The following is a 72089-nucleotide window of genomic DNA, read 5'->3' as shown; positions in this document are numbered from 1 at the left end:
TTATTTGTCCCTAAAAATTAAACATTTCTTTCCTAAAAATTCTCAAATAATAAATTTGTTTTCACTGATAATGCAATCACATATTTTCAGTTAAAGGTAGTCTTTGCCAGAAGTCTCATACAGTTGTCTCTTTCTTATTTTTTCAATACTCAATTCAATTCAATTTATACTATTGGGCCAGATCCTTCACGCAAACAGTTCAAAACCAGAAACTTGAATGCTGATGTACAGAGACTCAATGAGACCCTGACTTGAGAGAAATGATATTTGAAAACCTTAATTTGTAAATTTAACAAAAATTGTAGTACTTCTGGAAGTACTTCTAATTCACTATTTGAATCTGTCTAGATTCATGTGTCCAGTATGGTCACAAGGAACAAATTATTTTTGAATTTTTGTTTGTTCATGAATTTGCACGCTTGAAGGCATAGTCAACTAGATCCCACATAGATCATTATTTGGAACATTATCTTAGTCGCTACTTAAAAATAATAAAACCTCAAATATATAAGCTTCTACTAATTGTCATAAACTGGTTCTTAACCAACTACTGTGCAAGAAAGTATATTTTCTTTTCAATATGAAACACAGTCTGTAATATATTATATAAAGGTATTAGAAAGACTTCACATTCAATTTTAAAAATTTCAGGTTCATAGTTTTATAGGGAATATGTGAAACTGTATACACAGAGAAAATGGGGAAAGTTTCTCTGGTGTACAACTACACTATTGGAAATTGTGAAAGATAGATGCAAATATATATATATATATATAAAATACCTGATACAAAAAATCTAACCTATCATATGCTAGCTCAAAGCTTTAAATGCTTCTCAACTCCTTTAAAATTTTAGTGGGTTGCAATAATCCATCTGAACGGATATTGCAGTATATTGCCATAGTTATTTGGAAAAAAAAAGAAAAAAAAAAGAAAAACCACCGACAATTATTTGAAGTCATTACAAATTCTGGGCCAAAGTGGAAGGTTCTTTCTGGTATCTCTCACTTAGCCCTAGCTACCTGAAGCACTTTTATGCTTCTATGCTTTTGTAATAATTTTTGCCAGGTACTCAAGCTGCAGTAACAGCTATCTAAAATTGCTTCGCTGAGAATTACAAAGAATTCAGGGATCTTTATCAACCAAGAATTTTATAAATTATGAGTAGCGGAGCCTGTAATGTAGCACCAGAGCATTTCCAAAGACAGAAGACAGATAGTTAATTTCAGAGGAGCTACGCAATGAGGAAAATATCTGTGTATGGATGTGAACACACCCTCAAAAAATAAGACTACTGGTTCTTTTTGGTGTGTGATGTGATAACTGCTACTAGTGTTATTTGGCCTTCTCAGGATCCTATCATAAAAGCTCAGCCTGAGAATGATGCAGGTAGTTCAGGTAATGGCCATTCAGGTGGGAGAGACCTGGAACAAAAAAATTTTCCCTGGGACAATGGAAAGAAAAAAACCTTGATATTGTCATATATCGAATATGTTCAGACTAGAAAATGTACAGAGTACTCTTACAGAGACCAATTTCTTTTTTATTACTAAAAACTTTCAGAATATTTAATTTAAATCCAAGGCAGGGAGCAAACATTCAAAAACAAATCAGAATTACCATTCTTCAGTTCACTTTTCTGTTCTTTCAGTCATGAAGAAAATCGCGGGGCTAGAGCATCTTTTTAGAGAGTCTTTCCCCATTGACTTCACAGGACAATGTCTTTCAAAATATTCAGTGACTGATGACAGTGAATAGATTCAAGGCAGTAGTCAGAATACTAATGAATATCCTGATTATGTGGAATATGGGCTAAAAGGTTTTTCGAGTCTTCCATTTAAGGGTTACATTGTTGACCATTGACTTTTTTCCTGTTGGCGTGCTAAATAACTCTCAGAAAGGTGTCTAAGTTAGATTTCTTTCGCCTGCATGCAATGCAAGTAGTTTTACTAGATATTTCTCAATGATTTGTACATCAGCCTTTGTACAGAAGTGAAAGAATTCAAGGCAAAAAAAAATTTCTTTGGATAGATTGCTAAAATATTTTTCTGTCAAACAAGGTAACAGTAAGATAAAAAAGACCTTAAAATCAAGAAACTATTACGACATTTAATAAAATTAATACATTTAATCTACAGAGAATTTGGGGAGCTTCTAGAATTTAGCAACTTTTACAAAAAGCTTAGAATATTTAACAAAAAGCTTTACATTTATATGACTGGAAATTATGTACATAAATCTTTAAAAATGAAGTGTTTAAGCTTTGAGGTATCATATATCTTTGCAGAACTTGTGGCAGAAATAAAGGATGACCTTTCTACTGAAAGTGTATGGTAAATGACTGTGAAAACAGGAAATTAAATTTATAAAGAAAATTGGCTTTTTCAGACATAACTGATTCAGATAATTTTGAAAATCCCAGCTTAGTTTAAGAGTACACTTTTCCATTATGTACTGTTAAAATCTGTTTGATGTTTTATTACAGACTAACTGTAAGATATTTTTAAAACCCAAAAACCATTGATTTTTCATCAGTTTCTCATATAAAGTTAATCTTCATGATGTGCTAAATCCTCTCTGTATTAACAAAAACCAAACAATATCAGAAAGGAAACAGAGCCCTGATTCTCTAGTTTAATTACTGAAATGTTTGATTTTGAATGCCTCAGTGCTTTTTCTTTGTACTTAACCAAATGTAAGATTAGCGCTTCATGTATTGCAGAATTTAAATTCTACATTTATTTTCCCCCTGAGGGAAAAAGACGATACTTGAAAATCAGGATTGCTGCCACCATCCTTAGATATTTGTTTTCATCTTAGCATACCATTAATAAAATATATTCAAGTAGTAAACCATTTGCTAGTATCCTGGTTGAAGGAACAATTTTACACATTGTCTAATAAATATTTTGTCCTTGTGTATGTGTAGGCTACAATAATAAACTTGAACTGTAACAAACTAATTGCTTTTAACACAGGAAGATGTTTTCATCAACTGATTTTCCTATTACTATTTTAAAATAATTCAAGACAAAAATATTTGGGAAAGTTATTTGGTTTTTTTGGGGCCACACAAAAAATGTGGTGTGCTCCCTCCTTTTGCCTTTCTGTGCTGCAGTTGACAAATAAGCAAAAGACATCCTTTGATTTGCATAACCAACTCTGCAAATGTCAAGCTGTTGATCAGAAATGTTTTTGTATAATAAGGCCTTCTGTGCACCAGGAAATAGAAATGTGCATTGTTGTCAAATAAACCAGCAGTGTCAATTTTAGGACTATTCAAAAAACAAAGGAAGATTAATGCTTGCCAAATAGAAAAGTCTAAAATTGGCAGACTTGGATGAGGTGGGGGACGCTTTTTTCCAAGCTTTTGAGAAGGAAGCATAAGCAACAGCGAATAAACAAGAATTAAAAACTGCAGAAAATGTTTGAGAACATCCTTTAAAAGGCCTTTAAAATCCTCATGATTTAGACCTTGATCTGCCTGATAACTGAGATTATAGTAATCATGTTTATTCCTTGTGAATAATCTGTATTATTTTTTTCTAACTGGAACAAAAAAGAATAAAGCCAGAAACTGAGATGGACATTCTGAGTTTAACTTGATACTATTTTCTGAAGTGGAACTTTACATTCTCGCTGTCTGTTGGTGGTCTTCAGCAGAAAAAAGCCATAAACCCAGATCCCACTAAAGGCCGAAAGGTATGATTGGCTACGCATTTTCTAGATCTAACAGCTAAAACGAGAACACAGAATTATTGTAATGTTGTATTAGAGACTATAATCTGACTGTCATATCAAAAGAAGGCATTGCTAAAGAGCATTAGCTAAAAAAAGTCAGACAGTCTGTTTTCCAGTCCCTTCAGGAATAAGCTAGTCAAGAGTTTTTATAGGCATGGGACAAAAGAGCTTTTCTGTGTTTTAACCTATTTAAAACTCCCTAAAATAAAGCATTCCTCTTATCTTTCTCATATTTCTTCTGTTGCATGAGGGATTAAAAGGGATATATTGTGAGTGGTGACATTACAGTGTGTTTTACAAAGACTGGGAAGGGAGACAAAGGATACTACTCGTATAGAAAAATTATGGGGGGGAGGGGAGAAGAATGGGGGGAGGGTGCTTTCCCCTCTGAAAATATATAATAAGGCCCCTGCTATTTAACTGGAGACCTGAATTTGATGTGGGAGTATTTTTTGGCATGAATGCAAACTGCTGTGGGTAATATTTTCAGGTTTGAAAAACTATTTTCTTTTTTTTTAATGCATGCAAGGAAAATAGATTTCTTTCTCCCTCTTTCTCTGCTCCTCTGTGAAGCTGAGAAACACAACATTTCCTTTCTTGCATGTAAATGAAACATTAGTATTAATCCCCTGGTGTTTTGACGCCTGGAGGCATATTTTCAGATTTCACTACTTCATCTAGTGTTGTATTGTAAGTAATTGACTGTGGCAAGAAGTCAATGCTCATATGGCAGAAAGAGACAGTGGCACCATTGTTGCAAATGTTTTGCCTTTCAGATTAATTGTTTTATATTTGATTAAAATAACATTGTAATAAGAAAAAAGAGGAAAAAGTAGCTTTTTTATTGTAATATCTACAGTCAGAAAACTATATATAGGATACCAAAATATTTTCCATCCATTTATTATGTGTTCAGGAGATCAATACACGATTTCGCGTACTGTCCTAGTCTGAGCAACAGCCCTGCCTTAAGGCTGTACAAGAGAAAGGTAAGTTTGAATTCAATCTCAAGGTGACTGAATCAAGTAACCCACAAGATGAAGGAGATTGGACTCTTGTCTCTGCTTGAGGCAGAAGGAAGAACTTTCACCCTTCCCTTAAGTGCCCCTGCATAAGATACATTACTGAGTTTGGAGAACGAAGACCATGTGAATAACAGACAAGATCCAGGAAAAGAAGACAATACAAATTTACTCCAACCACACACTCGTATAAGAACCAGTGCCACCATGACAGTTCATAAGTTATTAATATTTGGAGATTCCTTAGTGAGAGGCCCTAGAGAACCCATTTTCTACCCAGACAATTTCTCTAGAGAAATTTGCTGCCTTTCAGGACCTTGCATTAGTCATGTCACAGACATGCTGTCAGGTCAGGTGAACCCTACATGTTTATCACCTGTTCTTACACACAGACACACAGACACACACAGAGACTGTTCCATGTAGTCTATAATCATAACTGTAACCAGTCAATTTAGAAATATCAAAAAATGTATGATCCCTTGAAGCAAAGCTAAAAAGGTCAGAAGCATAGGTAGTGTTCTCCTCTTTTTCCCCAGTCAGAGCAAGGAGTTCAAGCAGGAAGAGACAAATTGAGCACACAGATGCCCTGCTGAATGACTGGTAATATACTTAAAGTTTTTCTTCTATGATCAGGAATTTAACTTCGAGAAGAAGGGCCTGCTGGGAGTGGATGGGACTCACTTGACCAAGCAGAATAGAGGGTCTTCCCTGACAAGCTTGCTAGAGTTACAGGGAGAAGTTTAAACTGGATTTTGTGAGGGAAAAAAATTAGGTTTTCAGTAACAAAGAGTTCAGGAGCCACTCATATCTTTGAAACTAACAAACACCTGTAAAATGCCTCAGAGAAATTAGAGCTTGTTCCTCTAAAAAGGTGACATAGTTGATAGGACAACTGAAGTGCTTCTTTACCAATGCACATATCATGGGTAATAAGAGGGAGGAGCTGGAAATAATTTTGCCTCTAGAAAGCTATCATCAAAACTCTATCCCTGAAATGTTCTGGGATGAACCACATGACTGAAGTACTGCTATAAACTGCTTAGAAGGGACAGGCAAGGAAGGAAGTGTGAAGAGGCTTGCTCTCTATACAAAAGGCAGAGAGCTGTCTTTGAAAAACAGTAATGAATAGGTTGAGATCTTATGGGTAAAAATTAAGGGCCAAGCCAACAAAGGAAACCTCACAGCTGATGTGTACTACAGACTATGCTCAACAGGAGAATGTTGATGAAGTGTTCTTAATTCAGCTACAGAAAGTACCACATATGCAGTCTCCAATCCTGCTGGGGGCCCTCAATCATCATGACATCTGCTGGAAAAGTGGCATGGAAAAGTGGCACGGAAAATTGTCACAGAAAAGTGTAAGTAACTCAGAACATCTTTGGAGTCCTTTGAGGATAGTTTCTTGATCAAGGAGATAAAGAGTCCAAACAGAAGAGAAGTTTATCAACCTGAGTGGAAAAATTAGAGATGTCAAGATTAGCAGGAGCCCAGCCTGCAGTGATCACCAGGTTGAATTCAAAATCTTGAGAGATATGGGCCAGGGAACAGTAAAGTCTAGACTTTGAACTTTAGAAAAGTGAATTTTAGGAGAGTGAATTTAGAAAATTATGTATAGACCCTGGAGAAACTGTCCTCAGGGATAAAGGAGCAGAACAGATCCAGAAGCTCGTTAAGGACTTTTTTGTTAGAGCACAAAAGACATTGATTGTGTGAGCAAGCAGGCAAGGAGTGCAGGAGATCAGAATGACTGAGTAAGAACCTCCTGGTCAAACTGAAGCACAAGAAGGAAACGCACAAGGAGTGGAACCAGGGACATAGGTAGAATATAGAGACTTTTAGGGATGGGATGAGGAAAGGAACGGCATAGTCAGAGATGAATATGGCAGGGGATGTGAAGAATAATCAGAAGAGTTTCAAGAGGTTTGTTTATCAGAAAAGGAAGATTAATGAAAATGTACACACACCAAACCATCCTTGACAAATAAAGGGAAGTAGTGAGAACCATCACGGATTAGGGTGAGGTTCTCATAAGGGTCTTTTGCCTCAGTTATTGTCACTAGTAATCACCCTTCCCACATCTCTCAAGCCTCTGAACCTCAAGGCAAGGACTGGCAGAGTGAAGTCCCTGTCACTGTAAGAGCAGATCAGTTTTGAGGCCACCTGAGGAATCTGAGTCCATAGGACCCAACAAGATGCATCCCAGAGTCCTGGTGGAACTCTCAGATGTAATTGATAAGCCGCTGTACATCATATTTCAGAAGTCCAGTCTCTTGGGTGAAGTGCCCAGCAAGTGATGAAAAGGGAATATTGCACTCATTTTTAAAAAGAGTAAAAAGGAAGAGCCTAGGAATTACTGATTAGTCTGCTTCATCTCCATGCCTGGCAAGATCATGGAGCAAGACTTCTGGAAAGCATGTTGAAACATATGGAAAATATGAAGATTACTAGACACAGCTGATACCTTCATGAACAGCAAATTATTCCTGACTAAGCTAGTGGTTTTCTATGATGGACTAACTATGTCAGTGAACAAGGCAAGGGCAACTAATGTCATAGAATAGCTTGGGTCGAAGTGGGACATTAAAGATCATCTAATTCCAACTCCCCTGCCATGGGCAGGGAACCTGCCACTAGACTAAGTTTTTCCAAGCCCTGTCCAACCTGGCCTTGAACACTTTCAGGGATGGTGCATTCACAACTTCTCTGGGCAACCTGTACCCCACCACTCTCACAGTAAAGAATATCTTCCCAGTATCTAATTTAATTAGGTCACTCCCAATGCCTTCTCTTTTCCAGACTGAACAGTCCCAGTTCTCTCAGACTTTCCTCATAGGAGAGGTGCTCCATCCCTCTAATCATCTTCATGGTCCTCATCTGGACTTGTTCCAAAAAGTCAGTGTCCTTCCTGTACTGGGGACCCCAGAGCTGGATGAAGTATTCCAGGCAGGGTGTCATGTTGTCTTCCTGGACACATTGAAAAATTCAACTTTTTTTCTTAGACTTGCTTTAGGAAGAGGTAGTCCTTTTTGTTTATTTGCTTAAAAGTAGTTCGTTTTTAATTTGACTTGCAGAAGATAATAATCAAACATTCAGGATAGCTAATATGTTAGAGTTAACACAACAATGAAGAGACTAAGATCTTAAAATGAGGTATTCTCAGTTATATCTAACTAATTCAAGTTGGTTTAATCTGTCATATCCTCTTGTAATTAACACAGCTTAGGTAATAGGCTCAAGCCATGTATCTTGACACTTTCTGGAATTTCCCATGCATTTTATGGGCTCCAAAGAAAAAGTAGTTCATTAAAATGAATCAAAAGAGCAAGAGAGATTTAACTCTCTTGTTATACAATAACATTCTACAGGTCGTGCAACCTCTTCTGAGCTAAGCAAATATAACTGTCTTAATTAATGGAATGTGCTTTGCAAAAAGCCACAAAAACAGCAGACCGTATTCCTAGGAATGTCACTTCTGTAACTGTACATGAAGACTACAGATTAGGCAAAACTTTGGTACTTCCTCCTCCTCTAGATAAAAATCTTTTGAATTGTATTGCTGACAATTAGTCCTACCATGCTTTCCACTATATTTTTAGTTACATGCTCTGTGTTTTCTCTTAATATTCATATTTCCCAGTATTTTCTACACAGAATAGAAAATGTGTAGAAATTTCAGTGTCTTTAGAAAATTCATTTTCTCAGGATAAAATTTAATTTTCTTACTTTTATTACAAATTAAATATCTGTCACTTATGTCTGTTTTCTGTCCTGACTCATATTCACAACTCATTCCAAACTAATAGTGATTTTTAACAGTGTCTCTTCACTTGTGCGCAAAGATAATTTAAGATTTTAAACAGAGTTAATCTTGAAATCAAGTCTTCAGTTTCTTTTCCATCTTCCAATCTTTACTTCAAATCTTCTAGTTCCTTCCAATAATTTAAAAAATCTACTATTTCAGTCTATGGTCACTGTAATTCTATATTGGTCTTACCTGTGCTATGAGTGAAATACTTTGTGAATTCAGGTAATTTTAAACAGAGAATCCTGGCAAAACCCCCATTTCCCATAGAAAAACTATTTCAACGTTTTATCTCCAGGACAGTAGACAAAGCTGACAAAGCTGACAAAGCCAGATTGCTTTGAAGAATTCAGATGATTTTGCTTTATTAAAGAGGGAATGAGGTTTTTCTGGTTTACTTTTTTTTTTTTTTAATCAAATGTCTACTGCCTAAGGGCATCTAACTTCAGAAAACCAAGAAGAAACCACAGAAGAAATCACAACAAAGACAGCATGGACAGAATGACTGGAGAAGTGATTTTCAGAGACAGCTGATACACTAATCATTGTAAGCAAAAGCAAACAGCCGGTATGCCTAATGAATTAAAGTAAAACGTGTGTATGTGATCTATGATGAAACTAATGTTTGTTTAAGTGCGCCTGATATCACAGTTTTTTCATTAATAAACTTGTTGGAACAATAAAATTGCTTTCCTTACAGCATTATCACATTAGTATTTTTTCACAAAAATCTGATGGATCTTCCAATGCAAGATCATTTGCCTTTGCCTTCTCTGCTCCCTCATAATTACACTATCAGGATAGCATAATTAGTGATCCTCCTGTTAGTGAAGATAAAATGTTTAAAAGCAGCTGTTGGTCTGTTGGCTACCATTCTCTTGATAGTTTTTTACAGTACAAATGGCTTCTGTAGGAAAGAATATGATGTATCATGTAGGGAGCAAATGTATTACTCTTCTTCTAGCCTAATGAAACACTTTTGATGGAAGTTGAATTCAATATGTATTATTTTTTTTCTAAGTCACAAATGTCAGAAAATATTCCATTCATACAGGCTAGCAAGGTGTCTATGATGATAAAGTAACCTGGAAGACCTCTTTTCTCTCTAAGAGGCTAGAGTGGCTCTGTGAGGCATAGAGCAAAAAAATGGTGAACCCTTTTCTTTTTCTGTACTCATTCTTACCTCTGACATGTCCTGTCAAAAGCACTGGTAGACATGGCTTCCCTGATTTTGTTAACAGAGAGCAGCAAAAGAGAAAATGCAATTAAAAACACAATCCCAGACATTATAAAAGTAGATGTCATGGTGGTTCAGCGCTCCAGCTTTTCTCCACTAGTAATTTGTGTTGACATTTGTACTAGGTCACACATGCAGTGAGTTTAGTTTTTAATTTAACCTTCAGTGAACATTTGTCTATATCACAAAATCAGAATGCATTTTTGCATGACTGATAATCTGCGCTCAACGAGAGTCCTAGGACCAGAAAAACAAGGCTTCGCAGGTCAGAAATGGAATACCGTGGTAGAGCTGTGCAAGGAAGCTTGTCTTGCACACATGGTATTGTGCCTACCGTTTCTGTTCTATGATTATTTGAGGATCAAATCCAGACTATAGTACTGCTACCTTTCAGGCTTCTCTGATCAGGAAACCGCTGTATACATATCTCTGCTAATTTGTATTTTCTATAATTACATCTCTGCTAATGTCTTTCACTATGAGTGTTTCTCTATCGGAAGAGATTCTTTGGAGTCTGGATGAAGTAGTATCTGTTTCCCAAGACACCCCTAATGTCTTCAGAAAAAGTATTCACAATTGTTTCTTTATTAGCACTGCCATCAGTGAAGTGACGTGAATAACATTCAGTCAGTTTTGACCTTTGAATCAGACTTTCAGTACAAAAGAAGACAAACATGGATATTCAATTGTGGGCAGATGACGAAATAAAAATAGACCCAGAAAACATTTTTTTTAAAGTGATTAATATTAGTGAATGTCAAGTATCATAATTTGAGTGGTAATCCTAGGTTTGTTATTTACTATACTTTATTGGTATTTTTCTTTTTTGGGCATATTACAAATAATAAGATTGCATTTCATAATATTTTTAGTGTGTCTTTGCATGCAAACTTTGTATCTTTTGCACTGAATAGTGGCAAAGTCATGCTCAGAATCCAGTGGAAAGTTGTTACCTGAACTTATCTGGTTTAAAAAATTTTTGAGGGGAAAAAAACTATTTCCCAGTGTATATTGCATGTGTTGTGCAGACGAAAAAAAGATAAACCACAGCAATTTTTATATTGCATTTATTATAAATGCTTTTTAACAGCCTTCACTAGCTACCTAACCGAGAAAAGTATTTCCCACATTTTTGGCCATAGCTTTTCTTTGTCTTAAGACTGCCAGCATTGTTCTATAGGCATCAATAATGTGGTCAGTTCTTCCATGAGGACTCTGATACCACTTCGTTCCATATCAAATTTGGACAAATTAATTTTGAAACTAGCTCCTCCTCATTGCAGACTCAGAATATGTCAACACAGGAAACTGTTAAACAAAGTGATATGATGGAAAAGGGAATGTTTCACCAAGATAGATTTTTATTTCTGTTGCTTCTGTTATGTGACAAAACCACAAGTTGATATGCAATCTACAATGATTTACAAAGCATCTCATAATACTTTAGAATTGTATAAATTGTGCTGGGGTGTGTCACAATGATTTACTGCAATTTGTCACATTTTGAAAGTCTTCCAAAGTAGACTGGTGACATATACTAAAGAGCTTTCAATGAAATCTGAAATGATTCATTTGTTATGTTGACTGGAAGGCATTAAGTGATATCTGAAAATCATTTTAAGATTTATTGATGTGATTTAAAATATCCCTTAATGGTAATTTGGCACACTGCATAGGCAACATTGTCATTAAGCAAGATAAGAAAATCGTTTCATCATATTTTAAAATTATTCATATCTTTCTGTAGTTGCAATAATACTGCTAGTGAAATCTATCACTTTAAAAATAAAATTCCAGTGGAGCAAAGGAATGCTCTCAACATCAACACTGCTGAGCAATAAACTGAAAGGGATGGATATTACATATACATACTTTAATAATGCTGAAAAGGTACAGTTCAAAGCAAATTATATTTTAGAAATTACAATTAATGATACATTTCCAAAATCACTTTTAAAAAAAAGTGCAACTACCTTTAAAGCCAAGTATCTTGCCTTTCAACAGTGGTGATGTTACTGATCTATTAGTAATTTACACAATGTCCTGTTGCACAATAAAAATTAGTAACTCTCATCAATATGCTATCTAAAAGCTAAAAAAATTGTAAAAATTGCTTCTTTTCTTCTGCATGGAATGTACAGTTGGCAGTCAATTCACAGGTATTTTTTTTCAGCTGATAATTTTTCATCCTCTAACCATTTTTAGGAGTGCATTTGAGTTGCAGGTTTTCATTGTATCATAAGTGCAGAAAGAATATATGTGCAAGTGCACACGCTCACACATGCCTGTATCCTTATATTGTGCATCCAACTACATGGGGCTGTTTACTAACATAGTGTTATCTAGTTGAAAACACTGCACTGACCAACGTGTTTCTAAAAGTATAAAAAAGAATGCTTTTAACACATAAAATCATGTACTCATGCAAACTGAAAAAATTTGAAGTCACTCACAGACTTATTGCAATGCAATGAAAAGGAATTAGGTCTTCAAGTCAGCGTTAGACTTGATGAGTAATTTTAATAATTTTATTATAAAATTATATAATTCAATATATTTTTATAGAAAATCTATATATGTTATGAAATTTTGGATAAAATGTTTTCCTGTATTAAAAGTATCCCCTCCCCACTCCCTAAAACACTGCAAATATTAGTCATGGATTATTTTTAGGCAATTTTCAGTTGGTAAAAATTCACCATTTTGATAAGTAGAATATACGTGCAGGCACAAAGAAGTATCGAGCTGTCTTTTCAGTAGTGACAAGAAAACACAACCAGGCAGTTTTTTTGGGAGAAGAATGTTACATAGGCACACAGGTAATATTTTCACATCTCCTGTAAGTAACTGAACCCTGCTGAACAGATTAGAGGACTCTTTTACGAAAGATTCTCTTTTGTTAAATTCTATATTACCTAGAAACTGATGACTGATACACATAAATACAGTGGTATATTTTACTGTTTTTACTAGAAAGTGATGTTAGAAATCTTTTTTCAATGAAAGAGCCTGCTTTAGAAACCAGAAGGTGTTATAAATAAAATGGGATTCTTAAAACAATGCTGCTTTTTTAAACATATGAAGTGTAGTGTCTCCTTTAAAACTAAGAGCTATTCAGTTGTCAGCACTGTTTCTACAAGAATGGTTTGGAGCCATGTAAGATTTTGTCTTTATAGGAACAAATGCACTGCAATGAATTTGAAGAAAGGTCATTGTTGTCATGCTTTGCACTTTTGTGAAGCCTTATGAGGATAAAGAAGTGTCTAAATTCATCTTATCAGTGCCGTATCTTAGTTAACTAATTTTTTATAATAATACAAAATTGTTTTTATCACAAAATGCATACTTTCTATATTTAAGACAGAACAATATTTGGAAAAAAATGTCTCTTTTCCTTTAATACCTAAGATTCCTTTTGTTGCTGAAGATTTCTTTTATAAACCTTTGTCCTTTTAACTTTCCATAGAAAATTGAGAATTCCTTTCCTACTGTGTATTATTTAACATATTTTAATATTCTCACACTACAACAGGTCTCAATTTTGATTTCTTCACTGTACAGAAAACATGCTGTGAATAGGTAAACAATATGTGAAAATAAACTGTATATCTAGGGCACTTTCTGAAGCATGCAGAGCCATGTCTTTCTTACCACTCCCCTCCAAAAAATGCTTCTTTTTTTTTTCATATTCTTGTTATTTTTTGCCCCCCAGTAATGTGACAGAATACTGTAAGCAAAGCATACTAAATTTCCAACGTGATCAGTATCCAAAAGGTGCATGTAAGGGTAAAATGGGACTTTGGTCTGTGTCATGACAAACGTTTTCATATCGAGGAGGAAGAACTTTATGCATAGTAACTTTTCTTACTCTTTTTTGCATGTGAAAAAGCCCTCTGTAAACTGTGTCAGGTTTACTCTCTGGATAGTGCTTCCTATGTGTGTACTTTCAGGTTTTCTTACATCATGACACTGTTAAACTACAATCATTTACAATTTTTTTATACCTGGATATCACGGAATGGAATTCAGAATACTCATATTTTCATGAATTTTGCAGGTTTTTTTGCTTTAACATCTAAGATCCAAATAGTGAATTACCCTTAATGCTGTAGCAGGTTAATGTCTCGAACTAAGCCATTATTCATCTTATGAGAGCTTCTAAGATGTGTTAGTGACTGGTAAAATATTACTTGCTAACTTATGTAGATGGTTACGCAGCAGGAGCAATTTAAAGAGAACCAAGAAATATCTAGAAAGATATTTTTATAATTTCTATTAGGACTTCTGGAGATTAGCATGTACAAAATGCTATTCATTTCACAAGCACTTCACCTCTTTGGTGAATATCCCACGTCTATATTCCTCTCAATACTGCTCAATGTTTCTTCAATGATGGTAGAGGCTCTTTCACTGACCTAACCTTTTTCAGATAGGTAAAAACCTGATATTCTTGCCATTTTCTAAGAATCATTAGAAGGACAGGAATATATTTTTGTAAAAAAACCAACAACAACAAAAAGGAAATTGCATATGATTTCTTTAAATTAATTCTGTGATTTTAATTGCTATGATATTTTCTACTTGCTTTGCAAAAATGTGTGACTGTGATGTTAAAATAGCTGCTCAATTTCATGTGTAGATGATACTTTATGTGCTATTACACCGTGGTCCTTCAGGATAAAAAGAAAACACTATATGAGTGATATTTGTGATCTAAAAACATTACTAGAAGCCAGAGCTCAGCTTATGCAGTGCAAGACAAGTTCTGTCACTCTAAAGTAAAATTTTATTGAGATGAACAGACACTCTGGCATTTTTATGTGCCTTACTAATGAATGTACTCTCTTATCCGGATCTGAATCATGGGTCATCTACCGCCACCACCTGCATCTCCTAGAACGCTTCCATCAACGCTGTCTCCGTACAGTCCTAAACATCCACTGGTCAGATTATGTGACCAATACATCTGTTCTAGAACAAGCAGCAGTCACAAGTATAGAGGCCATGTTGCTGAGAACACAGCTGCGTTGAGCAGGGTATGTCTCAAGGATGAAGGACCACCACCTCCCTAAGATCTTGCTTTATGGTGAACTTGCTACCGGCTGCACAGGAGAGGAGCCCCAAAAAGAAGATAAAGGACTCCCTGAAACAACATCTCAGCCTTGACCATATTGATCTTCATCACTGGTCTACTCTGGCCTCCAATTGGGAGACCTGGAGACACACCATCTCTAACACTGCTGCTTCTTTTGAGAACGCACACAGGATCACCCTTGAGGAGAAAAGGCAACGCAGAAAGAATCGTGTCTTGCAGAATATACCATCTAAGGAGTCTTTCTGCTGTGCCTTTCACAACCGGACATGCCTATCTCATATTGGCCTTTTTAGCCACAATGCGCTTGCAACAAATTTGGGTAGAGCCCTTCCCAAATCTTCATTCGTGAAGCCTAGCCATGATGATGACTAATAAATGACACAGCCTTTGGACAGGCATGTGTTACTTCCATGATAGTGGTATCATTATGTTGTTAGTTTAAAGGGAAGAGAGAAAGAGCAAAGAAGAAGCCACAGGAAGGAAACTCATTTTGGTAAGGACACCATGAATCACGTTCAGCTTGTGGACTCTACTATTATATGACCATTAAAATATCATAGAATTTTATTACTATATTTATTCTAAAGAAAAAAAAAAGGAAAAAGAACTATACTGAGCTGCAGATAGCATAGTTTGAGGTTCTTCCTGTTAAAACACTGAAGGCGTCCTTAGTAATTACAGTAGACTCAGCATGCCTTGCTATTGCACAATCATCCACAGAAGCAGATGTATGCATGAATTATTTCCTCTACATTTAAATATAGAGAAATACATAGAAAAATAAAGGATTTTATACATAACTGGGATTTGTACCTTTCACTAGATATAATTTGATCAGAATTTAGCCAATCTGCAATGATGGACATTCATCAGATTGGCAGTTTCGCAGCCCTAAAGTAGTGTTTGAGTGTATGTAACTGTGAAAAGAACTGATTAGTTTGTGGGGCTTTTTTTCTTCTGTTTCATTACAATTAGTTGCATACTTTACACATAGCTTTGTGTCCAGAGGGCACAAAGTTTTCACAAAAGCAATTATTTGGCTGCATAAGAGATCCAGCCATTCACAGTGTCAAAGGTCTTCAACACTCAAGTACAGGGTGGGAATGATGTAGCACCAGGACCACAAGGATTAAGAACTCACCAAGACTGAATCCTCTTTCAAGAAGAGTTTAGGAATACCCCAGGCACAGATCTTCAAGTTAGGCAGCCATAGACATTCAGTTAACAGGATTTAAGCTTCAGAACTTGCGAAAAGTGTCAAAGGTTACTTTCTGTTACCCTTATCTGAAGGGTAATATTCTGAAGAACCTGTAGCAATATATTTGAAGTGGAAGTACTGTTGGGGTACACAAGCACACTATTTGTGATAAATGCATAATTGAACACGTAAACAAAAATGAAAATTAAAATAATTGCTGAAATAACTTTAGTTTTGAAATATAATACAAAAACTTTTTCAAGATTTCTTATGGTTCCAAGTTTAGAAAAAAAATCTGAAGGGAAAAAGGTATCAGTAATTTCACATATAACATTTTATTGTATTGTCCCCTTTTTTTTTATAAATTAAAATATATCCAAGTCCCTTCAGCTTTCCTCCTCAAAAATACTGCCAAATTCCAATCCAATTAGTTAAGATTTTTCTTTCCAATTTGCATGAATATTACACTTGGTGTAATATTGAATATAATAACATTGGTACAATCGTTTCTATCTAATGGTCACATATTACCTGAGAAAGTTTTCTGATTTTCACAGGAACCTCATATGCCTGCAAAACCTTTCTGTGCGTAAAATTGAGGAAAAATCCCATGAGGTTTTTTTATTGCAGGAATATAAATACAAATCCACAGGTGATGTTTTCTCCCCTTCTTTAGCTGCTTGTTGGAGGCAAACATTCTCCCTCTTTTCCTGTTCTTCTGGTCAAGTTATCTTCCTCATATCCTCCTTCCACATTTGTGTTTTAATTAGGAAAATGCCGAAACATTTTTATTTTTATTTTTTTTATTTTATTGTTTGTTGATATATCACTGCTGACATCCTTGGAACTATCATTCGTGCACATGGCCTAATCAAATCTTAAAAGATATACAGAAAATAGACCAGAAAAAAAAGTTATAACTCCGAAATTCAAACGCGATTTTCTTAAGTGCTTGAGAAAAATGTAATGTTCTTACTGCAAAGCAGGCATCTATGGTACTTTCTCTGGGAAAATTATTATTGACTCTCAAAATCTCTATAAAGAAATCAAATTCACCAAAGTATCTGTATGTAAAATCTCTTTGCTTTTTCTCTATTTTTTTTTTTTGTGACTCCTCTCAGCTATTCAGCAGTCTCTCAGTTTTTCCCCACCAAGGGGTTGTTTATACTAGGTCACGTTTTCTACACAGAAATCTTAAATTTTTTTTATCATCAGAAAAGAATAATTGTTAATTCCCATTCAATAACTACTGTACTAATTCTCTATTCAATCACTATTGTATTATCTAGTTTCCTAAGTTAGTTTTATGAATGCCATTGAAAAGAAGAAATAAAATTAAATTAATTATTAGGAAACCAAATTCCTGAAAGGTATGCTCTATTTGTACCCGTGTGTATTTTCAAAATACTTCTGAAAATTAAGACAAGAAGTAAAAGACCTTTGCTAGAATTAAATGTTTTCTTAGGAATAAGTGATCATACAACTTAATAGAGATAGCTTTAATCCACATTTTTTATTTTCTTTACAGGTGAGAGAACACAACTAATCATATTTCTTGCCCATTATTTCCACTGAGATTTACATTTCGTAAAGTTTTTCAATGTGCAGATGAAAGTGTTTGACTTAGATGTTTCATTGTTAACAATGCCTTTTTAAAGGCAAAGCCATAGTAGAGAGACATCAAAATATAAAATTAATTGAAAAAACGTACCTAGGAGATTCAGCTTCTAGTTCAGCAGTGGAAATTATCTGTCTCATATTACTTTCCTTGCAGTATCAAGTGTACCACGGGATGAATGTCTAAGGACATTTGTAGTAAGATCACTATTTATTTTACATTTCAAGTATTCTCTGTATTTTTTTGAAAAACACTGCATGATAATGGATCTGAAAGTGCTAATGTATTTTAATACCTTTAATAAGGTATTAAAACTAGTGAGAGAATGATTTATTAAAAAATATCGTTGAAAATATGTACTTGAAAATATAGGCTCTTGAGATAAGCATATACAGCAGCTGTTGAACCAGCTGCAACATAGCACTATTTTCTCCAAGCTCTTCACAGAAACCTAACCATACAATCATAATTTTAACAAAACCTATTCAGAAATATGTATACAGTAAAATCCCTGATTTGATGGAATGGTCTCAAGACTCAACAGGAGTAAAAGACTGTTTTAAAGCACGTTTGTATATGGAAGAGTCTCTTTGATAACAGTACCACCATATTTGACATAACGGTGTTCTTGGATTTATATTGTGAGACGGTCTTCATTTCTAAAAAGCAACTCTGATTAGCCTTACAAAGCATTAGCATGTTAAAAGTGAGTGAGCCAGAGTCTATTCCTGTCTAGGTATTGCTAACAGAATTGTTTATTGAATTCCAATTATAATGTCAGTCAGTTATGGTGTGTAATTTCTTCTGCTTGTCTCCCCCCAGGAGAAAATGAGAGGTGTCATCAGAGCTTAAGCTGAAGACAGAAATGCATCACTAATAGCATATATGTCCTGAAAATCCTTCCCTACAGATTACTGTAATTCTAATGAAAGAATTCAAAATGAGATTTGGATTCACTAAAAAAAACAAAACAAAGCAAAACAAAACAAAACAAATCAACCCAAAACAAAACAGTTAAATTCATTTTAATCATATACCACACGTATCTAAGAAGTCAATAAGGCACAATAAATGGAATTCCACATTTTTCTGAGTCAATATTTGAAGGAGAATTCCACTGAGAGGAGATAATATTTGCTGCGAAAGCTGAGCACATTTATTGTGTAATAGAGTGAGGTGTTCCGGATGCCTATTTTTCAGAATTGAGAAGAAAATAGGAACTAAAGAGGAGATTTTCTGAAAATAATAATAATAATTGTTTTATTACATATATCAATATGATAAAATATAAATATAATATAACATATAATTATTATTATTGATATTTAATTATATAGAATCATATAGCAGAAGAACTTCTACCTGAAAGCCAATGTGATTTTGGAGCCAAAAGGAGTACCATAGACATGGGTTTTTTTCTCAGACAACTGGAAGAGAAGTGTAGGGAACACTACAAGGACTCTCTGTAACCTTTGTTGATCTCACCAAAGCTTTTGATACGTTGAGCAGAAAAGGTCTGTGGCAGATTTTTGAACGTTTAGGTTGTCCCCCCAAGTTCCTTAAAATGATCATCTCACTTCATGAGAATCAGCACGGCCAAGTCAGATATGACAACACTCTTTCTGAGCCCTTTTTAATTAAGAATGGAGTGAAACAAGGCTGTGTTCTCGCTCCTACCCTATTCACCGTCTTCTTTAGCATGATGCTCCAAAGGGCCACGGCAGACCTCGATGATGAAGCCACCAGCGCACTTGTAGCAAATGTGGGTAGAGTCCTTCCCAAATCTTTGTTCGCAAAGCCTAGCCGTGATATATAATTATAATATGATTGCTTATGGGGCCCCTGGTGGTCTAGTGGTTAAGGTGCTGCACTCTCACCGCTGCGACCTGGGTTCGATTCCCAGCCCCCCAGGCAGATGGAGCTCGTCAGCCCTGTAAGGCCATCCATCTAAGAGAAGGTCACTCTAAACAAAAACCTACGTCCTGAGACCCTCATTGCCACTGTCCAAGCTTGCTCGGCCCCGGCAGATGAACCTCAGGATTAAAGAGTGGGCTCAGTTCAGCGCACGCTGTGTCTCACCTAAAAAATCCACTACGCAGGCTCGAAGGGTTAATGACCTTTCCCAAATCTTCGCTCGCGAAGACTGGCCATATTAAATTATTAAATAATTGCTTAGAATTAAATAGAATGCATGTGCCCAGTCAACCTACAATATTAATAGTTATGTTGTATGCTAACATGAATATTGTATGAAGACCTTTTTTCTATGGTATTCCTGTCTCTGCCACTTTCTCCTGTTCTTTCAAGCTACTACAGCTTTAAGGTAAAAGATGTATCTTCCTCTTCAAGGAGCCAATAAGTTTTGGAGGGAAAAGATCATGAGAAAACAGGATGGATAAAATAAACCAGGCCACAGGTTTTCCCTACTGGATAAAGGAAAAGCTGGCTAATTATACCCAGTACAGTACCAACAGAGCCAGCTAAGAAGTTTTTTCTCCTTGTGTGTAGAGAGAAAAATGTTGTCACTTTGCTGGGATGACTGGCTCCACTATCTTTGAAAAATAAATGAGATAGACTATATATTAGGCCTTCTGAGTTACTTGAAGCAATCCATTTTCCAATGAAAGCTTTAGTCAGGTGTACCTAAATGTATCCAGGGAACTGGTCAATAGGCGTGATGCAGAGCAGCAGCTTTTTCCACTTCAAAGTTTCTTTTTACTGGTAACAATAGGGTCTTCATAGTGACTGCTTGCAGTACAATGATAAATTAAAGAATATTGTACCACTGTTCTACTAACTAATAGTAGTCAGAGCAATTACAGTCATTTATTACAATAACACTTTCTCACTGCCGAAGCGAAACATCAGCTGCATTAAAGCAGAAAGTGAAACATAAATCTTTAACCATTTTTTTAATCAGACTGCAAATCTCAACAAAAAATCCGTTCAGGATGTGTGACAGTATTTCATATGTATATGAAAGTATACATGACAGTATTTCATACGTATATGAAATGTTTCTGTCTGTAGACAGAATTGTTTAGCTACTACATCAATAAGTTTTACTAAAATTAGCTACTGTTTTAATTTGCAAATACGCATTAGGTTATGGAAAGTCAAAAGAGCTCCATTCAGTAGTCAAAAATCTTAAATTGAGACTGAAACTCAAGAAAAATTAGCTCTGGTATCTTCCTCATTTTAACACCTAAACAATCTTTGCCTGAAGAGTAATAGGGTGAGTGTGTCTAAGTTTTAGCTCTAGGCATCTATGTAGTGTGATATACACTGCTAAAACACTTCTGGGATACATATATGCATAGGGACTGACAGACAATAATAGCAAGTAGTTATTCTGTGTATCTATTACCCTAGAATGAAAATGGATTCTAGAGGTCCTTGAAAAGCCAGGAACAGCAGGATATACAGGAGGACTTGGGCTACAAACAACTCACCAGTGGCCCATTGCTGGCTATCAAAGGAGAACAATCTTGGGATACAGGCCACTTTTGGTGTATGAAGAGGACAAGGGTCAGGATGACCAGAAACAAAAGAACTGATTTGTGTAAACTAAAACCTGAAGGAGGGAAGTTCCATAGATAGGGTTCTCTCACCAGTCCCAAGACAGTACTGGTGCTGAACAAGTACTGCTACTGGGTTCTGTTGCTCTACATGTATACTCTATACTTTTGTTCTGGGTCAACTATCACAACAACTAGGAAAGAATACCGGTACAGTACTGTCAGTTAGTATGTGACTGTGATTCATATGCATACATAGGCAAATATATTCATACACACTATTTATATAGAGAGAGAGAGACAAAGAGAGGAAAGAGAGAAAGGCAGGAGGTGCATACATTGGCACTAACTGTGAAACTGATCAACTGATTGCCTGATATGTCTATCAATCAACCTACACTATATCTAAACTAACTGTATATGGATTAACTAGCCATGTTCCCTGGGTAGTCATTTCTCTTTTTTTCCAATCCCTCCTCCTGTTTTGCATTTTGGTGATCCAAAATTGAGTTTGTATTCTGTAACTTAGATGAAAAAAAATTATTTAGATAAAATTTATATAAACAATGAATATCAAGAAAAAAAAATCTTAAACATGGTTGATCAGCAATGGGAAGAGGAAAGTTACTAAGAAAAAAACCAAACCCAGATTCTTAATCTTTTTTCAGTGCTTTTAAATTAAACTGATTTTAAGGGGAATCAGGGAATCAATTAGATTTTTTGATTCTTAAAACTGAAAATACTTCAATCATACGCTAAAAAAAACCTCTATGCAGTTCTATATAAACTATAATCAGTTGTATTATAAGAAAATATAGGTTAATAAGGCACTGCACACAAGAATCAATGTAAACCAGAAGGCAATCTGTTTGTTTGATCTACTATATGACCAATGTTTCGTTGATTTACCATCAATTTTTGAAAGGTTATTAGGCATCAAACACGGACAGAAGTCATATGATATCTTTAATAGGGAGATTGCCTAGATATTTCTCTGAGTTTATTCTTCCATAAAATTTAGAAAGAATTAAGATTCATTGTCTTAGAGGCAGCTGGATTTAAAAGTGTGGTTTTCATGATGTGGGAATTCAGGTCTTTAGAAAGACTGTTTACTGTTTCTTAGGTTAGAGACTGATCATTTCCTTGCACCTTTGTGGTAGCATTCTCAAATTTTTTATGTATTCATAAAAAACTTTTTCTGGACTAAGTTGGGATACCACTGTTGCTGCATACTGTTTCCAACAGGTAATATTCTTAACTAAGATATTTGGAAATTACAGTTTGGTTTACCAGGAAGGAACTGCTTTTAACTGGGACTGTGTTTTGCAGGCTCTCGTCCAGCTTCTCTGAAAAGGTATTGGCTCCTGCTTCTGAGCTTAAAACTGAGAGCTGAGACATGAACAGCTGCAGAAGCAACTGCACACACAGCACCACAAAAGGTACTGATAAGGTAACAAATTTCTCTGTAATAAAAGCATGATAACCAGCCAGCAGGATCCAAACAGCCACTTTTTTGTCAGCTGGAGTTTATGCGGGTTTGATTACCTTATCAGTAAGGACTGAGATGGCCTTACTCCACTTTCATACACGCAAAATGCTTTTTTTCCTAAAAGAAGACAAGACAAAATCTATAAAAATTCTCAAAAGAAGATCAAGACCTTGATTATTGATATGTATTTGCTAACTTCTCCTTTGATAAAAATGTATTTGATAAATAAGTAAAAAATTAGAGGGCTGGACAATCACCAACCATATGAAGTTTAACAAAGACAAGTGATGAATTCTGCACCTGGGACAGTGCAAGCAGGGATGTATGTTCAGACTGGGGAATGAGAAGCTGGAGGTCAACCCTGTGGAAAGGGGCCTCGTAGTCCTGGTCAGTGTCAAATTGAATATGAGTCAACAATGTGACCTGGTAGCCAAAAGGACCAACCCTGTCGTGGGGGGCATCAGGCAAAGCATCGCCAGCCAGTCGAGGGAGGGGATTGACCTGCTCTGCTCTGCACTGGGGTGACCTCACCTTGAATATTGTGTGCAGTTTGGGGCACCACCATATAAGGATATTGTCATAGGTTGAGACTACCCCCCCCGTCTGAGAGACTGAGGGGGCTCAGAGGAGATTGGGTGCCAGGGCAGTGTTCCCTGGAGAGCTAATCACTGTCCATGTTGTTAGCTTCTGCTCAAAATCATATATACACAGCACCGGAAGCTGTTGGCAAGTTCTGTCTTGGTTGTTTTGCTGTTGGTGTCTGCTGCGTGTAGGTAGAGAAGGCCAGGAGGTGGCTGGGCTCCCTCTCTTCTCCTCCGGGGGGGAGATGGGGCCCTGTGACCCCCCAACTCTGCCTGGGCCGGAGTTGGAGGCAGCATTTGGAGTATGTGCTGTGAAGGAAGAGATTCACAGCACCTGAGGTAAGAGGAGAGAGGCAGGCTTTGCAGCCAAGCCCTCTCTCCCCTGTCCTTTTCTGCAGTGAAGCTGTAGAGGGGGGCTTTTTCCTTTTTCTCCTCTGTAAGTGGAGGAGAGGCTCAACACTGAAGCTGAGCCAAGAGACAGGCCATGGAGGTAGGCCCGGCACTCGGGAGAAGAGTCCCAGACGAAATTGGAGACGAACCAAGAGCTCGGGAATTGCCTGCTGAAGCTGACCGGGGGCAGCTGAGAACTGATGTGGAGGAATGAAGATTCCAGGACACAGACGCTTGATAAGCTACACTGCAGCAGCTTACGAACCGAGGTGAGACACCGAGAGGGAGAGATCACCAGCAGCAGAAGAGCAAGGACTCAAAACTATCTTCTTGGACTTCGTGAGGAGAGAAACTGCAACAAACAACCTGAACTTTTTGAGGGGGGAGCGCTCAGGAGCCCAGAACACTCCCACTGCAAAAGACTGTGTTACATATCAGCCTTAAAGGCTGCTCCTGGACTAAAGTTAAAGGAGGGGCTTGAAAGGACTGACTGATAGTAATGTAATATATATATATAGTTGCCTTAAGTTTGTATAGTATTTATTTGTGTAAATAAACGTATATACTTCCCCCTTCCCCTGGCCTGAAAGTTTCTCTCCGGTGTTAGGATAAATTGTGGGAAGGGGTGGGGGGAAGCCTAAAAATTGGATTTTAGATTTCTAATGTGGCTCAAACTGCCACAGATATTAAGCTCTTAGAGAGCAAAAGAAGGCAACAAAGATGGTGAAGGGTGTTGAGGGTAAGCCATATGAGGAACGGCTGAGGTCACTTGGTCTGTTCAGCCTGGGGAAGAGGAGACTGAGAAGGGACCTCATTGCAGTCTACATCTTCCTCACAAGGGGAAGTGGAGGGGTGGACACCTATTCTCTTCTTTTTGGTGACCATTGATAGGACTCAAGGGAAAGGCGTGAAACTCTGCCAGGAGAGACTTAGGCTAGATATCAGGAAAAGTTTTTGCACCTATGTGGTGGTGGGGAAAAACAGTTTTCCCCCTGAAGTTCTAAAATGGTAAATCCCCAGGGGGTGGTGACCCTTCCCTTGAAGTTTGAACCAATGAGCACTTTTGCAAAATATAAACATATCACAAGCAGAACGGAAGAGAAGGTAGTTGTAGTGGTTGTTGGAAGAGTGGCCATGTTGAAAGGCCGCGAGGAGAAAGGGCAGGAGCCCCCCAGCTGGGGGCTGCAGGGACTTGGAACAGTATAAGACTGAGCTAAGTGTCTGTAGCTGAGCCGGGGGATGTTTCTCCACTGTGAGCCGCAGCAAGAGATACTGAAAAGTGGCAGCAGAACAGCAGTGGACGGAGAGCGGTGGCAGAGAGCCAGAAGAGATAAGGAGCAGCAAAGAGCATGCAGCCAAGGAAGACACAGAGTTGTTCAAGAGAGAAAGAAAGCCAGCAGCAGAGAGATAGAACAAGACTAGGCTCTACAGACAGAGACAGAGTTCTGGGGTAAGAACTGAATCAAAAACCCCCAAACTCCTTTTGTGACCTTTCCTAAGTGGAGAGGATGGACTCCTACTGAATGGAAGTCCTAAAACTGCAGCAGCACTGCAGAAAAGAGCTGAAAAGCTCAGAGAAGGAATGCGGAGGGGGTAACCTTGACCCCCCCACTACTTGAGACAGAGCACAGAGCTCTGCAAAGGGGCTTGAATCCCCTGAAAATACGGACCACCACGAAGACCCCTGAGCTTCGTTGATATGACCGTGGTGAGATGACCTTGTCCAGGTGAATGTAGCCCAGGGAAGATAAGGCCCTCACTTGGAGATGAGTGGCTGAGAGAGCTTGGATACCCCCTCGTATGAACTGGCAGAGATCCAGCTACAGCTGCTGCATGGAAGAGAAGAGATAGACTGCTACTCTGAAGAGAATGCTGCTCTGAAAGTGGAAAGGATCTTTCCTTCTTCCCTCCTGGACTTTTATTTGGAGGGGAGAAGAGATTTGATCCACTGTAAATATTTTTATGTCATGGTAGAGATAGCTAAGATTGCATATAATGTATTGTAGTATTTATTTGTACAGTCATTGTAATATATAATCCCTTTTCCCCATTTTGAGTCTTGTGTGATCTCACACTGGGTTGAGATGTGGGAGAGGGCTAGAACTAGGGAATTAGATTTTTGGGGCTCTCAAACCATGACATTTTGAAGGTGGCTGGGCATGGGAACAGTCTCCCTAGGAAAGCGGTAACAGCACCAAGCCTTGAGTTCAACAATTGTTTGGACACATGGTGTGATTCTTGCGACTGCCCCTTGCAGGGTCAGGGCTTGGTCTCAGATGATCCTTGTGAGTGCCTTCCAGCTCAGGATTCCAGATTATTCTATGATTCTACCTAATTACTATGTCATCAGTGGGGCCATTTTTGGTCTACTGACAAATTAACGAAAAGCTATATATTTGAAGATTAACTTGAGACAGTTAATTTCTTTCAAAAAGGCTCTGTATTAACAGCCTTGTGATAAATTATATGTAATGTTCTTGGGCAGGAATTCCTGAAACCATGAGGTTTGACCTGGACTTCCAAAAAAACAACAAAAAAAGCCAACCAATGTGCAAGAATAAAAGGAAATGCCATCTTTCTTTAAAATGTAGTTTTATATTTTGTAATGAGACAACATGGAGTCTAGCATAGAATTAGTTTACTTTAAACCAACAAGCAGATCTATGGAGTTGTCTTCTAATCTGTCAACGATAGAGTAATGTGCTATTTTCAATACTGTGTATTTACAATATTATTTCACATTGACATAACTAAGTTAAAAAATGACAAAATAGAGTGGCGGCTTGATCTGAGAACTAAAAAGTCTTTAAATGAATATTTAGTTTGTCTGCTCTTGCTACCTAATTAATCCTAAAAGGTGTCAGTCAGTAAGTCTAATAGCTGAGTGCTAGTGCTGTGGTCAGTTCCAAATTATAGTATTGATTAATTGATTGTCTTCTTCCAGTTGTGAATTGTATTAGTGCTGGCTCAGACTGACTGGCTGAAAGCCAAAACTTAATCTCTTGTGAAAGACAACAAACAGCTCCCCAATTTCACTGCAGTGGTTAAGTGAGTGATAGGGAAACTAAAACTTCTTGAATGATTATCTGATAAAAAAAAGAATATGTGAGATATAATTAATATGTTGTTGGTGATAGTCTAATTCCAACTGCTCAAGCAAAAAACATTCTTTTTGTCTCCAGACTTACACATTGGAAATAATAAAATAACTGCCAAATCTTGAATATTTATGCTGGAGTGATAGGATGGGGAAGAAAAATAGTCATTATTTGAAACTACTTGAAGGAATTTGTACAATCAGTTTTGTGGTTTCAAACTAAAATGAAAATTGGAAAAGCAAAGGCAGATTATGACTCAAGTCTTATTGACACTGCTGCCTGGAGAAATTTTCACACCACCTGTCTATCCCATGAACACCTAATTTTCAAGAGCATTAGGTATTCTCAAAATTAACATAGAAGAGAGAGAAAATGTTGATGTGTTGTTCAGCTTGTTCATTAAATAAGAAAGCAAGTTATTTGCAGTAGACACCATTTCATCTCCATATCTTTCTAATAACATGTGAAAGAATGGGTCTGAAGAAATGTTTAGCTTTTTCTTCCCCCCATCAGGGAGATATTAATTTCTTACAAGAAAATTATATACTTTCTATATATCTTATATTAGGATATATAATTCTTTCACTATTAAAACCAAAACACAGTAGGAGCACATAACAGTTTTAATTTTGGGCATTTTTTTGTTCTTAATCCAGAAAAAGTTCATGAGACCTGATATCTTTTCCTACGATAAGAAGGGAACATACGAGGGAAGATACATAAACCAGTAGTATTGTTTTGCTGAGACTCAACTCTATAGAAAAGCCATGAAAAGTTCTGATTCATAGGAAATCCTTCCAACTCACAAAAGTTTAGTAGGGTAGGAGTGAGTCTGGAGCACCTGCCTTGTGAGAACAGGCTGAGGGAGTTGGGGTTGTTTAGCCTGGAGAAGACCTTGTGGACACCTTATAGCACCTTCCAGTACCTAAAGGGGACCTAGAGAAAAGATGGAGAGGGACTCTTCATCAGATATTGTAGTGGTAGGGGGTAGTGTAGGGGTAATCAGTTTCAGTGGAAGGTTTCCCTGCTAAAGACAGAGACGTAGGAAATAGATAATCTCTAGGTCCCTTTAAACCCAATCCATTCTATGTTTCTATGTAATAAATAAGCATTAAAAAAAAAAAAAAAGGAAATGAGTCATAGTGGTAATAACGCCCAAAATACTAACCATTTACAACCTTGGATTTGTTAATTTGTCCAAATTTAGAGACATTGAAGAACGCAACCCTAAAACCAGCTATCGTTGGCATAAGCAAAAACTAAACTGTAATTTAGTTAAGGCAAATTATCCAATTTTAGATTGAAATCACTATAATTTTTAATGGTTAGTACTAAGGTTTAGTAAACAGCAGTAGGCACAACACTATGTTTAATGAAAACATCAATAGACACCATCTATAAGATCAACAACACAGGTTAAGATAAAGATAAAGGTTTTGTTGCCTTGTTGGTTTATACCTCTGCCCTGTCACCTTCCTCCACAGTGTTAAGATAATGTAATGGCATTTTTCTCCTATTTCTGAGGAAAAAGAAGCAATGGAGGCAGATTTAGATGCAATCTAATATAGTGCTGACTGAGAATGACTTAACAGTTTTCAGAATTATGACATCTTTGTATCTGCCTGTATTTGCTGTTTCATGTGCTAAAGGGAGCTACAAGTACAGGATATCCAAAGCACTACAGCAATCAGTGTTGGGAATTCTACAGATCATATCAGGCAATCAGAGTTTTTATATGACAGAAAAACAGATGGGCAGCAGTCATTTGCTCAAACATAGATGTCTGTTTGACTGTCTTGTGTACCCTCCAGCTGACACTCAGAAGGGGGATGGTTCCCTGTAGTCATTATGTCATGTCTGCTAGTCATGCATGAATGTTCATATATTTTAGTGCACTAGAAACAGCACTAGATGCCTACCTTAGGAAACTGAACCCTGCCTAATATATATTTGCAGCTTGCTAGAAAAACTGAGGAAACAAAGTTTACACCCATAGAGCACACAGAATATTAATAACACAAGATGTGCCAAGTAGGTACATCAGGCTGCAAAGTACCTTGCTTATGGAAAGAGCTGAGGGACAAAGTGTTCAGCCAGGACATTCTGTTATTCAGGTTACAGGGGAAAAGACACAACTAATGCATTAGGTAGGTCAGTTACTGTTGGTTAACAGAATTTAGAACACTTGGAAATACCTTTAATCTATCTGGTGATGTCTTTCCTTGGTTTATTTCACTCATTAAAAACAGTTGTTTTTCTAAAAACGCCCGAAAAATAAAATAGATGTAGTTGAGACTACTTTCCAGGGCTAATACATTTCACAAAAACAGCAATCAAATTCAATTCACCTTGATGTCTGTAGGCATTCCAGCTTCTCTGGAAGGCTTTAACTTCTTAGATACCACTGCTTTCAGTTTGTCTTTATTTGCAAGATACCTGTTCATCTCTGGTTTATATGTACTTTTAATTTCTTATTTGCAGTAATGAAATACATGCTTAGAGCAGAGACAAGAAAGTGAGACTAAGCACTTGTATTTTCTATAGGAAGAGAGAAGAACATTCAAAAGAATAAAATTTCTGGCATTCAAAAAATTGAGACATTGGGTGGAATGGAGGACGTGCAAAGCAGCCAAGAGAAACAAAATGACAAAAATGCTAGATTTAGAATACCACTTCTTCCCCAGGCAAAGGAAAACACTAGGGACATACATTCAGAATAAAAAACTTTCTCCTTAGCTATTGTGCCTAACATGTCTTCATGTATAAATCTTTATTTTCACTCTTTCCTTGTGTAGCAGCTGATAATGCCCAGATCAACACAGGAGGGAAATGGCACAAGCACTTTGTAAGGAAATGGGATTGACACAGTCCTCTGCTAAGGAGGATTAGATTGACATCCTCTAGGGCTTTCCTTGACTAGCTGTCTATAGTCCACCTTTACTGAAGAAGACCAATTCATGAAGTTGATAGACGTTTGTTTAAAGGAAAGTTTTTGCACAAATGTATTTTTGATGATGTCACAAAATAGAACGTGAACCCTTAAAACCAGAGAAGAGGGAAGATACATTCATAGAAATGCTTATTGCCAAGTAGTCCCATGCCAGTAAATGGTCCCAGCCACCCATGGGTAATGAAATAAAACAGAAAAGAGCAAGAGTGTTTTCTGGGATAGATTTTTGCAGTTCCTCATTTTCCACCAAGAGTCAACAAAACAGTTGCAGTTTCAGAAAACTGAAGTGCTACAGAGCATAGAGGTTTTTCCAGTGCATAATCAGCCAAAAGAAGTTCATTTTTTCTTCACAGTCTGTACAGTAATTAGGTATTTAATAGATGCAGCTAGTGAGAAAAAGCCCATGAAATGTTAATTTTTTTAATTAGAAATATAAACTCTTATTTATATTTCTTTATAAAACACAAAAGATGTGTTGCTTTTCTAGGAAATTAGATGATGAAGACTAAAAGAAAACCTAAGAAAGCTTAATACCTAAGCTAAATGAAAACTAAATGAAAAACCCAAGAAAGTGCTCCTAAATGTAATAATTTTCTTTGCAACACATAAAAAATTGTCATATTAGTTTTTTTACCCCATATATTCAGATATTCTCCCTTGATAACCTCTTTTCCCTATTCTTCAGAATGGGTTGCCCAGGGAAGTGGTGGATTCTCCGTCCCTGGACGTTTTTAAGATGAGACTGGATGTGACACTTAGTGCCATGGTCTAGTAACCACAGTGGTAGTGGATCAAGGGTTGGACTTGATGATCTTGGAGGTCCGTTCCAACCCAACTGATTCTGTGATTCTATGATTCTTTTTTACACCTAATGCAAGTGAAGACCATTTGCTTTGACTGCCTCTTCTCTAATATTTTCGTGGAACAAGAGCATTACTTTTCTGTTAAGACAGGTTTGATTTTTTTTTTTAAATTTCTAAACCAACAAACAATTCAGGAGACATTAAAATCAAAATATATTAAATGATTGTAAGTGAAATTAAGCACTTAAGAGTCTCCAATAAGAACTCAGCTAGAACAGGTGGTTTGGTCTTTTTTTTACATCAGAGTTTGCACTCTACTTTTACACTATTTTCCTATGACATTAGTCAGGTTTTGTTTACCTAGCACTCTCGTTTGTTTAAATATATGCTGTAGAGGCATCAGGTTCATTGGCTTTCTAAGCATGCCAGTATTTGGTAACTGGTGACAAATACACTGACAGTTTACTAACTCAAAAATATGAGGAAGCAGATAGTACTAAACATGTAATCATTTTGGAAACTTCCGTCCTTTTAGAAAAATGCAGCAACAGCTTCAGAATTGTATGTACTACCTTAATTTCACATAGGTCCTCCTCAAAATATCTTCAGGCAAAAAAATGCTCACAATTACTAATTTGTTTTTAAAGTTCTTGCAATAGCTATTTTGGAAATTTAGACTGTAGTAAGTCAATGTACAATCTGTTGCAATAATAGATTAACAATTAAATGATTAAAGAAAACATTTATAAACTACTAAATATTTATGATGCATAATTTAAGACCAAAATCTTAATTAGAAAACTGAATTTTTGCAGTTCATAAGACCAAAAAACGGAATTATTGCATGTTTAATTTATATGATTCATCAAGCAGTTAATTTCAGCCTGGTTACTATTATAACTAGAAAGCAGCTAGTATTATGCACTCCAAATATTGCTGTTTTTTTTCTTTATTAGACTTAAGCATTTGAAACTATTATAAACAAACACTAGACTTCATCTGTCTCTTAGCTTTGTACTAAGAATTCCCATGCTGATAAGGTCAAAATGTCTTATTTACTAGAGCCATTCAGCCTACTACACTATTTACCTGCTTCTTTCTTCTAGTTCTGCACCTGTCAGACAGGCTCAGGGAATCTAGTGCACCTGGAAGGCACAGGTTTCAGTAGGAGTCTTCCATAGGTACCAGTGCTAAAGAGGCACTCATATAAGTAAATCTGTTTGTGTGATGCTTGCAATGAGTCCGCTAAAAAGGCTGGAAACCTGACTGTACTTCTGTCTGCATCACCCCTGTGTTTCCAACACTGACGAAAGAGTGGTTTCCTCATGCTCCCCCAATACTCTGTGAACATTTACCTGCAAAGGACTCTTCCATCTTAGCTCAACTGGAGTATTTCTATTTCCAGGACTCAAGACAATTCATGAATGTACAAGGTTTGGTTTTTAGTTTTCCCAATCGCAATATCAAGATTATTATTTCTTTTTTCTTCTTTCTGCCCAATAGAAGATCTCTTACACCTGTTAGTTTCTACATGAATAGCGTCATGTAATCTTTTTTCTATCTATTGTCACATGGGTTTGTGACACAATACAGGTATAATTTACATGTCTGTAATGACTTTTTATAAACTTACAAGAAAAAATACTTTTCTTCTGTGGGTCAATCACTTTCCTCATTGACTTGTTTCACAGATGAACTATTACAAGCAGGATTTTGAAAAAAAAAAACAATTTTGGGGCAATTACACAGTAGGAACTTTAGAATATCAGCTTGAAGATGTAAGCACTATAGTAACATAGCAAAGCAAAAATATTTCATGTAATCAGTTCTCATGACAGCGAAGGATATGAGAACAAATTTTCTATGACACAGCTTCCTGTATTTTCTGTGTGAAGAATGGCAGCTTAGGTAGCAGGCCATAGCTTTGCTATGCTTTATCAATTTTTGATCAAAGTCAATACCTATTCTAACATGTCTTATTATCCTAAAAAAAAAGGGGGTATGTTATGAACCATACTTTTCAATTCCTTCAAGATCAGTCACACAAAAAAAGAACAGTGCAAACCCAACATATATCAAAGGCTAAAGCAAAGGACTGAAAGATATGAAACCATGAAAATTGCGAGCAGATATATCTGAAGCAAGAAGGGGGAAAAGATGATTTTTTTATAATCTTTGAAAGCCTAACTGTGTAGCAATAACTTATAGGACACTAGATTTTGCCAGCCATTGATGCAGAACATTAGTGCTCCTAGGCACATCAAGCTAACGTACAACAGGTCTCTAGTTTTGTAGCACACTTCTTGAAGATGTTGTATGCAACTGTGCATCTTTTAGTCAGTCTTGGTTTTGCTCCATGTAAATCTCTAATGAGTTTTCTCTTGAAGACATAATTCATCATTTCTGTACTTTTCTGCAATGAGTACACAATCCCAGTCTCACTGGCTTTGATAAAAATGACCAAGGGAAAGCTGGGCGAGAGAGGAAGTGGAACCTCAAATACAGACTGTTATAAATCATATATAGAACTAGGGCTGTACCACTCACTACAAATGCTTCTTGGAAGCCAGTAATAAAACAATCTTCTTTAAAGAAATGGGAATAAAAAAGAAGGGCAGATGTCATTTTCAGGAAAATAATTGATTGGAGAGATGAGAGAAAAGAAACAGGAAAAAAACAACATCTACAGGAAATCAACTGTTAATAAATATCAAAAACTGCACTCAAGTGACAAGATAAGCTGTAGCATATGTTCCTCCAGCGACAAAATGGAAATCATTTTCTATAGAAGAGATGCTGATAAGCCTGCCTCCTCCCCAAAAGGCAATCATTTTACATTTTATATAATTTGAAAAGAGCTTGATTATTTTCCTTTGAATGAAAAAAGATGATTCACATTTACCTGTCAACAGAATTTTCAATTCATCTGTTTCGCCTGCATATTTAAAGGCATATGACCCAACCACAGCATTCTTAGGGACAAAACTTAGTGAGATGTAAATAAATAATAATTCATAGACCCAAATACTGCTTTACCTTCATCCTAATTCAAATTACTGTAAATTAAAAACCAAGGAGTCTATTAAATGTGGCTTTTTTTCCAATAACAGATAACACTAATGTACAGTATTCTCAAAAAGGCTACAGAAAGTATCCAAAAAATAACACCCACTGTGGAAGGCAACATATGAAAATGATTAGGATGTCATTTGAAGTCTAGATTTGAAAGAAAAGTTAATATCGCAGACATGTTTTACAGTTCTCTAAACAGGGTTGGTGCAGTAGTGAATGCATAGAGTCTGATAGGAGGCAGGGAAGAACAAGTATAGACAGTAAAGAATTAATTGGACATCTGGTTTTCATTACTAATAGATTAGTGTTCAAATCTCCCTTTTATTAAGTAGAAAAGCTTGGAAGTGGAGTCTTATTAGGAGTCTAAAGTTTTGTGAAATGTTAATATCTTGATAATATTTCAATAATCTTCCTTCTCATGATGTCCTGATGCTACTAGTTCTTGCATATTTTAAAGCTACTAAGAACAGACAGACAGAGATAACAAATGCAAATGGAGTCTTGGATTTTTTTTTGTTATTCTGAAAGTGTCTATAAGTCAGTAAATGAAAGACATGAGGATTCACTTTTTCCCAAACCACAAGTCAGAAATAACAGCATACTTTCAATAGAATGCTGAAAATCCAAAAAAAGTAGCCTTAGAAAGGCTTGATTCCGGTGGTTAGGCTTTACATGTGAGTTTTTTTTAAAAAATCCTCTACCTTTTTCAGTGGTGTACTAGTAAGGGTTCTTTATCAGCAGTTCTGCCTTTCTGCAAGGAACTCTGGGCAGAGCACTTCCTTAGGGGATGATCTGCTTGCCCTGCCTGCCTGACACACACATCCCCTAACCTTCCTCTTCAACCAGTGCTGCCCCTGACAGTTGCAAGTACAATTTACGACTGAAAGATTTTGGTTGGAACAAAACACCTTTTGTTTTTTTTCTGTTTGAGCCAAGAGAGGACCACAACTTATGTAGAAAACCACATTGGGCGACAAAGATTAGAGTAGGAAGATAGTAAGTGATGAACCCATATCACAATGAGTCTGAAGAGACTTATCTTTTTTTCAAATGTGATTCATTCCTACAGTAAGAAATGACGAAACACAGAGCCTAAATTATTTTGCTTACTGAAGCCAGGCACCAGGACTGACCAGACTTGCAAAGAAGTGACTTTCTGTATAACACCAAAATTAGTCCTGATATGAAAAGTAATTTAGAGTGCCCAGTAATAACAAGCCCATAGCAAATAAATAACATACTTATTAAGTAATTACACAATGTCTACTTCTTCTTATAGAGCCTGAAAAAGAAAGTTACCTAAAATACAAAATAGCAACACTTTGTTAGTCAGATTTGTGTGAGTTTTTACAGACGTAAATTTTCATTCATGGGCACTGACTCTAGCGTGCTACAAGGACAGTCCTCAGAAAAATTAAAAGTCCTTTCCTAAACCTTAAAACCTTTTGAGATAGTGACAAGTAGAAGAAACTATTTTAATAGTGAATTTTAATAATACTGACCATAATTCCATGTGACATTAATTTTTTTTAAAAAATCTAGGTGAGCATGACTAATGCTAAATATTTTTCAAAGGTAATGTATACCTATTCTAGACAGAATTGTGCAAATTGTGTGGATGCTGAAATTCAAAAGTCATTGTGATCACCAATGTTTGTGCAGATTTGTGTGAAAAAATCAGCAGAGCAAGTGTAGAATCAGCTACTTAATGTTTTATTTAAATTCCACAAAACTCTGAAATATCACTGTTCCCCATTTTACATTGATCATTATTTATCTGCAAGTTTCAGTTCTTAAAACAAAATTCATAATTATGCTAATGGAGACTTTCCTGGCACAGGGAATTTGAAGTACTTTTAGCAGTAATTTTCTGATTGAATCTGTAACTTTTGCCACTGTGACTTTGTGTTTTTACTCTGTGTGTGACAATTTCATCCCCATTGAGATGACCCACAATCACTAATACAATGCTTTAAAAGAGGTTAATTGAATAGGGAAGTCATTATTGTAATTATTCTAGATGATACCAGCACTACAGGGTTTTTCAAGTGAATTTAATTTCAGAAATATAAAGACACTGTTTTATCACTTCATTCATAAACATTAAGGTTTCCTACCCCCATGGTCAGAAGTACTTTAAGTCTGTATTTGGACATATTTCTCTAACATGATCATGAATTATAACCAGCCATAATATAACAAGGGAAGCTATGGTGTACATTCTCACTGGAAAACAGCCTCTCTACACAATGTACCCAGTTAGATTTCAGGGTGAAAAAACCCCATGGACCCACACACTGTGTCTGTGCTGTGTTCAATTGCATTAATTTTCCACCAAGGAAGGAAAAGTAAAATCAAGGAAAAGAAGATACTTTCTGTGGAAGCAAAGCTTTTTTAACCTCAGTCAAAATCACATTACAGGGATGAGTTATGGCCTTGTGGTCTCTATCTAAATGCAAAGAGCACAAAATAAATTATTTCTAACTTGGGTTCTCCTAGTGCTCTGACTACCTCTTCGGGAGCTTTGCAGTTCTCTATGCAAGTTCTCTCCATTCAAGTTTGATAGCACTTGTCTCAAATAAAACTTCATTCATCTAAATCTCTCCTAAATTCAGGTTTGGCCCTAAACAAAGCACTTTTCTTTCCTTTACCTGCATGTCTGCTCTCAAGAACACAATGTACAGGAAAAAAATCACAGTTCCATCATTTGGTGTCCTGCTTTAAAATCTGCCCCGCATGAACAGGAAGAGACGAGATCTCTGCCTATTTTTGCTTCTCGTATTTAAAAAGGAAGAACATCAAATGTTTCTGCTTCACGTGACTGTATATCAATGTGCAGCTGACTCAACTAAGCAAGGCACAATGGAATTGCATCTAATTTTCCTTTTCATATAGTAGTAACAGATACTCTGAATGTTCTGATTTTCTTTTCAGCTGCTATATACTTCAAGCCCCAGAACCTAGGAACAATATGGTTGCATTAATGGTGGTTCAACATTACTTAAAAGTAACACAAACTGCTCAGTATCAAGAGAGAAGAGTTTGTGCATCAGTCTCTGGGCTCTGCTTCTGGAGTAGCCTAGGAATTTCTCTAGGCACTTTAGGTAGGCTCTCTGAAAAGGGACACTGGGAAAGTTCTGCTCTGGCCAAGATCCAGCACTCATTTCTGACATAAAATTGTGATTTAGGTTTAGTCTGCAGCCAGTTCTTGCCAGGGAAGGAACTGGATGGCTTTTGGCTGGTGCCAGGTAGGGACCTATGCATTGACAAGATCTGGTGTCACAAGCAGAGTTACAGAATCATAGAATAGAATAATAGAATATCTTGAGTTGGAAGGGACTCACAAGGATCATCAAGGTCCAACTCCCAGCCCTGCACAGGACAGTTGGAAGAATCACACCATATGCTTCAAAGCGTTGTCCAAACACTCCTTGAACTCTGGCACGCTTTGAGCTGTGACCACTTCCCTAGGGAGACTGTTCCAATGCCAAGCCACCTCCTAGGTGCAGAACCTTTTCCTGATATCCAGCCTAAACTTCCCCAGACACAGCTTCATGACTTTCCCTTAGGTCCTATCAGTGGTCACCAAAGAGAAGAGAATTAGTGTCTGTCCCTACAATTCCCCTTGTGAGGAAGTTGTAGACTGCAATAAGGTCTCCCCCTCATTCTCTTCTTCTCTGGACAGAATAGACCAAGTGACCTCAGCTGTTCCTCATAAGGCTTCCCCTCTAGACCCTTCACCATCTTCACCCTTCACCTCCTTTGGATGCTCTCTAATAACTTTATATCCTTCTTATATTGTGGTGCCCAAAACTGCACACAATATTTAAGGTGAGGCCACACCAGTGCAGAGTAGAGTGAGACAATCACATCCCTCGACTGGCTGATGATGCTTTGCCTGATGTCCCTCAGGACACAGTTGGCCCTCCTGGCTGCCAGGGCACTGCTGACTCAGATTCAACTTGCCATTGACCAAGACCATGAGGTTCCTGTCCAAAGGGCTGCCCTCCAGCTTCTCATTTCCCAGGCTGGACATAAATCCAAGGTTGCCCTGTCCCTTCTGCACTATCCCTTGTTGAAATTCATATCATTGGTAATTGCCCAGTCCTCTAATTCATTGACGTCTCTCTGCAAAGACTCTCTGCTTTTGAGGGAGTCAACAGCTTGTCTGCAAACTTACTTAGTAGTCCTGTGTCCAAGTAATTTATGAGGATGTTGAAGAGAACAGGCCCTAAGATGGAGCCCTGTGGAACCCCAGTAGTGACAGGTCGCCAGTCTGATGTTACCCCATTCACTATTGCCCTCTGTGCTCGACCCATGACCCAATTGCTCATCCATCACAGGATATGTTTATCCAGCTGTGGGCTGGACGTTTTGTCCAGAAGGATCCTGTGAGAGACAGTATAGAAAACTTTACTGAAATCCAGAAAGATTACATCAACTGGCTTCCCTTGATGAACTAGGTGGGTTTTCTTGTCATAAAAGGAAATCAAGTTTGATAAGCAGGCCTTTCCTCTCATGAAGCCGTGCTGGCTGTGACCAGTGACTGCATTATCTTTCAAGTGTTTTTGAATACCTGACAGAATAATCTTTTCCATAATTTTACCAGTCACTGAAATAAGACTGACAGGCCTGTAGTTTTCCAGGGTCCTCCTTCATGTCCTTCTTGAAAACCAGGATAACATTCACCAACTTCCAGTCAACTGAGACATCTCTAGACATTTAAACATCTGCAAACATTTGCTAATCATCAAGAGAAACCTCATGGTGATACCAGCCAGCTCTTTGAGTATTCTCAGATGAATCCCATCAGGCTCTATAGATTTGTAGGGATCCATTTGGATGAACAGATCCTTCACAAACTTCAGGGTCAACTAGGAGATTATAATTCTCATAGCCATGATCCTTCACTCTAGGTATTGTGACCCCCCTCAGTCCATCATCAGTGTTGAAGACAGACCCAAACAGAGCCTTAAACATCAGCTTTGTCTCTGTCCCTCTTTGTGAGGTGATCGTCCTCATCCTATAATGGGTTGCGGTTATTTCTGCAATACCTATTGCCATTAATGTATTTTAAACCCCCTCTTTTTATTGTCTCCCTCAGTTTTGGCCAGCTTCAACTTCAACTGAGCTTTGGCCACACTTCTTATAGAGGCAAGCAGCATGTCTATATTCCTCACCTGACCTTGCTTCTACTGGGCATACACCTTCCTTTTTTGCCTACCTAGAGAAGATTCCTATTCAGCCAAGTCAGCCTTCTACCTCATCTGCCTGATTTCTGACATTTTTGAATTGTCTGGTCCTGTGCCCTTAGGAGGTGGTGCTTAAATAGTGACCAACATTGATGGACCCCAGAACCTTCAAAAGTATTTTCCCAGGGGACCTTACTCACTTGTTCCCTGAGCATCCTAAAGTCTGCTCTCCTTATGTCCAGGGTTGAAGTTTTGCTGGCACTTTTCCTCCTGTCAACAGAGATTTTAAACTTGATTTCTTCATCGTGACTGTAGCCAAGACAATCATCAATCACCATGTCACTCATGAGACTCTTGATCCTTTTCTGAGGATCAAGGACTGCAAAGGTGAGACAGGATCCACCTGCTAAAATGGGACAAGTGCACTGGTACCTAAAGACTGGACAATGTGGTGAAAAGCTTAGACTGGTGAGACAGGGGAGGGAGTTTATGACTCAAAGCCAAGCCCTAAAAAGAGTAAAGGCTTTGGATGTTGAAGAGTGCAGGATGGCGAGAAAAAAGAAGAGCTCAGGAGTGACAAGAGAGGTTAAAGGGTGTATGTGTCAAGTGCATATACACAGATGCTGTCAGCCTGGGAAACAAAGCAGGAGGTTCTAGAACTGTATGTGCAGCCAGAAAATGAAGGCCAAGTTGCAATGGCAGGTGTGGTGTGTTAGCTTGAACAGCCAGAGCGAGCAATGGTGGATACAAGCTCTTCAGGAAAGATAGAAAGTGAAGGCAAGAGTGGGAGCTGCCTGTGGTTTAAAGTGACAGTTCAGATGTGTGCAGCTCATCTGTGAGACAAACAGCAAGTTCAGTGAGTTTATGATTCAGATCTGCCATAGTCTACTGTGGTAGGAGCGTGCAAGAGACCACTCATCAGAGTGGCAATGTGGACAAAGCCTTCTTGAAATAACTGTGTCAGAAAGACTTGTTCTCACGCGGTCTTTATGCTCCCTGACATCTGGTCAAATGGCCAATAACAGCACACAATCAGTCAAGATTTCTAAAGGGCACTGGGCATAACCTTGTGAACAAACACAACGCATCCACCAGGGGTGATGAGCACTTGCATCTGCTGTTCTCTCACAGGGAGGAAAAGGCTGGATGTGTTACAATCAATGGTATCCCAACTGTCATGATCACGTTATTAGAGTGTTCAAGATCAGGAACAGAATGAAGAAACAGTAGCAGATTATAGGGCTTCAGATAAGCAGATTTTGGCTTATTTAGCTAATTAGCAAAGCAGATTTTGGCAGATTTGGTAGACGGACATCCATGGTAGACCACTTTGAAAAGCAAAGTTGCTTAGGAAAGCCTTGCAGACCTTTAAGGACAGCACCTCCAACTGTGAGAACAGTCTACCATGGTACCCAGAGAGATGAGCAGACATCCCGGAAGCTACCTGGGCTAAGCAGAGAACTCATGACAAAGCTCCAATGAAAAAAGACAGAATACAGAAGCTGGAAGCAAGGATAGGCTAGAAAGCAGTTTAGACACACTATGCTGACAGGCAGGCTTGGTGCTAGGAAGACCAAAGTCCTGCTATAGGTTCAGAAATAAGACAGTAACATAAAGACCAGTAAGAGCTTCTACAGTTGTAGGAAAGGATTTAATAGGAAAATGCTGATTGGGAGAGGTGACTTAATTGCAGGAGACAGAGTTGAGGTTGAGGTGCTCTGTGCCTTCTTTCCTTTTTTTGCTCAGTCTTCACCAGCAGGGTCTCCCAAGCCTCCATGTTTATTAGAAGTGTTCAAAGTGGCGAATGGCTAACGGTGGTTGAGGTTGAGTTGGGGGTTACTTGAGAGAATTTCACATATCTGTTTGATCTGTTAAGCTGCAACTGAGTCAATCTTTGGCAAGGCCATTTTCTGTCATCTCTGAAAAGTCAAGAAGACTGGGTGAAGCTCTCCAAACACTGCAGAGAAGCAAATGCTAAATGCATTTTGTATGAAGTTCTAAAGGAACAAATGCATAAAGTGCAGAGTGGTTCACTTCACTTTGCTGCCAAAGAAAATCATGGAGTCCCCTGGGACCAGATTTCAGGACTTAGAAAGAAGAATTGAAACAGTCAACAGGACTTTTTCATGACTGCCATTAGTCATAAAATGACTGGATTTGTGGACACAGATGGCATTTACCTTGACTGTACCAATGTTCTTGGATACAAATTGGGAGATCAGAATCTGAATATAATGGCAACCAGTAAACAACTAGTTGGATGTTAGGGCTCACAGGGGCACAGTTAACTGGGCTGTACTCTGCCTAGAGGCTATCAAGAGGTGGTATAGTGTAGGATTTACCCTGGGACTTGTCATGTTAAATATCTCTCTAGGTGACCTGGAGGAGAGAACACAAAGCACGCTCATTAGGTTTGCTGATGACAGCAAGGGGGAAACAGTTGGTACATTTGAGGCCAGGTTGCCTTCTGTGGACCTGGATAGATGGAAGGAAGCAGCTGCAAGCAAAATTCAGATGAGATAGAGGCCAAGCCCTAAAATCAAAGTCCTGCAGCAATGGCTCTATAGAGCTGAGGAGCTGTGGAGATGGCCCTGGGCCTTGTGGGGCAGTGAGCTGAACAGAAGCCAGCTGTTCCACAGCCAGCAGAGATAGCAGCACCCAGGGTGCTAAGGTGAGGAATCATCCTTTGTTCAGTGATTGCTATATCACATTTAGATACAGTGTTGACTTTTGGGCTTCCAATAAAAGAAAAATATAGATAAACTGGAATTAAATCAGCAGAAGCCACCAAGCTGGGGCTGAAGCTCTTGCCCTACAGGGAGAGGCTGCAGTGCTGGGACTGGCTCTATTGGGAGAGGAGGCCACTTTGGGGGCACCCAACAGCATACCCAGCATCAATGGGAAGGGATGGAGGAGACGCAGATGGGCTCTTCACAGTGATGCATGTCAGAAGGGTGAAAGGCAGTGACACAAGTTAAAGTACAAGATGCTCAGGCTGGAGATAAGGAGGATCTTTTTGCCCAAGCAATGGGTTTAGAGGCTCAAGGAGGCTAGACTGTCCCGACTTTGGGGAGTTTCATGCCCAGCTGGGTGAAACCTTGAGCATCTTGGTCTGAGCCCAGGACTGACTCTTCTCTGGGTAAGCAGTTGAACTAGGGACCTTCTGAGTTTCTTCTAGCCTGAATTATGCTAACATCTGAAGAGATCAAGCATCCACAAATGGTCAGATTTATTTAACTGAAGTTGCAACTTCAACTGCTAAAATAGGAGAACACTTTTGCAGTCTCAAAGATGTGATTTTTTTCCAGGGAATATGTCCAATAACAATCTAACTGAAAACAGCAATATTTGTTTATGAGATTTCTAGTTGAGATTGTATTATCAATAGAAAAAAATCTGGAAATTTAATGCTGCAGGGATTTATTTTTTCTTTAGCCTAGTGCTTGAGCACGGATATTCAGTGGATTTGTCCTATTTATCTCCTTATCAATGGGAAGTGACAGAATGCATGCTTTCCTCAGACAGGCTGTATTGCAGAGGCCAGATGTGTATAAAATCTGATTAAACATGTACAATGCTGGTATTCAGTCTTTTAAGGCACAAGACAGTTGACTGTTTTTTCAAACTGTAAGGACATTTTCAAGGCTCTGAGGTCCCAGTTGCTGAGTGACAAAGATAATGACAAGAGGTTTTCCCAAAAGAGAGCCAGGAGCACTGAGCTGTTATTATACACACATTTAATAACCTGACTCAAGGCTTTCAACATTCCTGTAGGAATTCCTAGGATTGCTATTTATATATCCTCCCTTAGACATGATTTGGGAGTAGTATTAGCAGACAGTCACAACCTAACAGTTGTGCAGTTCCTGAGGTCGTATTTACGAAAGGTATTTAGGTACCTAAACAAGCAGATAAATACCTAATGTGATTTTCGGTGTGCTGATATGCTAGTCACAGTCAAAGCACAGAAGTCAAGCATCTTAGCAGATAAAATGTTCAAATATCTTAAGAGTTAAATCAGGGAGGGAACATAAATATTCTAACACTGTGTGTTCTGTAAGTAAATCAGACATCCAAACACAAGAATTAAATCCAGTATCTGTGTGTAGGTATAGTCCTGTTTCAGTTTTGGAATGGCACTCCCCAGTTTAGTGCCCACCTCACCAAGATTCTCCCAAACTAGACACTACTGGCTTGCCCCCCCTTCCCCTTCCCCCTCCAGCGATGGAGTGAGACTTGAAGACACAAAAAGGTTAAAATCACAGGTTGAAATAAGAACAATTTAGTGGAAACAGCAATGAGATAAGAAAACAAACAGTAATAGGAAGACTATTAATAACAAAAGTAAACAAAAAGAAATAATAATTCACATGCAAAAATGCTCACCGCAGAGCCTGGCCCAACCCAACCACAACAACATTTTCCCAACTAGAAAGGGATGCACCTCCTTCGCGGAACCTAGACAGAATTCCTTTCCCCTACCCCTGGCAAAGACATAAGATGGCACCAAGTCACATTAGGGTCTTGGGCACGCCCGAATGGCTCTAGGCTCCACCCCCTGATGGCTACTGCAAAACATTAACCCTGTCCTTGGTCAAAACCAGGATAAGTCCTCTCCCACTATCCTAACGCACTTTGATGTCTCTCAATGACTTTCTAGAGAGCCAGTGCTCCAGCTGATTTAATTCGTAAATACAATGCCTTCTCTGTAATGTCTCTCAACCTTTTGTTCTAACGTCTTTGCAAATCACAACCTAATTCTTCTTGAGTTTGCTGCTGTATTTTGTGGTAACCTTCTTATAATTGGTTGCATACAGAGTGGCTAAAGAGAAAAGTGGGCCCATCAACAGTTTCACAGGGGCTGTTGCAATGTGAGAGATACGTACTCCAAGGCAACACTGAGCACGGCTTTTAAGGCATAGATTTAAACCTAAATGTTTAAATCCTATTTTGTTCAAACTTTAAATCAATTTAAATGGAAACAAATATATTCATATATCAAAAGTTGTTTGCGAATTTTTGATTATCACTGACAGTGCTAAAGACAAAAAAACCCAACCAAACTTGTCCTTTAAATTTGAGTCTATAGGGTTTACTTTGCTCATTGTTGCTGCATCAAAAAAAAAAAAATACTGAAAGCAGCATTTCCTGAAACAACACTGATACCTCCAAGTTCATGAACTGCTTTTGTGTTGTTATAATTTCATAAAGTATTCTGTCAATAAGTCTTTTGTGGAATGGTGACACTGAGAATAGACTAGGGGTCTCTTCAGAGAAACCTTCCCACTCTGTTCTCAACTGGGATGCAAATTCCTCCAGGCAGCAACAGGCATGTACTACACAAGTGGAGAATCAAGATTTGTGTATCTGCTCATTTTTCATTTTTAGTGCTTGTATCTCTACAAGAGATAAATTGTTATGGTTTTGCAGACTGGAAAGAAGTTCAACCCTCAATTTATCTCATTCATACACGGTAGCTAAGCAGATTATACAGCGATTAAAAAGCGCTATAGTTCAATACCATTCTATTTTTCAATATGAAGTGCCATGTATCCTAGTTCTTATACCATATGCAAACAGATTTCAGATATCTGGAAAGTTGAAAGTTCTAGAAATGGTAGCAGTTTGTTAGAGAAAGGGAAGGAAAACACAGGATGACCTATTTGAAATATTTTATCCTGGAAAGACCACTGTCAGCATTGAAGCATCGCTGCTGTGAGGAAATATACCTTCCCATGACACTGTCATGCATATAGCAGTAAATGAAAGATGGAGCCTTGCTTATTGCAGAAAACAGTCAAATTGCAAAAAAAAAAAAAAAAAATGTGTCTGGGAGAGATAGGAAATAGGAATGATTTTATAAAAAGCATTGCGGCTGTGTCTACAATTGTTTTCCTTTTGAAATGAATTAGACTGGACCCAGAAGTAAAATTCATTTCTTAACTAGGAAGTCCAGAGGAGAGTCATGAAGATCAGAGGGCGGAAGCACTTCTCTGATGAAGACAGGCTGGGAGCATTTGGGTTGTTCAGCTGAAGCAGAGAGGACTCAGAGGAGACCTTATACCAGCCTTCTAGTACATAAAGGGACCTGCATGAAGGCCATAGAGGGACATTATATAAGGGCATATAGTAATGGGGAATGGCTTTAAACTGAAAGATGGCACATTTAGGTTAGATATTAGGAAGAAATTCTTTCAGAGTTTAAGCAATCTGATCTAGTGGAAGGTGTCCCTGCCTACCACACAGGGCTTGGAACTACATTATATTTAAGCTCCATAAAGGAGTATCAGCATGTTCTATGTCCATTGAAAACTATATCAGAAGAAGCAAAAGTATGTGTTTTGAGTGTAGAAAGTGGAGCACAGACGGGAGAGTGGTAGTCTGACTTGTCATTTACAAAAGCAAAAGGCAAGTTAAGAGAAAAATTGCCTTGGAAACATGTGTCCTTTACTGCAAAAGTTAGGCAAAGATGCTGATTTAGCAGAACATACAAGTTAGTATTTCCTAAGTCAACAAGTGCAGTCCAAAGAACATATTAATTATGGCATTTACATGCATTTAGAACCATGAAAATGGAGCAAACTATATGCTGAGAATTAGTAAACTGATAAGCAGAATACAGAGACTAAGGGCATTAGGCAACTGGCAGATTTTTCAGTGCTTTTTTCCTTCACTGGTTTTGGCTTATGAATTATCTTCAGCAAAGTTCTTTTTAAGAAGGCCTTCAAATTTAATTAGCATTCTACAAAATGATAATCTATAGAAAACTAATACCATTTAGAGATTAATACTGCTGTATTATTTAGGTTCTTCAAGTCAAACAATGCAATTAGACAGTTTATACAATCTAGCTCTTCATTCTATAGGATTATTCAAACTACAGAAGGTTATATTTTAATCCTAGTCTTTCTGTCATTCATCAAGACATCTTAAATGCATTTCCGCACTTGTTGAGAAATAAGAATAAAATATAACTAAACAAATACATGGTCTTTACTCTTTCTTTAAGCAAAAAAAAAAAAATTATGCTTGCAGGATAGTCATTGTTTGCACATTGTTAACTTTGACAAATAGTAGCAAATTTTTGACTTATGTATTTTACTTTAGATGTAACAAAAGTACATAAATACATATGAAAAATAAAGTACTAGAAAAAGTACATAACACATTGTGTGTAAGGATTTTAAAGTGTGTGGTTTAAATGGAAAAATAGGTTTCAATAGATGTCACCAACAACTTACAGCAATAGCTCTTTAAGAAATACATTTTACTGTGAAGAATTATTCAGTAGACAATGACGTCTAAATAGGGTCCTTCTGCTATAAGTGCATATCATTTTCATCACACACATACATATATTATACATGTACATATATAACCAGCAGTAAGTTAATTTATAATTCCTCTTTTTAACTGCAGTATAGCAACTCTGTGCTTTAAGGCTTCCTGTGAATATTAATCTCTAGTAAGTGTTATCTCTCTATATTTTTTAAATATTGGAGAACAGTTACTATAGAACACTTATTGCTCTTTGAAGTCATACACCAGGTCTCAGACCACTCATTTTAAAGAAGGAAACACTCTGTCAGCATCCCAGAGATTCTTGTTTCTACAAAGAACTTCAAGGAAAGTAGCTTCGTAACCCACCAAAAGGAGGTCAAGTCCATTCAAGATGAAGAAATGGCAGTATTTACTACAATAGGCTTTTCAGCTCACTCATTGATATTTAGAATGGGCAACAAGAAAAAAAAATGTGTATTTTCTTCACAGTGTTAGGGATTTGAAAAATAGGCTTTTAAAAATGTCTGTAAACAGTGTTTCCTTTCAAGGCAAGCTGCAATTGAAAAATAGTGGGGACATCATTAGAAAAATATTCCTGGAGGGTGCTAGACTATCACCTGGCCCAGTAATGTCTAGATAGATATAGGTGAAGTGTAAAAGTTATTTCATACTAGACCTCAGTTAAAGAACCCTCAAAATTGACTGCATCTCATTTCTGCATGGAAACGACTCTTAAAAGAGCATTTTATTTTATTTTCTTCTGTAACAAAGATTCACTTGAGAGGATAGGGCATATATTCTGACCTAAAAGTCTTGGTCTTACTGTAAAGACCAAGCAAAATGCTGTAGCACAAACCTTAAAATTACAAATTCTTTTAGAAATAAACTGAATACATAGTTACTGAAAGACTCAAATTAATTTGGAGTAGTTTTCTATATCTCTATGGATGGTAATTTAGTCTAATGGGAATTTAATAACTCATATTTAACACATTACTAATCTGATGTTTTGCTTACAGTAAATTAGAATTACTGAGATTATAAATTACTTATTTAAAAAGAAATCTTGAATTCCATGGAAAACCTCTTTTAGTTGACAAAGAGTAGCTAGGAGCAGGTAGTCTTGTTTTCAAAGGAGTTTCAGTCATTTTTTGTTTTCATGTCTTGTACATAAGTAAACACAGTTAAGGAAGGCATCCTCCCTCACTGTCTATCATACTGCAGCTGTAAAAGCTAGATTACTGCATTTAGTCATAGCTCTGAGCTAGGGCTAGCACAGTGCAACACTGCATCAAGAGGCAATTTAGACAACTTTAGGGAGACATCTGTAAAAGGCAGTGTGCTATATCTCTTGGAAGTAAGAAAAAACCAGTCTGGGAACCAGGAGGTCCTGTATTCTTCTGATTCCTGTATCCTACCTTCATTTTTTCATGCTAAAAGTCCAGGTGACTTTCAAATCAAACTGCTGTCAGTAGGTGGCAGCTCACTGATAGACCTGCAGAACTTCCCCTGCCCATCTTGGTAATATGTTAGGAAAGACCAGAGTCTGTCTTTATATAAGTGAAAGAGATTGTTCTCAACATGCATGGAGGTATACAGGACACCTGTATAAATGAGAGCTGTCTGTATGGTAAAGAACTGATGTTTAGATGTTTAGATGTTTAGGTATCATCATCTTTACTTTGCATAACAAATACATAACTACAAAAATTGGAAGTTCAGACAGGTTAGTATAGATACCTATACCTTAATGCACTGCTCTGTGCAACAAGTCAGCAGACTGGATGATGTTCCCATGAACTTTTTCATTAGCACACTAATACAGAAACACATTAAACTAAGGTATTGGAATATTCACAGCATTTTACTCAGGTTTTTAGGGTTAATTTTGCATACTTTAGATTTTTCAATACTAATTGTTTAATTGTCACTTCTTTAATGCCTTGATTGCAAATGCAAATTTAATTACTGAAGGAAGAGTCATATTCATTAGTGCTATTTTATTTTCTCTGGACAAAATTTTAGCCACAACATTTTGGGTTTTTTGCAAAAATACCATCACACAAGAATTATGTAGTGTATGTATACATAGGAATATGTAGCTATTGAAAATTTGTATGACATGGTTTTAATTTAAAATATTATTTTTATTTTTGGGGGACACATATTTGAAGAACTATGTATATCTATGCTTTGAGAGATTAACAACAAGGTGTCTAAACCAAGGAAAGAACATGTGAAGGGCACACTGGAAGGCTGGGAGTCTTAACGCAGCTTGTGAGATCTATTTTTTTTACTCATATATGTATATGTATATATATATATAACTACACAGTCCAGTTTAAAACTTAATATATCAAATATAGTATCTGTTTATTCTCAAGCAACATCTGTCCTGAAAGAATAGGACAGTGGCCAGCATGTTTATAGCTTTTTGACTATAAGGCAAAAAGCTGTTCTAAACATCACAGTCTGGACGAGTTTTGTGTAATCCACCTCAGGTAATGCTAATGCCTTAGAGAGTGGGTTACAGAGTTTTTTAGAACTGAAAAATGTAAAAACAAGAAACAAAAGTAGAGCTAAATGAACTATCAGATTCTTTTATCTGAGCAATCATATCTGCTTTAGTAGAACAGGTTAACTACCCAACAAGTCACTTTCACATAAGGAACAAATGCTATGAAAATCCAATAAAGTGAATTCTAATTGCAACTCAGAGGGGCAAACAGAAAGTGTCACACTGATCAGCATCAAGAACATCAAACATGCACTTCTCCTTTTTTTCTTTTTTTTTTTTTTGATCTTCATTTTATCTCTCTGGAGGGGGTATCTAGTGGACAGTCCAAAATCAGATTCTGTGGTACGGGTAACTTTGTCAGATAAGCAGTGCTGGGTTAATTCCTGAACATATAAGTCAGATGTACTTTGAATTTTGTAAATTGAAAATGATAAGGATGAAGTTTTTCAAGTGCAGATATCACTATCGGGATAAAAAAAGATGATACACAGATGATTCAGGAGCAGGTCATACACCTCATTAGCAACTCTTTTTAGGCTTAAAAGTATGACCTGAAAATGTATTTCTTGTATGAAATTCCTGTGTATGTTTGCAGTATGAACTTCTGCAGTACACCTACATAGAAGGATTCTTAGGACTTCAGCTTCTCTGAAAGAGCTAATATTCTTATAATTCTTACCTAAAGCTACTTTATAGATGATGAATGACAGCATGACAAACAAATACACAGATGTAAAAAGAAATGTTTATTATCTACTGAAAAAATAATGGTTGGACTTGGCAGTGGCTAAGAACCCTTATATACAACATAACTGGATTCAGGGGCACCCTGCTAAGGAGAAGAGTTTCAGATATTCCTGTTATTTGCTGATGGACGTCATGCTTGCTCCAGCTGTCAGGAACACAGCTGTTCTGTTTCCCTTTGAGTGATCAGTGCTGCTGATGCCCTCCAGCCAGCATGTTCTTTGATAAGGTCCAACGGAGAGCTGTGAAAGAGCTGAACATAGGGCTTCTAATAGCAAAATGCAAAAACAAATTTCACAACAAATTGCATTTTCACTGCTGCCTGATGTCACCCAATTAGAATGGGCTGAATTTGTTCTAGTACAGTGACTTAGAAGGAATCACAATGGAAGTTTTTTGTTATGATTGTTAAAGCAATTTCAGAGAAAGGTTGCTGCCTATTAAAGAAGATGTTGTCATAATATTCTGTGTAACTTAATAAATTCATCTAAAATAAAGGAATTAGATCCAAAGGGCCACATTTTGCAACTTTACTTTGAAATATATGTGGTCTAGAACTCTTTGCATTGATAGCAAGAGCAATACTGATAACAAATCATTAAAACAATACCTATAGTTTCTTCCTTAGGAAACTTTTGTTTCTTTTCCTACTGCTTCAGAAATGCATGCAGATGAAATGCGTTAACTCATGTAGATGTAGAGAAGTATATAACACTCAGAACAATTTCTGAAGTTCTAAGTGAGTGGAAATCATGAAGAAATCTTGATGTTAAAGAAAGTAGTTATCTAGGTGTGTCCAAGATATTTCAGAACTATACAGACCATTAAAGCAGTGGCAAAAATTAAAAGAAGTTACATATGTCATATTTGAAAACAGTATATGATGTTTACTGTGAAGACAGAAAAAATTTGGGGAAAAAGTGAAGGGTCCTTCAGTTTGAAAATATTCTATAAATATTAAGCTTAACGTGTCTTCAACTGCATTTCCACCAATGCTTGAGTTTTGTCCTGCTGTGATTTTTGAGGACCAAAATGTCATATTGCATAAACAAGTGCCAGTGCATTCCTTTACAAACAGTGTATTTGTGTGACTAAGTTCTCCACCAACCTGCTCCTCAGGAAGCCTTCCATCATCCCCATACCACCATTGGCCAGTCAGAGCTTAAATCAGTCCAGCAGTTTACTTACCTAGGTAGCTTCATCTCCTCAGATGGTAAGATCGATGGGGAGTTAGCAAGTTAGCAAAGGCATATAGTGCTTCTGGAAAACTCCACAAAAGAGTATGGCGTAATAAACACTTGAAGAAAAGCACCAAGATCAGTGTTTACAAAGCCATAGTGTTGTCTACTCTCTTATACGGTTCCGAATCATGGGTCATCTACCGCCACCACCTGCGTCTCCTAGAGTGCTTCCATCAATGCTGCCTTCGTACAATCCTAAACATCCACTGGTCAGATTATGTGACCAATACATCTGTTCTAGAGGAAGCAGCAGTCACAAGCATTGAGGCCATGTTGCTGAGAACACAGCTGCGATGGGCAGGGCATGTCTCAAGGATGAAGGACCACCACCTCCCTAAGATCTTGCTTTACAGTGAACTTGCCACTGGCTGCCGCATGAGAGGAGCCCCGAAGAAAAGATACAAGGACTCCCTGAAACAACATCTCAGCCTTGGCCACATTGATCATATTAACTGGTCTACTCTGGCCTCAAATCGGGAGGCCTGGAGACACGCCATCTACAATGCTGCCGTTTCCTTTGAGAATGCACGCAGGATCACTCTCGAGGAGAAAATACAACGCAGAAAGAATCGTATCCTGCTGAATACATCACCTAAGGAGTCTTTCTGCTGTGCCTTTTGCAATCGGACATGTCTATCTCGTATTGGCCTCATAAGCCACCAGCGTGCTTATAACAAACGTGGATAGAGCCTTCCTAAATCTTTGTTCGCGAAGCCTAGCCATGATGATAGATTTGTGTGACTATTTCTTGCTGAATATGGATGGACTGAACACTCTGGAATTAGTTCTAACTAACATTTGTGTAAAGGAATTCAGAATCTTACTCTCTCAAAAGTAAGAAATGTTTTCCGTATTCATCATCTATGTTTTGAAATTCATCAGCTTTTATCACACGGAAAGAAATTATTTTCTCTTTTCTAAATTTTTCAGGTTTTCTGTGGTAATATTCCTGACCCTAAAACAAACTCTTTAAACAAGATAAGTTACACCATATTTCACAGAGCATTCTTCCTTCTCATTTTGCTCTCCGTTTTTTAATATTCTAAAAATACTCACTGTTGGTTTACAAATCTGATTACTCCTACACTGACTGAACTGAATAAATTTTTCTTCTAAAAGATTCTCATTTAACTGGTTAAATAAATGTCAGGAAAAAAATCTTTCTCAAAGTCAGTCTCTTTTTCAGTCTAATAGAGAAATGTCGTTTGAAGTTTCAAACACCCTTTCCAGATAAGACATTTGGTAAAAGGGTGTTTGAGGTTTTTAGAAACTTGAGTGTGTATAAATGGCAAAAGTAGGTAGTTGCCAAACAGCTGTGGAGCACAGTAGATATTTGCCTGTGAAGGAGCCTATTTCAGGAATGAACCTGAGGTTCAAGAAATGGGATATAATGCCACACTGTAATGATTACAGTACATCACCCACAAACACAACTGCAAAGTGGTGTGAGAAAGGTCCAGGAAAAGATAGCAATGTAGAAGACAGTGCATGTGCAAAGAGGAGCAAAAAATTTAGAAAACTGAAAACACTAACACTATTGTTATATGTCTTTTAGAAGGGTAAGATAGTGCTTTTCAGCAATTTCTGGAAATAGGCTTAAAGATGCCTCTGCCCCAGTGTAGCAAGGCACATTATCTCTGGCCTCTAATGCAGTTTTCTCAAACTAGGTGCAACTGCACATGACAGAATTGTATGTGAGCAAATACCATAGTCCCTGATATATCCTCTTCCCTCTTAATGCCTCCCCATTCTCCTTTCTCCTCCAGACACGGCCTTATAACATGGATGGTGATGGGCTGGCAGGACAGTAATGAATAGCGAGTGGTGAGAGAAGCTGCTCCAAACCAACAGCAAGTCATCCAACATTGCCAGAGACTGCCTCTCTGAAAGGTTGGTCTTGCAGAGATTGTGAGTGCCTCCACAATGTTTTACAGTGTGACCCTTAACAATTCTGAATCTATGCAGTAAGACAATACGTGACAGTAGGAGAAAACATTGAGTGCTAGGTTAGTACAGTATGAAATATGATCAATGACGTCTCTAGCGTTAAAATAAATTATTGAGCCAAAGTAACCTGGCGTGTGATTCTGGGAACACAGCGGTGATAAATGTGGAAAGCACTTCATTGCATTACCTTGCTCAGTACTATTGCTTGCAATTCCATCTTTTTCCACTAACTTTTCAACAGTTTATCATTCTCTTTTTGAGCAATTTCTAAGACATTTACCAAGGAAACACTAGGGCTAGTTAGATACTTTTTCTGTATTCTCAAATCACTTTGTACTCATTATTATGGTTAGTATAAGAAATTGTGTTTCTTATTAGAGTAGCTCAATTATATAGGTTTAATATTTCCAAAAAGGTAAAGAGTTTTTTAAATCTCTTAAATCATGTTTCAGAAGGTTTACATGGTATTCTGCACTAGAAAGATGCAAAGTTTTAGCTTTCCAATATCCTATGCAAGTTGTAAAATTACAGAATCATACAATGAACGATACAGGAAGAGACCTCTGCTGAAAAATAGAAGGATGTGCAGGACCTCAGATTAGTTGATAAATCAAGGTTTGAATATCTACAGATATAGAAATTTCACAAAATCTGTGATCAGCCTCTTCTAACACTTGATTAACCTGTCCAAGTGTTTGAGCAGTGTCTGTTAAAAAAAAAAAATTACTGAAATTTCTTATATTCCAACCTGTTTCTGTTGGCTCTTCTCTTCTCTTTGCATATCTGTGAGAAGGGTTTGTCTCCATCCTCTCTAAATCCTTTCATTAGGTAGGTAGACAACTACTGAGTCTTGCTAGACTTATCTTTCTTTTCTTAAAGCGGAACAAACCCAGAGGACTTGTTCCATGATACTCCTGTGGACTGAGGTGAGGTTTACTTACAGTTCCCTACATCTTCCATCTAGTGTTTTTTGAAGATGTGCATTTTTCTGTTCCGAATTTCAAGGTACAGCATTACTCAAGGACATCACTACCAATGGGAATTGAAGACACAGACTTTTAGATTCTGCAGAAACTGTAACTTCTTTGCAAACTCTGCTCCCAGTTTAGACTTTTTTGCCTCTTTAAAGGTATAGTGAAAATGATTAAAGCCATCCTCTCTTCCCACCAGCTGTGAATGCCACAAAACTGAATCAGATCTTGAAATATTCTTTGCTGATTATAAATAATTGTCAAAAGAAATTCCTGTAGTCTCTACAAACTCTCTCATTTTCCAAATAATCTTTTACATTTTGTACTACAAGAGAATTCTGTAAAATCTTTGCCGTATTTTGGAAGTAAAATGATTTATACAAGTTTTTTATTTTTTTTTTCTTTGTGGAGGAAAGTTAATTAATAGGTACAACATGAGAAGGAAACCATTCAGGTTCTATCTTTTCTAAGGAAACTATTTACAGAATCACAGAATCACAGAACATGCCGAGTTGGAAGGGACCTACAAAAGATCGTTCTCAAGAATCCCACCATGTGCCTGAGAGCATCGTCCAAATGCTTCTTGAACTCAGATAGGCTTGGTGATATGACCACTTTCCTGGAGAGCCTGTTCTAGTATCCAACCACCTTCTGGGTAAAGAACCTTTTTCTAATATCTAAACTAAACCTCCCCTACACAAGTTCACGCCATTCCCTCAGGTTCTGTCACTGGTGTGCAACACTGAGGTAGTTTAGGCCTTGAACATTGTTAAAATCACTGAAGGACTTTTGCCTGCCCCTCCCCAAATGTGCCTACTAATTTGGACTGTGATGAGAGCTTGAGATAAGCCAATTATCCCAGGAGCAGACAATCAAGGTGAAAGCTTACAATGTGCAAAGTAACCACCCAAGTGCTGAGGGTGAGACTCACCCACCACCTCAGGGTACAAGCTTGGTGTTGAACAAGGTAAGGAGAGAGGTAAATCCTGTAAGGCAGGACAGTGTTTCTTTGTCCTTACACAAATGACTGAGGTGTGATAACTCCCCTCAGGGGAAGGACTGGGACTATTCACACATTACCTGAACACATTCATTTCTGCCATAATGGGCCACCAATGGACTCAAGTGTACTGACATAACAGGCGGTTGTAACATCTTAAAAGGTTTCAAAGACTCCTAATATGTCCTGGAATCCAGTATTATACCATCCAGTGTAGAGCTCTCCACCCCAGGGGAGGCACAAGAGGCATTACCACCTGACCTAAGCCTAATAAAAGACCGCACAGAGGAGTTCAGTCAACACTTGGCTTTCTTCCCTCACCACACACGGCTTACCTTACTGCCCCGGGATTCACAGACTTTTTCCTTCACCACACAGGACTTCCTGCAGCACCACGGGCTTTTTCCTCACCACCCTAGGCTTCCCTCGACAGATCCAGACTTCAACTATCATTTTGAAAATACTGGGACTCTCATTACTCAGAAGGCCACAAGAAGAGGATCAGTGAGACGCCATTGAAATCCATGAAGTGGTGATATATCCTTTATTTAATCTGTCCCTCTGTCACTCTTTCTCTCACCCTTCCTCTCTTTTCTCTATTTCTTTCCATTTCTCTCTACCTCACATTCACTGCTAAATAAAAATCTGCACTATTGACTTCTGCTTATGGTCTCGTTTGCACCTTAATTTGGGCAGAGACATCTCTCTAATAATTTTACAGAACCTGATCATAACAACTGGTTACCACAGAGAAGAGATCAATGCCTGACCCTCCTCTTCCCTTAAGAGCTCCCTATCCAGTTGTAGACTGCTGTAACACTCCAGCCCCAGAGCTGCCAGCTCACAGACGCAGTCAGGAGTTTTACTTTACAATATACATACAGGGTTCTTTAACACTTCGAGATAGTGTTAAGAGAATAAGCTACGGACTTATTCCCAAGAGGTACTTTTACTAGGTGGGAAAATAAGGAAACTTGGCAAAAGTTCCAAAGGACACCACACAAGCTAGATAAAAATGTAAAAATACTGACCCAGCATATACTATTTCACAACACTTAAGTCAGAATCCAGTTCCTCCACAACACTTAAATCAAAATCCAATCCCTGCAGCTTCAAGCCACCCAAAGCATCAAGAAATGAGCAAAGAAAGAGGAGCAGAGGGAGCAAGAAGAGGGAAGGAGAAAGAGGGAGAGACAGATCATATAGCTACCACTGGAACCTTGTGGAAGACCAGCTCTCATGCGTCCAGGTGGCAGGGCCACAACACGAGGCAAACATGCCTATGATTTTGTCTGCTCTGGTCTCTATGGCCAACCCCCCCAGGCATGGCCTCTAACTCACCAGCCACTCTGGGGTTCCAGGCCAGGGTGAAGGGCAGTGTTTTCACTGTCCCTGCCAATCTGAGGCTGGGTGAGGAGCTCCAGGAGGTGTGGTGTGTTATAGTTTTCCTGGGCTGTTTGTGACTGACAGCTACTCTGGGCCTTGTCCATGTGGGTTCCAGGGGCCTGCCACCTCACCTCTGTGAGGTTTGACCTATCTGTTCCTCCTCTACAGCCCCCTCCTTCCTCCTCCCAAAGGTGGTTCTAACCCAATAATAATTGATCTGGTGTCTAACATCTGCAATGAGGTCTTCTCTTAGTCTTGTCTTCTTTTGGCTGAACAGATCATGTGACCTCAGCCACTGCTCATACAGCCTCCCCTCAAGGCCATTTACCATCTTCATTACCCTTCTTTGGACACTCTCTAAAAGCTTTACACCTTTTTTTATACTGTGGTGTCCCAAACTGCACACAATATTTAAGGTGAGGCCACCCCAGTGCAGAGCAGAGTGGGACAATCCCCTCCCTCGACCAGCTTTGCCTGATGCCCCCCAGGACATGGTTGGCCCTCCTGGCTGCCAGGGCACTGCTGACTCAGATTCAACTTGCCGTCGACCAGGACTACGAGGTCCCTTTCCGTGGCACTGCTTTCCAGAATCTCATTCCCCATCCAGGGTTGCCCCATCTCAGGTGCAGATTTTGGTACTTCCCCCTGTTGGACTTCATATCATTGGTGATTGCCCAGTCCTCTAATTTGTCGAGATCTCTCTGCAAGGTCTCCCTGTCTTTGAGAGAGTCAACAGCTCCTCTGAGTTTTGTGTCATCTGCGAATTTGCTTAGTATCCCTTCCAGTCCTGTGTGGAAGTAATTTATGAAGATGTTGTAGAGCACAAGGCTTAAGATGAAACCCCACTGGTGACAGGTCACCAGTCTGATGTTACCCCATTCACTATTACCCTCTGTGCTCGACCTGTGAGCCAATTGCATGATGTGTTTATCCAGCTGTGTGCTGGACATTTTGTCCAGAAGGATCCTCTGAGAGACAGTATCAAAATATTCTCTCCCCCTTCCCTCGGTAAAGCTGTGTCAACATCTGAAGACCATACAATGATTGGGCCTGTTTATAAACTGATATACAAAGACAGTTATTTCAACTCTTTTGCTGGAAACATGAGTAGATAACACAGTGGTATCAGTATTGCTAAATAGAAAGCAAAGTAACTTTTCCATAACACACATATTTCACATGGACCTTCTGGTAATACTCAGCACTTTTTAGGTTTTTGCTATAATCAGAATTCTTCTTGCTGGTGACATTTATCTGCTCTCTATTTCCTTAGCATTCCATGTAAACGTCACATTAAATATTCATGAGATACACAATTTGAGGCTCTGTTGCCAAAGGCAAGTAGATAAGAGACCAAAACTCCTAATTTCTAACAGAAACCGTGCTGAATTGCTAAAGTTGAAAGAAAGAAAGAAAGAGAGAGAGATAGAGATAGAAAGAAAGTAAGAAGGAAAGAAGGAGAGAAAGAAAGAAAGAAGGAAAAAGAAAGAGAGAAAGAAAGAAAAAGAAAGGAAGGAGAAGAAAAATGCCATGTTCTCAAAGTATGCAAATTGAATAAGCAGGTAGATACTTTTCCACCTACACAACTAGAAACATTTGCAGGATTTTGTTTTAAGCCTGCTTACACAATTTATTTCACAGAGCAATGTTCAAATTTATGTCTATATCCTTCATGGATAATTTAGTAGTAAAACTATGCAGATGAATAGTATTTTGGCCAAATATGGCCATAGTCAGTGTACAGAAAATGGTATCAGATTGTAGAGGTCATGACATAAATAGGCTACTCACTGTTCAGACCGCATTTAGAAAGACATGTGCAAGTGCTCTGCAACCTGTAAACCTGGAGTTTCACGGTTTGCTAACCCATGAAACAAAGTATCTCTGTAAAAGCACACTTGATATTACAGGGTAGCTGCAGTTCAGGGCACAGGACCAGAATAAAGGTGCTGTTTTATGTCAGAAACATTCAGCTAACGAATAAGTCACTTGAACCTGCTGGATCATTTGGGACATGACAGATCAGATCTGCTCTGTGCTGGGACACAGGACTGGTTGAGCACTATGAGCAACTCAGTGAGGCTGTCTAGTCCTCAGAGCTCTGGACTATCAGGACAACGTCTGGGTTTATTCTCTCATGTGAGGCATAGATTTCTCTGTAAAAGTTCTGATAACCATGACTCATTTTCTCTACCTGTGCTGAATTCTGTCTACCCATCTAGCGATCTAACTGCCTGCCTTAATATTTATGGTGGGTCATCTGTCTGATTTTTTGCATATACCAACAGAAGATGTGAACCAGAATAAAGGTCATGAAGATTATGAAGTTTAATTAATGCATTGCTTATCTGTCCTTAGACAAATGTATAGACAGAATGTCTCAAGTAATAATTCAGCTATACAGTTGAATGGAAGATATTGGATATTGCCATACACTCATATCCTTAGTTAGATGTGTAATACATGACAAAATGTCTATTTCAAAATGCAAACAGTTCATGATAAACATTCTCCACAGAGATGCCTTATTGCTATTGCAAAGAGTCTTTATTATAGGAAGTTCTTTTGTACAAGGAGAAGATGAATTTGGTACTTTTGGATTTTAAACAGCAGTTTCATCAGAGCTCTGTGGTTCACAAAAGATTAATCTATCCCCTTGGAATATTCATGAATCAATAAGAATGTTCCCTGAGTCCAAGCACTATTACTACTGTCGACTAAACAAGATGCTCTACATTCTGATGAACCAGAACCTACTCACTAGAAATTACGTGGGTTTGTAGGTGTTTATTTTTTTTAAAGGATGGGAGGAATGGAGTCTCTGTTTTTCATTCATCCTATGCTGTACAGATACTCTCTCTTGTGTTGTTATTCAAAGGATGTGCCTCTACTGAAACAAAGTCAGGTAAAATATTTGCTTCTACCAAGAAGGAGACCAGAATAAAAACTAGGTGCCAGCTTCCAGAGGAGATCACTGCTAATGCCAGTCATATGCACATTGTTAATTATAGTGGCATACTAAAAAAAAGGGGGATTATAAACTCTGTCTCTCTGGCATAGAGTTAGGCTGAGTAGTTTTGTAAATTACTTATTCATTGATTCCCTACTTTTGTTCTCTAGAAGTCCAGTTTTCTAAAAATTGGCTTTGTGCCTGCATGACTGAAAGTAATGTATCATATTAACATTAGCATGTTAATAAAATGAAAACTAATTAGAAATACAGCAAATACAGACTAATCCAGGTAGAAGCATCTCATTAACAGGACAAGATACTTCTGTTGTTTGCTGTCTTGCATTCATTTCAGTTAACAATTTTTAAGAAGTATTCTCCACTCAGCTTTCCCTTCAGAAATTTATTCTAGTCTGGGTGGAAGCACTGTGATTTATTCCACCTCTCCCTGATCAGATGAGGAATGAAAACAGGAGCAATGCATCAAAGGGTCTCCTCATTCTCAGGGTAAATCATGATTGCTTCAAAGAGCGATGAAAATTTCCACTGAACTTTATTGTTACCACAACATTTCTCTAGTTACACTGCAGTGTTCTTGGTTTGTAAAATGAAAGATGTGCAAGGTCAGAAAAGTTCACTACATTAAGGAAAAAAGTTCTTGATTATAGAGCTGCTTATTGTAGAGCATCTGCTGGGGCTCTATTATTCCTTTTGCGTTGGTACTGCATGAAGAAACACAAAGGGTCAAAGCTATGCTAAAGTGTTCCAGCAATGTGATCATACCAGATGTACTGTACTAGAAGTTTTATTTGGCAAGGACCAAGGCAACTCAATCACATGAACTACTGAGAACTATGGGAAGAGGCAGGATGCAGTCAAGGGAAGATGTTTGCCTTCATTGCTACACCTCTAGCATCTGCAGAATGATGCAGAATATGTGAGAGAAGAGCTAGCAGATGATGGTAGGTGAATTTTCTGGTTAGTCATTTAGTTCCCATCTGAATTTCAAAATGCATTGAAATACCAATGAAAAGTTCCGGGGAAGGGATTCCAGATAAATGAGTGCTAATTGGAGTGGCCTTCTAGTAGATATTCTACATAGTTAACCATGGGATTGCTGAGGGACAATGTGAAAGGCAGCTGTTGTCTGATACCATCTGCAAAAATGCCCATCCTACCCATTCCATGTGCTGCTATTACAGAAGAGTAACAGATTTACAGAGAATAAAACTGTGAAAAATAGTGACATGGAAGTCTCTCCTTTCTGAATCCTGCCTGAATTGGTTACCCCCTGCTCATGTAAGTGGAGGGGACAATCTGGGTATGAGTGTCTTGATTTGCTATTACTGAACTGCTAAAAGGCAATGCAAGCTGAGCAGGAGGTGGAGCTGTTTTGAAGGTTTTAATCTGGTTTCCAGGGAAACCTATTTTTCAGTTATTTGCACGTTCAGCACATCTGGTTCATTTGGACTCTGGTTTTTTGAAAGTGATGAATGTGTCATGGGAAAAATGAATGGAAAAATAATTTAGGGAATTAATGGGATGGAAGGAACATAGAATTATTTAAAAAATGCAGCTATGTTTTCCCTCTCGTCTTTCTCACCCTCCCCCCCCTCCACCTCCGCCCTGCTTTTCAAATATAAACTTTTGGATAATATTTTTTCTGTGTTTTGCAAAGGCCTCAGGACAGTCAAGGTTGTCCAGACTCTTAATTGAAATAAGAGATTTAAAGAGCATGTGTATCTGTATATTAGTATTACTAACACCAACAATGATTGTTGACCCAAATATCTACTAGAAGAGGAATTACAGACTGAAGAGAAATGGAAATTAGAACAATATAAGAATATACTTATGTGTATTGTTGACAGAAAACATCTGATTCTTCTCGAAATAGAAACTATTTTATTTTCAGGAGAACAGCTACACTAAAAGATTGCTGGTAATCCAGATGTAAACATCTCAGAAATACAAGAAAATTATCTGGTCAAATGGTCTTATATAAGGAGTTTGTGATCCTGCAGGAAACCTGCACTGAAACAGATTTTCTGGCAGGACCTGTGGCCCCATGGGGGATTCAGGTTGAAGCAGTTTGTTCCTGAAGGACTGCACCCAGTCTGAGAGACTCACGCAGGAGCAGTTTGTGGACTGTTGCCGCCTGTGAGAAGGACTCACACTGGAGAAGTTCATGGAGAACTGCTTCCCTGTGGGAGAGACCCCACACTGGAGCAGGGAAAGAGTGTAACAAGGAACAGCAGAGACAATGTGTGATGAACGTAATGCACTCCAATTTCCAATCCCTCTGTTCCACACAGGGGGAGAAGATAGAGAATTTGGGAGTAAAGTTAAGCACAGGAAGAAGGAAAGGGTGGTGGAGGCTGAGGGGGTAAGGTGACAGCAAAATATTAAACAAAAACCAGAAGGTGACCTTGTAGGGAATCAGTAGCACTACTTGATAAAGCCTGCATAAAAGGGGTACTGGAGACTGATAACAGAAAAGAAGCTCAGAGCATTCTTTCTACCAATCTCCACTTGTGACAACTTTGGAAAGATTTCTCTGCTTTTGTGAGGAAAATTCTAGATGGATTAGACCAAATAGAGGAATTGGATAGTGGGATAGGATAGCATTCACTTAAAAAATTAGAAGGAACTCAAACATGAAATTGTCAAGTTACTCCCTAAGGTGTGCAAACCACTTGTGGCAAAAGCCACATTGTCAGAGGATGCTATATGCAAGTTGAAGTCACTTGCATCTGCCAGAAGGACTCTAGAGAGCACTTGAGAACTAGAGACAAAAAACTCTGACTTCTGCTCATGAAAGGTTCTTCAGTAAAGAAAAAGGTCACTGATTTAATGGGTGAATACAGCTCATTTTCTATAAAGGGAATCACTGCTGCAATGGCTTGATTGAGTGTTGAAATATTGTTAACTGACATGTGGATGAAGGAAATCTGGTGATCACAACACACTTGGATTTTTAAAACCCTTGAATTTTGTTGCCAGTTGAATATTTTTAGAGAAACTAGATATTTTATCTCCCTTTTATACATTGAAAGCAGTTAAGAGATAAATCACAAAGCGGAAGATTTAGTGGTCACTGCTCAGAATGTAGAAAAATACCGTGTGGTATTCTGGAGAATGCCAGTGGTTTTGTAGTGGGAATAGTTTTTGCTCAATGTCTTTCAGTGACCTGTAAGGTTTTGGAGGTCATTAGAACTGAGCTGTCTTGGGTAGCCAAATGCTTTATTGCTGGTGAATGCCTTATTGCTGGCGCCCAAGGACCTCACGACACTGAGTGAGAAAGCAAAAAAGGTGACAGAACTCAGTGTAGATATAAAAAAAAAAAAAATCAAAACTGTACTTACAGAATGCTGATTTTGGAATTACAGTTGTAACTCAGTAGGGATATCTTGAAACTATCGTTGACAGCTCTCTGAAATCTGTATTTTCTGCATAGTGGCATTCACAAAAGCCAAGAAAATGCTTATCACAATCAGAAGGTGTAATGAACAGGATAGAGGCTGTAATTTTGATATTATATAAAATCTTTGTATGTTCTTACTGTGAATATTTTATGCAGCTGTCTTCTCTGCATTTCCCTGAAGGTAAAGTGGAGTTAGAAAAGGTACAGAGCATTAAAATGAGAGAGAGAATAAAGCTTAAAGAAGTGAGACTAAAAAGGCTTCAGCTCTACCATTGAAGAGGCGAAGACATAGACTGGGTATGGACTGAGCCAAGAAAAGTGAAGCATAAGTCAAAGAGAGCCCTGTTATTCCCTGATTGGAAGTAAGAGGAGGAGAATATTAGTTTGAAAGAGGAAGAGAGCAATTTAAAATGGATTATTAAGAAACAGTAATGAACTTCAGGAATTTGTTACCACAGAAAGTTACTGAGGTAAACAGTATCAGCAGATTCGCAAAATGATGAGACAAGTTTAAGGCAAAATGGTAAATGAATACTAAAGAGAGTAGGCAGGGATACGCCCTCTAACATCCTTAATTCTGTGAATTTAAATGCTGGGGAAGTAGGAAAGGAATATACCTTAGGATGAGATGCATTCCAGAGTCATGAGGGAGCTGGCACAGAAAATTGCTAAGCTGCTAAGGTGCTCTCTGTCATATTTCAAAAGTAGCAATAGGCCCATCAGAAGTTCATGAAGTTCAATAGGCCAAGAGCAAAGTGCTGCATCTGATTCAAGGCAGGTTCAGAGGAAGGCCACAAAAAGGGTCGGAGGGCTGGAATAACTTTCCTATAAGAAAAGGCTGTTAAGAGTTAGGGTTGTTCAGCCTGGAGAAAATAAGACTGAGGAAACATTTTTCTGGCCTATTATTGTATAGGAGGAGCTTATGAGAAAGATGGAGAAAGACTTTTTATCAAGGCCTGTAGTGACAGCACATGTCACTAAACTGAAATAGGGTAAGTTTAGACTGGACATTAAGAAGAAATTCTTTACTGTGAGAATGGTGAGACACTGGAACAGGTTGTCCAGAGAACTTGTGGTTGCTACATCCCCGGAAGTATTCCAGGTCAGGCTAGGTGGGTCTTTGAGCAACATCAGAGTGGGAGGTGTTCCTGTCTGTGACACAGTCGTGGGCTAGATGATCTTCAGAGGGCCCTTCCAAAGTGAACTATTATATGATTCCATGACTTCATGAATGGGTGGAATAAACTACTATTGTCACTACCACAGGAAAATCTATTGCACTGGATAGAGCATAGTTCTGCTCAAGTATGGTATTTCTGGTGTTCTTATGTAAACTAGGATGTAATAACAGACTGAGACAAAAAGCGTGTCTGGTAACAGACTTTTTTGTAGTTTAGTTGACAAATCACATCATAATAAAGGGGGAAAAAATGTGGAGGATTGGAATAAAAAACAGAGAAGAAATCAGATCTGTTTCTAACATAAACCTTCATTCTTTGCTCTTTTTGGCAAATAAGAAAAAAATTAAGAAAACCTGAAATATTTCAGCATATAATATAAGTTATCAAATTTTCTATAGGCATCATTGAAATATTTTCTAAGGTTTTATTTTCTCAATTTACATCAACTACAAAACAAAAATAAATTACATTTTGGCCACTGTTAATTTCCTAATTTCTTTTGGCCAAAGGTAAGTTTACTATAAAAGCCCTCTTAGGTTCATAATATTTTAATCATTTGCCATGGGAATCTTATGGATACTTTTGATATTAAGAACAATCAGGTGTTTTGGGATGTAGTAACAAGATTAGAAATTTTTCTGACTCCTTTACCATACTTTCCCAAAAATTATCTAGAAGTAAAAGTTGTCTTAAAAAAAAGAAATCAAACTGGTCAGAGCAGAAGTAGAATTCATCTACCAATTTGTATTATGAAAGCTATTGAATAAAGATAAAATAACATCCATAGTAAATTTTCAAAAATGCTTTAGCTCTGCTCATCTTTCAGAATCATTACTTTTATATAGTGCTATACATGTGATATTGAATAAAACATTAGGCTCAAATGAGACATTGACAGCATGCAATGTGATACTGAAATAGCCTAAAAAAATGTGCTAAAATTCCAGAATTTTCAATAAAATGAGGATAAATTAGCAATGCAAATGCAAAACATAGGGCTTGTGATTGGCTTAAGCCTGCAAAGGTTGGGGTTTTTAAAAATCCTTTTATAAAGAAGTTACTTAGAATTTCATTTTCCAAATAATAACAAATTTTACATATTCCTCCAGCTAGGAAAAGTATCATGAATGTGAAAGGAGCCATTTAAAGATTAAAAAACTAAAGATTAATTTCCTAGTTCCATATATATGTGTCTGTATATGTGTGTGCGTGTGTGTATCTCTATATGGTATCTAAATATAACCTTGTTGAAAGTAAAAAAAATAAACAGCATTTCTGCATGTACCACTTAAATATGGAACTGTGAACTAAACAACTCATTTAATCCATAGTGGTTTCTTGCTATCCTTTACTATGTAACTATATTTTAGATGTCAAGATTTAAATATATTTCAGTATGCTGGAATGTAATACTACAGAATCAGGTTACAGTTGGAGATCTTGACTCTAGCAAAAAACAATGGAAAATCAGACAAAATCCATTGATTCAGCTTTGAGATGGGGAATAATGTTGGGCTAAATATAATTCAAATTTTTGTGGACTTTGCATATCAACTATGCAACTCAGAGAAACATTAACCAGAAGCGTTTGGAATTTAGGCATAGTCCACATGATTCTCATTTCAGAGCAGAAAGTTGCAGCACATGGGTGTGGGTTGCTGGTTTATGCTCACGGTTGCTCACTTTTTATTTCTTTAAAATTTGTATTCTGAGATCAGATTTCAGAAGACAAGATATAGATGAATATTGAGAAAAGTACTATACAATTTTCAGTGAAGTAGAAAAAAATATATGCTCACCAGGTAATTACATTTCCTGTAAATTTATTTTTAAGAGAGAAAGCACTAACTGCACCTGAGCATTTCACAGTAACTGGTATGTTTTCAAAGAACTTCTTAATTTCCAATATTTTCTTTGTTATATAAAGCAGACACATCAGAGACTCAAATTTTTTTTTTAATCAGGAATTAAAATATTACCCCCACTGTACCTACTTTTTTCTTTAAAAGGCCTAATTTAGTAAATGTTTACAGAAAAAAAAGAGGAAAAAAGAACAAGAGCTGATTTCCTGACACTATCCTGACAAATCCTTGCTTTGCACTGCCATTTTATTTTTAGAATACCTTACTCACTGAGCATGAAACACTAAGTAATCACATCTCCTGCAATTCTGATAAACAGAATATCAGACATCTTATTTGGATTAAAAGAAGCCCCAACCACATATATACAAACTGCAATAAAAGAGAGGAAAATTCACTACTTCCATGACTACATTACATTTCTTTACTGTATAATTTGCAAGTTTTTTTCTTTCAAATGAAAGATCCAGAGAGCCTGGGAGAGCAGGCAGATTTTGAAGTGATATTTACCATCCATTTGCAGTGTAGAACAATTTTCACAATCTTTTGTGTTTCAGGGACTGGTACTGTTCTCTCAATTTTAGCCATAGCACTCTAAAGCAAACTGTAGTCTCTTGATGTTACTCCAATAAAGCAGTTAAATGCATTATAAGAGATGCAGATAACAATTTGCCACATAGATATTAATTTCCACCTTTCCCCTCCCTCATCAGGACAGGAGCAGAGAAGCTGTACTTATGATGCTCTGAATCCTGAATATGATGTCTCCACCTGTCCTGGTGAAGATCACTATTATGGTGCTGAGGAGGGTGTCTTTCATAGAGAATCTTGCAGATAAAATAATTTCTTAACCCTTGTTGCTTTCTTTATTAGTGACTGTGCATGTACATTACATGTAATTTAAAAGTGGCTTGTAACTTCTCTGCAGAAAATTGCAAAAAACTTCCAGAATATTCCCCACAACTTTTCTATATCTTGAGTAGGCTACTACAGAAGGAAGAGAAGGAATTGAAACCTAGAGTAGGATGGCATTTTGGATACTTTTGTCTGTAGGCTCATTAAAACTCACAAATGATGGAAGTGAAGGTGAGAGGAAAGTATTCCTAAGGGTTGGCTACAGTTTTGTCAGAGAAGCCCCAGTTAAGATCATTAAACTGTTATTTTTTTATACTACTTAAAGCAGCTTTTAACAGCAAATAGCCTAAAAAAACCATCCCCTAACACTGGTGCCAAACCACAACACAAATATTTTTGTTCAACTGTGTGACAAAAACCCAGATGAATTATTCCATGACATGATTTCATGGTCCTGTATAGACAATTTTGAAGACAAATTCTGACAATATCAAAAAGATCTTCAGGCTGGTTTTAGAATATTTTTCTGATATGAGGCATTTTAATTTCTGCTTTAAGATGACCATTAATCATGGAAATGTTACAGAGCATGTTTTCTTTCAGAGCGACTGAATGATTGTTCTGCCACAGCTGTGATATAAAGATGGGAAGTTGTGTCAGTAGATCACAACAATTACAATAAGCAAACAAATACAGCTAGAATCAAAATCTAGGCAATGGCTTTGCTACATGAACAAAGCCAACTGACAGGCAGCAAACTTTAACACATTTCTGTAAATGTGAGCCATGGAACATTCATATTTACTTTTAAGTTTTCAAAACAAAGATTAAATTATTTTTAAATGTCTGTGGCTTATAACTGAAACCAGCTTTTGTTGGTTTATTTTATGTCTTCTCAGGCATACCTCTGTTGTGAATCATCCCTTTATTAACAATACTTGCTTCTGAAAGCTAATCTAAAGTTTCCACGAATTTCCCACATATGCATAAGCCTACCTAGAACTGTGTTGTCAGATGCACGGAATTGGCAAGCATCATAGATGGGTAAATTATCCACCCACAGACAAGTGCAGAGAGACACATATACAGATGTGCAAGAGTAAAAGTTTTTTAGCTAACCGACATTTGAAAGGACAAAAAATGAGCTTCCCATAGCGTTTTCCTTACCATATATCACAGTACTTGTAATAGATTGTCAATAAATCATTATTGTTAAAGCTTATGTTTAGATACTAACAGTCAATTACTGCATTCCTTTTTAATGGTAGAAAAAAATGTTGTACTACTTTAAAGATACATCTATTATGTTTTATGGATGGTCATCTAGGCTATTTTCCTATGTGGCTCAGCTACAAATTTCAGATTATAACAGAAGTTTTGATCTACATATTTGGAGCAAGTTTTATCTATTTTTTTTTCTGGTAAAAGTCATGTGGTAATGCCGAATGTCTCCTTGAATTTCATTCTGGCAGTTACCGTAAAAGATGGAATATAAGCACACAAGTTGTCTATTTTCTGTAAGAAGAGTATCTTCCTTTTGGCTTGAAGACCCACTAAAATCAAATGTGATAACAGGCAAGAGGTCACTCTCAAGTCATATTGCTTTTCTCTTCTTCAAGGACTGAATATTTATTGATAAAATTCAAAGAGTCAGCTTATAATTCTGTTAATATTTCTAGAAAAGAGATGAGTGCAGAGATGCAATGGAGCAATAGCAAATAAGGGAGGGTAAAATAATTGCTTTAAAAAAATCTATAACAGCTGTAGACTAAGCTAAGAAAAATCCGCATAAATATTAGAATTCCTCACGGCTGCAAGAAAAAGAATCTAAAATGGCAGTAGTCAGTACCATACAACAGTGAACCATGTAATTTACATCTTAGTGAAATTAAACATAGTATAATGGCTTAGCTTCCAGGCAACAATACTATTAAATTTGCTGTAGCAGATTATGACATCATCTGAAACCCCAGGATACACTTTCAAGCCAGCTATTATGCTTGTAATATGTACTGCTTTTCTGGTTAGTTTTTCATTTAATTCATTGCAAGGATTATATTTTTCAATCGCTGCACATGTCATCCAGCAGAACGGCTCTAGAATATCTGTGAGCCAAACTAATGTCACTTAGGAGACAGAAGTGATATTATTGTAAGGGGAAAGAGCACAAAGGTCAGTAAATGACTTGATAGCAAACAGTACTTGTTATACTGGTAATAAGCCTTCTCTTAACTTTTTTTAGCCAAGATATCTTCTGTTTTGACAATAAATACTTCTGAAGTTTCCATGCTTTTAAATTCCTACCGTTATAAAATTGCATATTGGTTCCTACTGGAATTACTAGGAAGAAGTAAAGAGATTAAGATGCAAGATAAAAAAGTGGTTATTGAGAGTCTGGTGAGGACTCTAGATGGATGTGAAATCAGGGGTTTTCCTTCTTGACCACAGCACCACAGTCTCCACTAGGAAGCTTTTCTGTGGTCAGGTATATACCAGTGAGTGCATCAGCTGCCCACTGGTCTGAGCTCTGCTTCTCTGATGAGCTGCCCAAACTAGTACCACAACTTGAATAATATTAAGATGGGTGGGACAAACTACTGTAAACTATATAGTTTTACAGTGATGAGAATAATGATTAACATTACATCCCTGTAAATGTTTATACACATGCTTAACTGTACTCATGCAAGAAGTCAGTGAACCTAACTCAGGCAGTAATATTGAGTATGTACATAAAAATTTGAGACAGATTCTCTCCTAAGGGCAGTATTCAAGTGTCTAAAATCATCAGTGTCCAACTCACTGAATTTGGCAACCCAATCTCCTTTTTTTGCCATAAAATTCAAGAATTGCATACCAAAGAAAATTTATATGAAGTACTACAAGGTTTAAAAGTTATATAACACTCTTGCTGTACAAACAACTGTATGCATGTCATATGTTTATGCGTATGGCTTAAAGACAGACTACCAGCTTTCTATGTAATTTCTGAATGGCTGAGCTGTTCCTTAGTAACAGATTAATATTGATTTCAGTGCCAGGAGTCTTACAGACCTGGTCTTTATTGCCACTGAGCAGGTTTAGCAAAAGCTACATCATTGTCCTTCCATGTCCTTGATCAATGTCAGTGCCTCAATTGGTTAATTAGTTAGCTAAATGTGGATATATTTTCCCTCTTCATTGTTCACCTGCCAGAAAATTATTTCATTCAAATGTGCCCTCTTTTGTCACTGAATGAAAAATATCAGTCACACTGTCAGTAGTTTGCCTTTTGTGCACATAGTTTTGTTAAAATAAAGAAACATTCAAATGCAGCTATAGATTGATTGCAATTTGTAATCAAACTCACTAATGTGCCTGTGTGCTCTTTTCAAAGTTTCATGTAGCATAAACAAAGTATTTTTCTAAGTAGCTGTAGAAACTGAGATGTAAACTGATGTTTTCACAGCCTTGCATGCCTGCAATTATGTATTATTCTGTTGGCTTCTAAGTAATGAGAAGTAAATTATTAACTATGGTTATCTTTGTTTGAAATCTCATAGTGATGCTTTTGCATGTCAAACTCATTGGGTGGTGGAACTGTAGATCTTTCACTAGAAATAATAGGAAGATGTGGTCTAAGAATGCAACTAACACAAGAACAGACTACGGGTGGTCCAAAGACAGCCCTCCTTCAGTGTCAACAGAGCCTTCAGTATCAGCTGTTTCTCTTGGCCAAACCAATCCTATTGACTTACACCACTGGCGGAAAAGATGTAAGCTAAATTGGCTTACTATAGTCAGAAAGGTAATTTCGTCATCCACTGACCTGCCTGTTCCAAACTGCTCTTAGTGGTTCAAGCAAGGCAAAAAGACTGTATGTGTGTGTAGTCTCCGACCAAAGGCCAATGCAGTCCTACAACTCGTAGAGTAGTGAAGCATCTTACAGCTTGTCTTGCTGCCACCATTATCTAAGTAACTGCAGCTGATGAATCCACTCTTGTTCTATGACTTCTTTCACCAGCTAAGTACAGTTTCTGCAAAGACAGAAATGGTTGTAGATAAAAACAGTATATGACTCAGAAGAGATGAGTGTTGCAATCACAACATGAAAGCTTCCCATGAGATTTTTATCTCTCTTCTGACTAGAAACTAAAGTTAAACAGAAGTTACACAGATAAATTCAGGGATAAATCTGAAATTCATCACTCTTTCATCCATGTCATTGCCTCTTCCATGTTCCTGTGATGGCTCCAAAGTCCTCTCCACATTAAAAAAAAATAAAACCTGAATCTACCCAGGAAGAGAAGATATTTACATTAGCTCAGCTCACCGCATGACAGGTAACGCCTTTGAAGCCCATTGTGTAAACACGGAACTAGTCCTTGAAAATTGTATTAAGCAGAAGAGAAACAAACATCTATGAGAGACTGATGGGTAGCTGTTTCTTTCTGCTATTATTCAGAAAGTTGGTTTTAAGCAGGCTTATAAGAGTTACAGAGACTCAAAATCTGACAGGTATAAACAGCAAAATCAATGTCCGTAAGCAAAGCCCAAAAGATACGATCTTTTTCACCTAGACTGCTTCCTCTTCTGCCTCTTTCACTGCAAGCAATACAACACATTGCTGAGTCATTTAGCTAATTCTCTGATATTTTTCCTCTTATTCCATTTATTCTTTGATAGCTGTTGGCATTAAAACCGACGTTTGCAAAACTGAGTTGATTAATAGGTGTTTTATACATCTGGTATTTCCTCATAAAAGACTGGTAAACTTATTTCAATTATCATACCACCAACAAGGATGCAATCTGTTCACAATGGCTGTTTACGAGTGGCTGCTTTGGGTAATGGCTGTTTTCTTAGCATGGGAAATGAAATATAATATTATTAAACCGAGATATGCTGAATGGTGTGTCAACTTATCCATCTTCATGATGTTTATAGGCCTAATTTTTTATAATGTTTATTTTATTTTATGGGACCAAACATTAAAGTATCACTTATTTGAAAGGATCTAATTTCTTTTATTTTTGTTTTAATGTCCTTGGATATTAACATCCACAAATTCATGTGCAATCAATGCAGAAAACCTGTGGTAGGTACTCTATTAATTCTATTTAGACAAACATGTTGTAATGAGAGAGATAATGAATGAATGAGTTTAATTTTTTTAGGTTTTACCCACAAGGCTAATGATGTCTTGTCTGGTGGTTTTGTTTTAACAAATCACCTGTAAAATGTCTTAAAATGATACACGATAATCTAAAAATTGCTATGAAAATACAGTGTAGGTGGGAAAGCAGGAAGTGCATGTAATGTTGGATGATGAAGCAGGAAACATGAACATTGTAAAGATTTTAAACATAAAAATAATTAAAATTATGTTAGCCTCTCAGAAATTATTAAAGTGCAACTATTTATTTTTGGAAATGGAAAGAGGGTTTTTGGGTATGCAAACCTACCCATCACACAATATCATCTTAATTTCAGTACGTAATATTTGAGATACTAAATATATCAGAACACTTTCAGAAACCACTTATACTGGAAACAGAAACAGTATCTGTTTCAGATATTCAGATATTGAAGTCTATTACATACACACTTGAGTTGCTATTCAAGCTTAATTCAGGGGAATAAGACAGAAAAGCATACTTCTTCAAAATATAAATAGAAATGAAAATATAAACTCTTACAAAATTTTTAAGAGCTTTAAAAATTAAAGTCTTCAGCAGATGATATCTCAGAAGGTAGGCAGACATGAGGGCATAGACAACAGGTTATATTAAATAGATGCTCCTGCTGAGTGAAAATTTCTTGCTGTCTGCCAATACAGGTGTCAGTAGTGCTAAGAAAACTATTTAAGATGGAATGTTTCCTTTATCTTCTTCACTTATGCCCAGTAGACTTAGGCTGAATGTTTTAGTCCACTAAAATG

Source organism: Lepidothrix coronata, unplaced genomic scaffold (genome assembly GCF_001604755.1).
Source record: "Lepidothrix coronata isolate B3197 unplaced genomic scaffold, Lepidothrix_coronata-1.0 Scaffold185, whole genome shotgun sequence".
Taxonomy (NCBI): Eukaryota; Metazoa; Chordata; class Aves; order Passeriformes; family Pipridae; genus Lepidothrix; species Lepidothrix coronata.
Note: the sequence above shows the minus strand (reverse complement) of the source record.